Below are 64363 nucleotides of genomic sequence, written 5' to 3'. Positions count from 1 at the left end.
TCTGCTTCCGCTTCCTCTTCCTCAGTGATTTTCGGAGTTTAGGTATGCAGCTATATTTGCGTGTTTTTGGAGCAATTAAAAAAAGGAGGAGTTATGCGTGTTATATCAGAGGGAGGACATATATATTGCGCGGGATTGTGGGAAGTTGATGTTCGTTCAACCTAATTTCCTTGTTCAAACCGGATTTGACCGGACTCCTTAGACCTAGCACAATTACCTGATCCTAATACCCGACTTCAGACCCATTTAAAAGCCCAACATCCAAAAATTATTACTCACAATAATATAAACATAAGGAAAACTTGTAACAAACCAACTTTTTTTTTTTTTTTTTGAAACCAATTAAAAATTAGATTTTTATTTTATTTTAGAATTAAAAAAAGCACTCGCCACCTAAACAAAAGTGACGAATGAAATTTGAAATTTTTGCCACGTAGGTAAAAACGACGAATAGTAATTTATTAGGATTTTAATTATTAAAGAACACTAAATTTTATCATTTATATTTGTTACAAAACTCAAAATTATCTTTAGATATTAGGATTTATATTATTCAAAAAACTAAAAATTATATTTTGATATTTAAAAAATATAAATTATCATTTGATGTTAATGGTTTTATGTAAATATCTGATGATATGATATATTCATACAAAATTTTAAAACTTATAATGCAAGAAAACAATTAAGATATCACCAAAAAAATATTTATATACAAAATGTATATGAAAATTCGTGCATCGCACGCCACATAAGCAAAAGTAATATTTCGACCAATGAAAAATTAGATTTATATATTAATTTAGAATTTAAATTTTCAGTCGTCATTTAAGAAAAAATTAACAAATGAAATTTGAGAATTGAAAACAAAAAATAGTAATTTAAGATTTAAATAATGAAAAAAAAACAAATATTATCTATTACATTAGAATTTATATTATTTTAACAAATAATTAGAAATTAAAAAATATATTTTGATTTAATGATTTTATCTAACTATCCGATAAATGAGATAATATTTATTTCAATTTATAAATTCAAGTTCTATATACGTAAAATTTGAATAAGAATAATTTAAAACGTAACAAAATATTTTTATCTTAAATTAATGTTAAAATAATAGAATAGAAAATAAAAAACAAAAAATTAAGAAATTACAAAAAAAAAAAAAAATATACAAAAATGAAATATTTAAAAACCGTGCATCGCACGGGCTTACATCTAATTTTATTAATAGAGGTCAATTTCCGCCAAAGTTAATAAACTTTGAGGAAACGGACTTAAGCAAACAAACTCATTACAACCTTTGAGGTCTCACCTAGCCACATTGTGTGCTAAGGTATTACCCGCACGTTTTACTTGAGAATTCGAGAAAACATTAAAACCTTGAGAAAGCACATTAATATCATCAATCAAGAGGGAAAAAGGAGTATAATTGCCATCCATCTTCAAGACTCCCTTCACGACCCTTAGAGCATCCGTCTCTAAAATGACAGCCCCATAGCCCAATCTAGCAGCCACTTGAAGCCCAAACCGACATGTTGCAGCTTCAGTCACAGAGGACTCCCACCCAGCACTTTCCTTTCGCACAGCCGCAGCCAGCAGATCCCCAGCTTCGTCCTTGAGCACGACTCCCAGACCTGTCTGACTTCCACAATGAGCATCACAATTGATTTTTACCACACCCGAGTGCGGCCTTACCCAAGCAGTGGTTGATGGCAGGCATGAGACACCTTGCCCCATAAATACCCTCTTTGCATACTCCCCATATTTGAGCACCGATTTCATCATATTAGAAGCAATACTCACTGCACATAAATTTGCATTTTCAAAGATAATCTGATTGCGACACCACCACGCTGCCCAGGCTAAAGTAACCACCTCACGCAACTCAGCACTACTAACCTTCGAAGCTAGCCATAGCAGCCTCGAACTAAAACACGTAGATGAGGCTTGATCAATTAGAGATGAGAAGGCACTTGCATTCCAAATACTCCTAGCTGCAGTACAGTCAAATGTGGCATGTATAATATTTTCATCCCCGTTTCCACATATCGAGCACAACTTATTATCAACTAAGTGACGGTAATGTAGCCTTTCCCTCACAGCCAAGAAGCCTTTGCACGCCTTCCACAAGAAATGAGTCAACTTGGGAGGAATCTTTAAACCCCAAATAAGCTTCCAAACATCATCAGGGGGTTGTGTATGTATCCTTGTAACGCCCTCCTTGCCCAGCCAATACCCCGAGCGCACTGAGTATTCACCTTCCTTTGATGGCCACCAAAACATCACATCTTTCTTTAGACAAAAAGATAGGGGAATCGATAAAATTAACGCTTTATCAGCGGCGCTAAAGTTATCACTAATCACATCCTCACGCCACTCCATTAAATCATGATTAATCAAATCACAAACTTGCAGCTCCATGTTGCTATGACTTATAGGAGTCGGCACACACACCGACAGTTACCAGGCAGCCATGCCGAGTCCCAAACAGAGATATTACTACCATTCCCAACCCTCCATTTCAATCCCTCAAGTAACAATGATTTCGCTCCCCAAATGCTTCTCCAAGTATAACTCGGGTCAAAACCCCTATTAGCCTCCAAAACATCACAATTCTTGAAATAACGTGCTTTCAATATATATAGAATGTAGAAGAGTACCTGGATTATGGTGGAGGCGCCAACATTGTTTCGCCAAAAGAGCTTGATTGAAAACCCGAAGGTCACGAAACCCCATTCCACCAAGGCTTTTAGATTTACACAAGTCCTCCCATTTTTGCCAATGCAATTTCTTCCTTGATGCCGACGACCCCCACCAAAAACGTGCAAACATCGCATGAAACTCATCAATAATTCCATCGGCGATCTTCAAAATGCTCATCATATAAGTCGGGATCGCTTGGGCAACGGCCTTTATCAAGACTTCTTTCCCGGGCATAGATAATAGCTTCTCTTTCCACCCCTGCAATTTATTCCATAACCGCTCCTTAAGACCCGCAAATATGACCCTCTTAGACTTCCCAATTATCGTTGGTAAGCCTAGATATTTCTCATGCTTCTCCACCTCTCGAACACCCAGTGTATCCACAATTTCCTGCCGACGATTGATGCACACTTTTTTGCTAAAAGCAACTTCAGTTTTGTTTAGATTAATCTTCTGGCCCGACGCTCTCTCATATTTGCTAATAATATTAGCTATCACAGAGCACTCTTGAGTATTAGCTCTAGCAAAAAGAATACTGTTTTCTTTTCTTTCTCTTGTTTCTCAAGTATCTCTTGTTGTCAAAAAAAAAAAAAAAGTATCCCTATCAGATATCATCAAAGAACACATATGTTTCCACCTTGTGAGAAATCGAAGGTGTTAACCCTTTTATGTACCATCCAATATTCATCTCCTCTTTTTCCTACAAATTACAAATTAAAGCATGCACATTTATTCAATTACTTTAGTGTATGTATTCAGCAACTTGTTCAAGAAGATCCAATTTCAAGATCCGATGCTTGGATATATAACTTCTTGCAATATGAATCATTTCCTTAATTATCTATATAACTTACTCCAAGTTATCAACTCGTGGCTCATCCTCCCTTAATCTCTTTGCATGTATATTCTCAAACCATAAAGAAGCATATATATTTTCATTTTTAGATTTGCAACCATAGCTTGTAGGCCTTTTGCTCATTAAAACCCTTGTAATCAATGATCTTTTTCATCTGGCGAACTCAATCTAAAAAATTGCATCCCATCACTTGTAAATTCTGAATGTTCCAACAATTTCAAATCTCGATCATAAGGTAAAAGATAAGAAGAAAATTCTTTTATCATAAAATTCATGATCTAACATTGATCAATTTTGACCAAAATAAGATGAAAGGTCTGTTAATTTTGATAAAATCCAATTGTTGATCGACTAAGGGCCTGTTCACATATACTTAATTTCAGTTCAGTTCAGTTCAGTTTAGTTCCAATCAGTTCAGCTCCAATCAGTTCAGTTCAGCTCTTAATTTCCCTCTCACATAAAATATTCATTTAAGCTCAATTCAGTTCAGTTCAGTTCAGTTCAGCTCTAATCAGTTCAGTTCACTTCAGTTCAGTTCCAATCAGTTCAGTTCGGCTCAGTTCAGTAAATGTGAATAGGCCATAAGTAAATTATTTTTAAAAAAAATCATTAAAAAAAACATTCATTTTCCATGTTGTGCATAAAGATATTTCAACCATGTATTAAATGAAAAATCCCAGCATAGTTTGGTTATTGATTAGTAAATTAGATAATAAGTACAAAGTAAATTTCAAAGTGACATATGGCATTCCTACATAAATACACTTGTTCTATATGAAGTATATATATTTGATTTGTTTTTGGCATACCTATCATGCATTATTAAGGCAATAGCATAAATTTGGGTAATTGAGTTGGCAATTTGAAACTTAGCTAAATCATTTTTACCCTTACTAGTAACTGAATTGAGATGGCTTTACCTGTGTTTGTTTTTAGAGATATTGTTAGCGGTGAACGTCTCACACACTCTTTCTATTTTCTCTCTACCCCTTAAAATTTATTTGGAATTTTGAATGATGGTTGAATAATCTTTATGTTGTGTTTTCCATGTAATATCAGTTCCTCTGGGTGTTAGCTATTGTGTTACTTGAATACTTATAATTAGATAAGAAAGATTTGTTTTTTATGTTTACTTATTTATGGAAATTTTGGTAAAAATAATTCTAATTATAGGCCAATCACTTTTAAAAAAATCTCAAGTACACATTCTATTTAATTTAATTTCAAGTATGTTACTTGTACATAATTCAAACTTAAATAAGCATCTATTTTAAGGGCTCAACGGCTCAAGTGACTAAAATTAGCAACATTACCCGTTTGTTGACCAAAAAGTTGGTTTCTATCTAAATTAATACTCAGTATCATTTTTAGAAAGTATATTTGATTACTATCTAACGCCCAGGGTACTTGTTATAATAGAATACAGAGTAATTGATATGAAAATACTTCATAGTATGGAGTAGTACGTAATTATCCATAATCCATATACAAAACATAAACTGTATAATATTATGAATTGAGTAGAAAAGCATGTTTATTGAAATGATAAACTTTTAATATAAACTATTTTTTTTAGTGATCTTGGATAGTGTTAATGTTTTTTTTTTTTTTTCTTCAGGTGATGAAATTTTATCAGACAAATTTCCCCACATTAAACGCTTCAACGGTTGTTTATGGGAGGTGGAAGGACAGGTATGAGCTTTCACTAGCTTTTAAATTAAACCGGATTTATTGTGCATAAAAAAAATAATATTATACAATTTAGCAGAAGTTTTTCAATTCCCATGAATCCATGATCATTTTTTTTTTTTTTGACAAACCCATGATCATATATAACACACCTGTTTATACAATTTTTTTTTAAGAAAACACTTGTTATTATGCTAGTTTGACCTTTAAAATATTATACGGAGTAATGTAATATACACTTTACAAGAAAATTCTTATTATGAAACTTTATCAATAATAATAATAATAATGTTTCAAAAAATAATAATAATTATAATAATAACTATATATATATATACACACTAAAAGACACACCATGAAAGATATAACATTTTTATATTTTAGAAAATTATTATATACAATAATAATTGTCTTAGTTAACCATATAAAATAAGTAAAGATCTTTTAAATTCTATATAAAGATGGATATGCAACTACTATAGGTGTGTTTTGGCAACATTTAGTAACTTAAATAAACGCAATCTTTAAAAATCGTTTTTTAAGAATATATAGTCTTCATATAATTGACAAGAATAATTAATGAATTATGAAAAAAAAAAAAAAAAGCATACACATATATAATTCATAAATACTTCTTTGATTAATGGTAAGAAATAAAAAAGGATACACCAATTTTGTCTTTGATAAAAAATAAGTAAAGATATTTTTCATTTTATATATAGATGGATATGCAACTACTATAGGTGTGTTTTGGCAACATATAATTACTTAAAAAAAACGCAATCTTTGAAAATCTTTTTTAAGAATATATAATCTTCATATAAGTGACAAGAATAATTAATGAATTAGGACAAAAAAAAAAAGCATACACATATATAATTTATAAATACTTCTTTGATTAATAGTAAGAAATAAAAAGGATACATCAATTTTGTCTTTGAAATCTAAAATTACTCATACGATCAATGACCACTACAAGAAAACGTGTTTTTACCAATCAATATTACCGACGGGAGTCAAATTAAATCAGTCAGTAAAATGATATATTACTATATTAGCGAATGATTTTAAAAATGGTCGTTAAATACCAACCATTAAGATGATAATTAATTTGTCGCTAATTACTAACCATTTTAAACATTAGTCATTCGACATAATTTTAAAATACTCATTTGACTAAAGTACTTAACTCTTTCACGTGATATTGTTTATTTTAATTTTTGTAAAGACATGAAATCAATCAATCAATCAATCAATCAATCAAAGCCTTAATCCCAAAAGTGGGGTCGGCTAACATGAACCAAATTTGATTATTCCGTGTAGTCATCAACATAAATCTTTCTCCTCCATCCCTTACGATCCAAAACTTCATCCTCACGTAAATCCATGCACTTCATATCCTTCCTCACTCCTTCCAACCAAGTCATCTTTGGTCTCCCTCTTCCTCGTTTAATCCCTCCATGGTCCCACTCTTCCACTCTTCGCACCGGTGCCCCCTCGGGTCTCCGTCTTACATGTCCAAACCAACGCAGACGATTTTCCCTTAATTTATCTACAATGCCCGCCACACCTACTTTCTTGCGAATAACCTCATTTCTGATTCTATCTCTTAAAGTGTTTCCACACATCCACCTTAACATGCGCATTTCCGTAACCTCCATCTTTTTAATATGCTCTTTCTTAGAAGCCCAACATTCTGTACCATAGAGCAACACTGGTCTTATGGCAGTCCTGTAGAATTTTCCCTTCAACTTTAAGGGAATGCTGCGGTCGCATAGCACTCCCGTGGCCGCTCTCCATTTAAGCCACCCTGACTTAATCCTGTGGGTCACGTCTTGATCAATGTCACCATTCTTCTGGATGATCGACCCTAGGTACTTAAAACATTCACTCATGGTCAAATCCTTTCTCATGCAGTTTTAGAATAGTTTTGGTATTTGTTCACAATAGTTTTAGAATTTTTAAATTAAATATAATGCTAATTTAATAATGAAAATTAAAATATACCGTGTATGGCATGTGACCTATCTAGTATTTATAGTATTTTGATTAGGGCTGTACACAGTTTGGTCCGGACCGTAACCAAACCAGACCAAACCGTATTTTAGCGGTTTGGTTTGGTTTGCGGTTTATAAAATTACGGTTTGGTTTTGATTTTTTTTTTTTGTAAATATGGTTTATGGTTTGGTTTGGTTTTGCAAAAATTATAAACCAAACCAAACCGTAAACCAATAAACCGTATTTTAATATTAATATAATTTTTAAATTAAAAAAATTTAATTATTATATATTAAAAATAAATAAAAATACATGAAAAATAGATAAAAACTATATGTTCAATACTACTCTATTATTAATTAGGTGAAGCCCGTGCGATGCACGGGTCCATCTATTATTTATGTGATTACATTTGTTATTTTATTAGTTGTACGTAATATATCATAATCCGTATTTGTTTTAAAATATTAGATAAAATTTCTAATCTCAAAAGATAATATTTCGTATTTAATTAACGTAACTATTAAAATCTCATTGGTCAATTATGTTTATGTGGCACTTGAATCATTTATTGGATATAGCTATAATTTATAATCCTACGTAGCACGTTAACTAATCTTAGGTGGCATAATACAATTGTAGTTTTTTAAAAATATTAATCCTATGTGGCGCTCTAATAATTTTTAAAAAATAAAAATCCTACGTGGCGCTCTAAAATCTCGGGAAAAAATTCCCCTTTATATATATATATTAGATTACTATAATAATGTAATACTTCATATGAATATTTATTTCTTGACAAATGTATTATGAATTTATAATTGTTATGTATTATTATTATTATGTGTTAGCACTTGATTAGTGGATTGTTATTTTTATTGTAACTTTGTAGTACAATTTAATCGGTTTGGGCTAATTATTTAAACTTTATTACGGAGTATAAATTAATGAAGTACTATTTGACAATTTTTAGAAAAAAATGTAATCTCATCATGAACTGCAAACCAAACCGTATTGGTTTGGTTTCAATACTAATATAGTTTGGTTTGGTTTGGTTTGAAAAATTAACCAAACCGTATTTTGCGGTATGGTTTGGTTTGAACTCAAACCGCACCAAACCAAACCATGTTTACCCCTAATTTGATCACCTTTTAAAAAATACATACATGAAGAATATATTGCAATTAAAAAGAAAACGAAGGAAGTATATTTTAAAAACTAATCAAATTTTTACCAGTTTGTATGATAAATTTTATCCGATCATGTATGCAGATGATTAAAAAAAGGGGGCTGTCCAGATTCATCAGGTAATTATGATGATGATGATGATGAAGATGAAGATGAAGATGAAGATGAAGATGATGATGATGATGAAGACGACGACGACCACAATTATTCCGATGATAATTATGAATTCGTAGTGGACATTGTTGACAAATTTTCTTTAGTGGTAAAACAACGTTTGATTGATACAATAAGTTTTATTTTGTGTTGAACCTGTTATCTTATCCTACTAATTGTTCAATTGATTTCAACATTACAATAATTTTTTCTTTTTTCAGGAGGTTAATTTTGAACTAGAAAAATTCAGGTCATGGATTAAAGCGTACAGTAATATATTATTGGAGGAGATTGATGATGATGATAAAGAACAATTTAAAGACGATAGTACAAATGCTTTAAAAGAGCTTCTCAATCTTATAAAGGCTGGAAATCTTAAATGGTATATTATTCTTTATTTAAGATTAATTTTTATTTCATACGTCAATTAACTTTATTGGAATGTGTTGCACTTTCACTTGATTTAATAAGTTTGTTTTCTGCATTTGAACATGTTATTTGTGGAACTATGGGTGTAGGTATCTTGGTCCAAGCATGCATGAGAATGGTGCTAGAGTATTTTCTTACTACCGGGAGAATGCAGAAAACCCAACTTTTTTGTATTTTGGCCATGGTTTAAGGCGTTTCAAACTTACATAGACCGTTTACAAACATTACAAGATTTCTATTTGAACTATTATTGGAATTTCTTATTAAGTTCTTTTAGAGTATAGAATTTAGATTTTGCTTACACATTTTTACCTTTTACTTAAAAGGGGTTTTTCTTTTTTTATAAACATTTTAGGATTTAGTTTATCTTTGTTTAATTTTCTAGCTAATTTCTAATGTAAGTAGTATTTAGCCCGTGCGATACATGAATTAAGATTTTGCTAAATACACTTTTAATTAAAGAATTGTATTATTGTGTATTTGGATTGTTCTTTAGATTTTTTTAAATGTGTATTAAAAAACACAATCAAACAAAATATAAATAATCAAATCAAAAAAATTAGTTTGAAGATCGAATTCAAAATTTAGCAAAAATAGTATTTAAACACACGCATAAAAGAAAAAAAATCACAAAAAAACACGACGTCAAAAAAATTAAACCATATGCAAATTAGAAAAAATATAAACCTAAAAAGGAAAAGGAAATATATAACAAAATTAGAAAAAAAAAAATTAAAAAAAAAAAAAAAAAAAAAACTGTAAAAGTTAAGAAAATTTACCTTTGAATGCTCCCTTAAATTCAATAACACTATTATTTGAAGTATAGATCGTTACACCCTTAAAAAAAAAAAAAAAATAATAATAATAATAATAAATTAAAAAAAAAGTATAGATCATTACAATGTTTTTTGTTTTTAATTATTTGAAAATAATTATAGATTTAGGGTGAAAGAGTGGAATAGTAAAGAGATACTCGTAGAAAAAGAGTAAAAAGTGAAAGAGAGGAAGATAAACTATTTATTTTTATGTAATTAAAAAAATAATAATATCATAAAGTTATAGGATCTAAGTAACACAAATGAAAAACAGTTTTTTTTTTTTTTTTTTTTTTTTTTTTTTTTTTTTTTTTTTTTTTTTTTTTTGAGTGGAAAGAAAGCATTTGGGATGAAGAAAAGTTTTTTTTTTTTTTTACACTTCAACTTAACACAATTCAATTTCTCTAAGTATGTATCCAAAAAATGTTATATGAATTCTTAAAACCAAGATAAATCTTAAAAGATCACGAGACTATAAATTTTTATTACGCATGTATGTAACTATAATTGCACCCAACAACCCAACTAGTTTTATGAAAGTTCACAAGATATGCTTGCATTTGATCCAAGACAAAAACCTATCTTCGTACTCCGTAGGTAAAATGTCGATAAAAATGATAATTGTATTCATAAAATCAGGGACTAAAATTTACAAACACCTACTGACCTACCTAGGTTAAATCTGTATATAAATCATCAAATTAGATAGCTTAAGGGCAAAGATTGTGGGCGATCAATCAAGTTTTTATAAGCATACACAACTATGATTATGATGGAATTCAATAAAATAATCGATTTTTGCAGTGTTCTTGCCAGATTCATGTGTGATACTATTTACTTCAACATTTTACCACCTTCATGAAACTAACTAGACATATACTACATAATTTGGTAAAGACGGTCTCGATTGAAAAATTCAAGATATTAAACAGAGACAAAACCAATCTATTTTATCATTAATACTTGCAATAGTAGGTAAAATTCCTGCTATACTAAACCAAAAACAAAGGCATGCAGACCTTCAAGCTATAAAATTTGAGCAGAACAAAGTTGCATCCAGTACCCCGGATTTGATACAATTTTGGCAAGTTGATATTCATATCAAATGTGTAGATTTTCCAATAATTGTTAACTTTAGAAGCAAAGTGACCTCCATTAATAGTTCCAATCAAAATAAAACATCACAAGAAAACATCTACAGTACTTGACATCCATACTAATAACAACGAACACAAACACAAATTAGTCTCAACTGTTTGTAGACTCAATACAGCACTTGACATCATATCCATAATAATAACTAACAGTGTCAAATCCACATATTGTCAATGCCAACCCACATACACTAACAAGCTATAGTTCCGACCTTCAATTTTAACCACCTCAGAATGTATTTTGTTACGTTTAGGCTTTACATAGTTAAAAGTTGCTATACCTCTTAGTGCATCACGATACTCACCTTCAACATTTAAGGCAACTTCAACAATGAAGGAAGCATCCACTGGCACAGCAACTTTATGTTTCGACAACGGTACTCCTCCACCACCACCACCTGCCTCCACAAACTGTTCTTTCATAGGCTCTACCTCCACATACTCAGCCCCGCCCTTTTCAAAAATCATGCTTCGATAGTATTCATTTTCATAGACTTTCTTGTATTTGTAGGTGCTATAACTACCCCATATCTTCCCATGAACTCGACAAACATCACTAGATTCACTACTTTTCTCAGACAACAAAGTAACCTTCAGATTAGCTGATACACCATGTTCAAAGATCGTATAATGAACAGCTGCAAACCCATGTTTGCCTCGTACAATCGAACGCATCCGCTTGTCTTTTTTTCCACAAATTGAATGAGCACCCCATTCCACATAACCTCTGCTAATTTCATGCCCTTCAACATCCTTGAGGTCAAAAAACATTCCAAATTCTGCACTGAAGGCTTTGTAACAATGAGGCTGCTCTACTGGGACTACATTTGTATGGGGATGCAACTTGACAGGATTCATGTTGTCTCTCTTAAAGATCTCATATAAGTTAAAATAATCATAACTTGAGATTTTCCCGCAGAGTCGCAGAGCATCGCCAGAACGACCAAAAGAACCAATATAAATCGAGAAAACCTCCACAAGCATTCGATTATATTTCAATACCTTAAAAATATGCTGAATACTGAAAAATTAAGGAAGAACAAATAATTAGTCACACTTTACTACTCATCAAACAATCAAATACTTATACGAAGCATCCTAATACGATCTTTTCAAATATGATGTCAAATTTAATGTTAACAAATAACAATGGTTTTGAGATCACATAATGACAATCCCAAAAGATATTTACACAATACTCCTTACCTCCTTGGCCCTCGTTCCTTCTCCTATGTTTTACTCCTAATATTATTTCTTCCATCTTTTCAAATATTAAATCTTTAAATCCAAAGAATAAGTAAGACTAACACTTTTTCAGCTCATTCCTACCATTAAATGCATAAGCCACCTCCAATTTCCATTAGAACTAGAAAGCTACTATAGTTGTCACACCACTAGTTTAAATTACACTACCAAAAGGTATAACTATATTGCTTATTTAATAAACAGAGATTAATTGAAGAGACAAAATGTTTTAGAGAAAATTGGAAAAGGATCCAAGCGCCACTTACCTCTGATTGCTCACATCTGACAGTAGTTCATCATGAAGTAGCTGAAACCAAAAAAAAAAGAGAATAAAAATCTATAGGTGACTTGCATACACTGAAACATTACATAAAAACAGGAATTGAGGTGAAGCAGCAATAAGAAACAAATGCACCAACCGTGGACCACTTTCGTTGAGGCTCCTCAATATTACTTTCTCCTGCGTCTTCATGGTTTGAGTATGCTTCAATTGGATTATCGTGGGATGATCCTTCAGAACTATCCTTTTTAGTGGCCAACTCGAGAAAACATCCTTGCTCAGTAGTCTTATTTCCACAACCAGAGTGTTGTTCACTTTGTTCGGGAGGGTAATCAGTACTACACTTTTCAGGGTCCAAAAATCTGTCCTGTTGGAGAAGACCTGGTGGAACTGGATCAGAGTCAACTAAACTACTTGGTATCATCTGAAAACTTCTAAAGCATTGGTCCATATTATTAGATTTAATTGGATATTTCCAATCCACCACCACTAGGATGCGCCATTTCTGCCCTGCAATTTCTTTCCTTCCAAACATTCTGGTGGGTATGAATTCCAAAGCAAAGTCACTAACAAATGGCTGACCATCAACCACTAAATCTGCTTTAAGTTGAAGGAAGGAATATGCAGGTACTGCCAAAGGAAGCAGCAATGTATGCGGAGTAAGGAACATGCCAGTGTCCTCTGGATCAAATATGACGCGTGAAATTTCTTCCCCACTCTCCATGACAGTGGTAGCAGAAATGGTACCCCCAACATCGATACCACTAACAATGTCATTCATAACACTTATATCACGTATGCTCCTTCCATGGTTTTTTAGAACAGTTAATGCCACACGAGCTAAGAGTCCACATTTAAGCATAGTATAATTCAGAGTGACCATCCCATTCCCATAAAACGTTAACTCATGTTCTTTGTCGTAGACAATGTCATCTAAATCAAACACGATTGCAGCATCAATGATTACAATATCTCGAATCTTATCTACAAGTTTCAACTTCAACTTAAAACGGTCTGGTAGCAGAAAAGGGCCTTGGAGTTTGTTTCTATGAAGGGTAGCTGGTTGGTTGTTTTTCCTACTAACATTGACCGGATTAGTGAATTCACGGTTAAAGAAAAGGTGTTCCACTCTACCCTTATCATCATCATCAACAAGCCAGATAGAACCATAAACATCAAAAGACGGATTCCCGTCATCAAGATGTATGCAAAGTGAGGACAATTCAATCAAAGGAGAGCCTAAAATATGATAGTCATTTGCAGTATAAGGTTTCCTGATAATTCCAACCTTCCTGCGCCTTTCGTCAGATACTTTAAGCAATTCGACATCCTCAGGGTCTACTCTGGGAGGGGAACGCCTTATACAATTGTTGTCAGGTTTATAGTTAATATAACCATCATCAGGAAACACTTCATTGACGATATCATCTAAAGCGCGCGACATTGGATCATTCTGCAATTTATAGCAGCAACGCCAAAATTGATATGATTAAGCATGAAAATTCAACATTACATGTAAATATTGCTTACAATATACTAAGTATAAACAAAAAATTTGGCAGCAGAGTCACACAAACAGCAATTATATAAACCCTAAATTAGTGAATTCAAATATTATGCACAATTGTTCATACAATGTACATAAAATAATACCAAACTTATGCAAAAACCCTAACAATTCTCAATCACATTGAAAAAAAAAACTTGAGAATTCATAGAAATTGGGAAAGATAACGCCAGCAATTGATGAAATTGCAAGAGAAAGTTAAAGGAAAACTTACCAATTAATGATGTTGCGATGAGATATTGAGAACGGCTTCAGCTTCGGCTAATTTGCATTTTTTTGGTGAAAAAAGACTCCTCAAGCATAACTCAACCCGAACCCGACCGGCATAGGTCCCGACACTAACCCGTACTGACCCGACCCGATATGACTCGACCCACACTAACCCGACTCAGACCCGACCCATTTACTTGAATTGACAGCTCTACTCAGTCTTCACCCTATAAAAATACTCACTACGTCTTTTTGGGAGAAATTGTTGCTAGGGTTTTTTATGGAGATTTTAATTCAGTGGGTTTGGGTTGAGGTGATTTACGGGCTTGGTTTTCTAAATTAATCGGGCTGCCGATGCTGTGTTTATGTCCATTGTGTTTTGAGTTTTAATTTGGTAATTTTGGATGTGGGAGAAACCAATCAAACGATGAATGTATGTAGGCTAGCATGATCTATCGGGTTTACTTTTAATTTTTCTTTTAAGTAGGTTAATCTCGTGCGATGATTGCATAATTTTTGTACTTTTTACTTCTTTAATTTGATTATTATATTCAATTGTTTATATAGGTAGTGTGAGATCCGAGTATTACCTCGGATGTTACGGTTTTTTACCTCATGTGTATTTACTTTTTTTTTTTTTTTTTTTGCTGCAAATGTGTATTTACTTTATACTCTTATATGAAGAATAATGTTAATTATGTGTATTTTAAAACACTAATAAAAGTTTTTTCAAAAAAAAAAAAAACACTAATAAAAGTTAGTCAAGATGGTAGGTGTATATAATTTTATTTGTTAGAGGTTGTGGGTTCAAATCTAGATCAAGCTATATTTATTTATTTGGTTAAATAAAGTTGCAAGCTTACATGTCGCATGTGTTTTGGGTGTTTTTAGTCCCCTGGGAGAGTTACAGCTCGAACACTGGTCAGGTGGTGTCTGTACCTGCAAAACAACGGAGAATGCGGGTGGTTGGAGCTCTGATATGAGATAATAGGGTTGTAATAAATGATTGGACATTCCCTAAAATGGGGGAAACTTCCTATTTATAGGGTCGTTGCAAAGCGTGCCCTTTCTTAGGTCACTCTGACCTATGGCTGGGCAAAAAATTCGATCCGAGATCTGACTAATCCGATCCGAAAATTCGGATATCCGATTCGGTTTCTAACATTTCGGATATTTTCGGTTTATTGCGCGCAGGGAAGTTGAGGCTCAACATAATCCTTGGTCAACCAGGTGTAGCCGGGTAAATAACTAGATATCTGATCCGAAATATTCAAATACGACCAATAAAAATCAAATGGAATACATTTTTTTTTTCTTGGACCAGATATTAGATTTTCTTTGGATATCTGAAAATTTATCTTAAGAAAATTTATTTGTAAGAAAAATAGATATTTCGATTTTCATAGAAAATCTATATCTATATCTATACTTCTATACTTAGTATTTAAAAACACAAACCAAAATTGACACATGTCATCATTCTTTCTCACCTTTCTTTATTCATTCTCCCTCCTTATGTTTTCAAAGAAATTCTCTCTTCATCTCCCCCTTTATTTCTCAATAACTTTTATATTTTGTAATCTTTATTTTAATTCAATAACAAATTAAATTTCCTAAACCTTCTCCTCTTCTCATTATTCCATGATTCCATCTATCAATTCAATTTATTCACATTCATAATCCATTTCTTTAATATGACCCCTAATCTTCCCCCTCTTCTTATATAAATACAAATTTTCAATAAAGATTTTTTCACACCCATTAAGTTTCAAAAACTAAAAAATTAGTTTATATCTCAAAATTCTATGTGAAATTTCTACAACAATAAAGATGATGATTGAAAAGGGAAATATTGAGGTGGCAAGAATACTATAGAAATTCCATAGGATGACATTGTTTGCGTGTCATGGGGCTTTAATTTTGAAGATATTAAGCGCAATATAAGAGACATATATTGGTAAAGACTAAAGAAGAATATCATGCTTTCACATTTGATGTAAAAATTGTAAAATTATAATAAGTGTTTGGTATTTACAAAGTAGTTTTTATACAAATTGTTGATTAATGTATCATGCGATAGAGATATGATTTTATGATTTTAAGCCATTTTTTCTACAACTATTAGTCTATTGCTACAAATTCATAAAATATTTCTAATATGTCAAAAGACGATAAAATAAATTCATTCAAATAATTTGTAAAGGTTTTTTTTTTTTTTTTTTTTTTTGGTGACAAGATTATTTGCAAAGTTTCAAATAAATTTATAATTTAAGCATAACCCGTGCATAGAACGGGTCCAAAAGCTAGTTTGTATAATCAATGGTCTTATAAGTCGTGCTCAAAAAAAACTAAGGGGAGAGGAGGAGGGACTTTAGAGTAAACATATACATAATATATCTAAAGACTAGGATAGCTTTATACATCTTTTTTTCCTCACTGTGGTCAAAAGTGCAGCACATAAAATACATACATGCAAAAAGGACCCAAGAAAAAAATTATAAATATCAGATCACTTAGCCTAAACAAGGCTGTAATCTGGGGCTCAAGGCTATAATATAGATTACACTAAACCAAAAAGCTAGGAGAACACGAGAAAATCAGATACCAATATTAATTCTCTTGGGAAGACAGATACTAGAAACCCATTCTTTGACAGGAACACCTTCACAAGAGCTTAATCTAACAACAGATTCAGCAGGTAAGCGGTACTTTTCCCGGGCTTCAGCGAAGCTTGTATACAGAACCTGTTCAATCCAATGATCAACAGCTTCCTTGTCCGAAGACCAGGCTGCTGCAAGAATTTGTACCATCACTTCATGCTCAATCTCTAGTGATACTTTCTCCCCTCTATATGTGTCCTCAAACTTTGAGCGGACCTTCCTCAACAGTTTATCTGCAAGAGCATCAAAATCAAAGGGCCTGAATATTACATTTCCATCCACTTGGCCAAAGAAACCTTCCAGCCACGCTCTTCCACAGATGTCCATATCAGCAGCCTCTTCTTCGTCTTCCAATCAATCAATCAATCAATCAATCAAAGCCTTAATCCCAAAAGTGGGGTCGGCTAACATGAACCAAATTTGATTATTCCGTGTAGTCATCAACATAAATCTTTCTCCTCCATCCCTTACGATCCAAAACTTCATCCTCACGTAAATCCATGCACTTCATATCCTTCCTCACTCCTTCCAACCAAGTCATCTTTGGTCTCCCTCTTCCTCGTTTAATCCCTCCATGGTCCCACTCTTCCACTCTTCGCACCGGTGCACCCTCGGGTCTCCGTCTTACATGTCCAAACCAACGCAGACGATTTTCCCTTAGTTTATCTACAATGCCCGCCACACCTACTTTCTTGCGAATAACCTCATTTCTGATTCTATCTCTTAAAGTGTTTCCACACATCCACCTTAACATGCGCATTTCCGTAACCTCCATCTTATTAATATGCTCTTTCTTAGAAGCCCAACATTCTGTACCATAGAGCAACACTGGTCGTATGGCAGTCCTGTAGAATTTTCCCTTCTTCGTCTTCCAATGGCAAATTCAAATCAAGGGAGCTTTTTGGGGTTTTGTGGGCACGTTTTGATACCTCAAAGTTCTCCGAGGTATCATTGATAATGTGGGAAAGCTTCCTCTTGGCTGGGGATTCTTGGTTTGAGGCACACTTTGAGGGCAAAAGTGAAACAATTGTCTCATTACTTCTGCTAGCATCAGCTAAAACACTTCTGGTTGCTAGCTGCATCTGCCAGTTTTTTGCTTCCAAGATCTCTTCCTCCTGAAATTTGATAAATTCCTTCCTTGGAGAGAGACTCCTCTCATCCTTGGTCACAGTAGAAGTTGTAATGAAAACCACATTATTTATTCCGATTTCTCTGCCACGTGAATCCTGAAATTTACCTGTCTGAATGGCACGGGACAAGCTATTTTGTACCACTAAATCTGCCTCATCTACATTTTCAAGGAAGACAACAGAGTGTGGCCTTTTACACAATTCCTGGGCTATATGATCCACAACTGTAATTCTGCTCTTATTTATGTCAAAGACCTGTGATCCTTGACAAAGAAAAAGGGAATTAACCTTGTTAGTCTTATCTTGCGAACTCAAATCCACGGAAATTAGGCGGTCTCTGCTTCCAAACATTGCATCAGCTAATGCTTCAGCAATCTTCTTTTTTCCGATTTTATCAGGTCCAAGAAAACTGAGCCATATATTCCCTCTGATGCTTGCAGACCGTTGATGTCCATTTCCACTCCTGCAACATGACACTATTTCAGCAATTCTGCTGATGACTTCACCTTGCCATGCAACCGCCTCACTCAATTTTTTCAGAAGTGGCTTGTATTCACTAGGGTCCAGTCCATGGAAGAAAGATTGAGCAGTTTGTGCAGAATCTCTCTTGTTAATCATCCCCTGATTAGTTGAGATGGGGGCTGGCAAGTGCTGTAAATGAGTTTGACGATCTTGCAAGAAAGGCTTCTCTAAGTCGCCTTTAGATGCATAGATTGTTCCTAAACCTAAATCAGTAGTGACAGAAACAGTTGTGGTTTGATTTGGAGGGAGGTTTAGTTTATCAATAGGATACACCAGGGGAGCTATGCGCTCTCTCTCAGTTGATTGGCAATGTGGTATTTCTACTATGGCTGGTTTAGGGAAGTCAGGTTTTGTGGTGGATTGCTCTTTAGGAGATACATTTTGTATTACAATCTGCATGCCGGAACTAGAACCTGAGCATGCTCTCTCATTCAAAGAAGATTCTCCGCTATTGCAGCTGCCACCCTGCATATTTTCTGTCATGAATGGGAAGCCCAATGGCGGCTGGGGAACTTGCAACCTGGCTAAAGAGACTCCTTGAGTAGGAAACATAGAGCTTTGATGAACAAGCCGACAATGATCATCCCATTTTTTCTGCAGGAGCTTAGTATTATCGTTTGATGCTGCTTTCACATCCTTGACCTGCACTGAATGGATGAGTAGTTCATATAAAACTTCTACCAACACTTTCATAACCAATATTGAACATATTACTTACATAAGAAATTACAGGATATAATAGTCTTAAAAGTCTAAATTCCCTAAGCCAAGATATAGATTTAGTGCATGTTTACGTACAAGTAAGCATATAATTTGTATATGATATATCATTGTATGAAAAAATGGGGAAAAATGAAAAGGAGTTGCACACCTTGCTCAAGTCTGATTCTGGTTTCTGCAACCAGGAAGGCAAACCTGCAGAGTGTTGATCAGCAGATGAAACAGATGATCCTTCTCTCAAGACAGCACCTAACTCATGCTCATACTTTTCGTTGCAGCCATTACAACGAGTAAATGAGTGTTGCACAGCAGTTAACGCAGGTCGGTAGTCAGAAGGTGTTGGAAAGAAACCACCAAAGGGAACAAAGGACCCCATCAAGCTGTAAGTATATCATGCACATGCGACTGTCAGATTCAGTAGCAAAGGAGTCAGAAGCTCAAATCTGCATACATATATCAAAGGTTTCGCCGCACAAACATGCACTTACAAATCAACAATTTGTGGTTCCACTCCCAAACATTTCAAGTTAGCCAATAATCTACGCACTCATTACTCACAATTAGGTGATCAAAGTGATTTAACGTTCCAAATCATGAGTTGATGAGTTATAAAAGCAAAAACTTAGTCACACAACTTTTTGTTTGGCAAGATTGAAAGGAAGAATTATGGAATATTTCCCAACAATGGATAAAATTAGCCTCTTTCAAAGGTATTGAATTTAAATCTCTACTCCGTATTTCAAATAAATTGCTCTTCCCTTACCATAATACTCCAAAATGGATCACTTCATCCTCTTCCAGGATTTAGCTTATTTATCTTTCGTCGAACGAAAGGCCAGCAAAATTGCCATCAACAAACACAAGTAACACAACTAAATTCAACACTTTCCCATTATTTCTCTTCATTCATAAAATCCTCCTCTTGTTTGATTCAGCAATGAACTTTACATTCAGTAAATATAGTGAGAAAATGCAAATTGTTTAATCTTCTTCTACAACCCCCATGATCATAAATAATATAAAAATGATTTAGTTGTACCACTGGAGTTTATATATTCAATTCATTTTCCATAAACATGTGACAGCATAGAGCCCCTAAAAATACCTAAATAAATAACCATATACTAGTATAATAAAACATTAAAGATATCACATATAGTAATCAACATTAAAACACAACACATGTTGATTAAGACTCGGGGCTAGTACTCAAGACTTGAGATCAACCCGACTACGTCTACACACCAAACAAATGTAGTCTGTCATATAGTGAATTAAAAAATAACAGAAATCATAATATAATAATAAAATTCTCACCTGGATTTGTTAGAATTAAAACCATCAAATGAAGATCTAGAAGAAGTAATAGGCAAAGGATGAAGATCCCAATCTTTCTCAACTGTTGGAAACTTAGCCACAAAATTAGAGTAAGTTTCATAATTAGCAGCAAAACCAATCAACCAAATCTTTTTCCCATAAATTTCAACCAAATTACTCAATTTCTTAACCACTACTTGTTTCAATTTATCATCACCATTTTTATCATCATTTTCATCATCATCATTATCATCATCAACTAAAACCTTCAACTCTCCCAAATTAACCACAACTCCAGGCCTAGTTAACCCACAACTCTCCACCATTGATCCAACTTCCTTCATCTTCAAATCCAACTCTTGAATCTTTGCCTCGAAACTCGAAACACTAGCAACAAACTCCTTAATCTCTTTCTCCAAACAAACCAACTTCAACCCTTGAATTCCAACAGGAAACCCATCAAATTTCTGCTTCCAAACACATTCTTTAAACCTTGAAAGTGCATCCTTACCACATACACCCACAAGCAGAGGATTCCTCTCCTTCTTCTTCACCATCACCTCCCCAATCCTCTTACAATTCTCATCACTCTCCCCAAAATACCCCGGAAAATCAACCAAATTACACAAGAACAATGGTGGACATCTCGTACTCGGGCTTAAACCCAAACCCGAACCCGAACCCGGACCCCACCTTGGCGGATGCAATATCGATATCTTTATCTCGGAGCTCCGAAAACCCGCTTCCCCAAATACCCGACTCACAATCGGATCATCCAAAATCGATAACACAAAATGCTTCAACTCAACTTTTATAGACGAAATTGTAATGTTCCCATTATTATTATTATTACTATTTGTACTATTACTCGAGTTAGAATTGACATGGTTGTTGAAATGATACATCTCCGGCTGACGGCGTTGATTAGCTTGAGACCGTTTAATGGCGGCCATTAGAGAGTTGGAGATAGGAGGGGCAAAATCGTCATTACAGTCAGGGGTATTTTTGGAAGAAGGGAGACGATCGAGTGAGACACCAACGCAAAGCTCGAGTGCTCGGAATTGAAGACGGGGAGAATACGCGGAGCTCCGACAACGTGTGAGGGATTCTCGGAGAAGAGAGAATGATGGAGAGAGTAGAGCTGAGACTGCATGAAGCGACGTCGTTTGTGCGTGGTTTCTTCGTTTTGCTACTGATACGGCGTCGTCTAATGCCTTTGCTGCTTCCTCTGTTAAACATTGTCTCGCCGTTGTTACCGCCGTCGGCATCACCTTTTACGGCGACTCTCCGGCGACTTCACCGGAATTTTTTACTATAAATTAAAATTGGGATTTTTTTTTTGTGAAAATAACAAAATTATTATAATTATAATAATTGTTGGGGAAAAGATGGAAATATATTTGGAGTGGCAGAAAATAAATGGATAAATAAAAATAAAAAAGGAAGGAAAAAGAGAGAAATAAGAAGAAATGGAATTGTCCAGTGAGCAAAAAACGCTTGGTGAGTATTAGATCCTTCCTTACTGTGTAAAAGATCTTTCTTTTTATTTATTTTTTTTATTTTTTATAAATAAAATTATTTAAATTTTTGGTTTTTGCTTTTGTTTTGTTCCCCACCATACTTTTTGGTTGATGGAACATTTTATTGGGTTTGATTGAAATTGAAAAAATTCTGTTTCTGGTTCAATTTGTGGGTTGGGATTTCACAAGTTGACTTTGCTTACTATTGTTTCAATTCCTTTTTTATAAAAATAATAATAATAAAAAACTATTTCTTGGTTGAAAACTTAAATTATAAAAATTAATATTTTGAAATGCGAATATAATTATTGATTTTATTAACATGTTTTAGCTTAAATTTAATCAATATTTTTCTAAGTAATTTTACGATAAAGTTTCGACTTGGAAATTCATAAAAAAAAAAAAAAAAAAAAAAGATTAAAAACAAAGGGTGTACAAAGCACTTTATTACATACCCTTTTGATTGAGATTTTAATAAAGGTTCTTTATGATAATTAAGACTCTTCCGTCCCACTATAATGTTTTACAATTGCTTAAAAGTCATCCTTGTAGGAGAAATTGCTCAAATTATTGTAATTGCACATAAATGTTTATTAATGTGTATGCATCAAATCATATATAAAAGTAAGGCTAATTTGGAAGAAACATTCATTGTTTAACTTAGTCTTGTATTAGATATGAAAAGTACTATATTAATTTGGGGTGCTCAACATAGAAATGTACTGTTTGAAAGTAGGATAGAGTGAATGTTTTTCAATTGCATCAATGCAAAGAAAATTGTAAACAATTTTCTCTTTAGATCATCACCTACTCTTTGTTATCCCTTTACAAGAATAAATTGTATAAAGAATTTGAAAAAGACAGTTATTTGTAACATAATTAAAGGGGAGATATTTGCAAGTCTCAATTCTACCACACAATAGACAATAGGCACTATCTCATATATAAGTGATTGAATTGTCTTTCACTAGTGATTTTGATGGGCTTGTAAATAGGATGATTTTCTAATTGATGGAACTCATAATAAATGTTAAAAGAACATTAAAAGATTAATTTGAAGTCCGGATGCAACTTGTATTATTGATGTGTGAATAAATGAAAATTGTTAAGATTCGTGTTTAATCCCGACCAAAATTTTAATTTTTATCATTTTGCTTATTGATAAATATAGGTAGTACTAAATATGAAGTTCCAAATATACAAAGTACAATGTTTGAATATATACATTTCAAAAATTTAATTTAAAGTCAATATTCTTTTGAAATTTATTCCATGATTTCCCCCATGAAATTCGTATGCTATCTATAATTTGGAATCAAACCTTTTTAAAAGTAAACATCTTTTCTTTTTTGTAATGACATATTGTTAATTAAATAAACGAGGCTTGAAACTAAAGAAACTAGAATACTAGATGTATATTATTGGACAAAAAGAAGCATTTTTTTTTAAAACCTCACTTTTTATGCTAAATTTAAAGGCCGTCAAGCATTTTTTTTTTAAAAACCTCACTTTTTAGGCTAAATTTAAAGGCCGTCAATATATTATTACAAGTTCAGTTATTGATACCATTATTATTATTATTATTATTTATTAATTTACAACCCTGCATGGTAATGTTTTCAAGTATTAAAAATTTGTAAAGAATTAGATTTCATTTTTCATTTTAGTCTCTTAAAATTCTAAATAGGGTTTAAAAAAGTTATGACAAAAAAATTAGCAAAATAATGAGTATTTGATTAAGTCACATCTCGTATTATAAAAAGTCTTGGATAATGCTACAATGAAAATGTGATATATTTTAAAAATGATAATAATCCAATTGAACTATAGCATGACATGTAATATACGGCATAAAATTATAAAAATAATCCACAATAATTTAAAAAAACTATTGTGAAGAAAATAGAAAAAAAAGAAGATGTAGTAGTAGATGCAAGATGTCGTGTCCACTAAAATATATAGTCGGGTGGGGCAAAGAAGGCACTTGAGTCGTTGTCTACCTTTTGGGCGTGAAAATGAAACACAAACACAAACACCTCCTTTCAAAGAAAAAAAGCCATCAAATCAAATCATGAATTTGTAAAGACTAAAAGTTTCATTGCATGCTGATAAGGGTAGCAACCCTTGGGTCCGCTTTCCTCCACCACCCATCTTTCCCACTCAATGTTTTTGGGGTAATTTTCATCTTTCGCTTTCCCCCGTTTTCGTAAACTACCGACGAGTCGTATTATATATTCGGGTGTATCATACAAATGAATTTTATTTTACCAATGATTCTAGGTATTTTATAATTATTTGCATTGTTAGATGTTTTTTTTGTTAATTAGACTTATTTGTAATTGACTAGTTTATTATTTTAAATTTATAAGTGTCTCGTTTGATCATCATCCTATTCAAATGGTTATAATGTGCATTAATTATTAATAGTGATATTTGATATAGTCAATTAATTTATCAATTGTTTGACCAAAAAGTTGTTTGATTCTCTTTATAATTTTTTGGATGAAAATTCAGCTTTCCAACTAAATCTAGAAGCTAACCAAAAAGTGAGAATGAAAGCCATTGTCAAAAAACACCTTCAAATAATGTGTTAAGACTTACCAAACTACTATATATATATATATATATATATATATATATATATTTTTGATCCAAAAGAAGATGCAGTACATCCAAAGAGAAGAAAAAAGAAACAGAAAGAAAAACAAGCACACTAGAAACTTAAGAAAATAAAGCTAACTACGGAGGGATAAGACGCGGCATAGCCACACCTCGTATATCCTCCTCTAAAATACGACTAAGTTCCCCCGGAACATTATTATTAAAGAAAACTAATTGAGAGTCCTGAATTACTCCGCGGTTGGCCAACCAATCCGCCGCTCTATTGCCTTCTCTGAAGATATAAAAAATATATGATGAAGAGTATTATTATATTATTAAAGGGTGTAGTATATGAATAACGCGGAGAACATAAATGTATTGTTACGTAATTAAACATGTATTATATCCCTATGAATAAAAAAAAATTGTAATTACGGCTTATTTTATATGTGTACACAAATTACATACACAAAGTACTCGTATAATATCTATATCGATAAATAATACTCGTAATTTAATTCCCTTGTTCAACATATTATACAGCTAGCAATGGAAGTATGAAAAGCTTTTAAAAAGTTAAGTAATCGTCAGGACTAGGATGTACAAATGCTTAGCTAAGCCATAAAAATGGAGTTGGTTATTAAAATAAATTATAAAAGAAAATCCTAATTTCAACAAAAGTTTGTGAAAGTGAACTGTTAGAATTCATGAATATCGTCTAACCAAACTAATCCTTACGTTTGATGTGATAATTGATACGAGTAACAAAATAAATGTGGTTTCGATTTTCTACCATTTCTCCTTAGTCATGGGCCCATTTAGATGATCTTTCGGTCTTTCATTATTGCAAAATATTGAGTTGGTCTTTGGATTAATTTTTCTAATAGTCATGGTTTCTTAGGGATTAAAAGACTGACAATGACATATACATATAAATGTATTACCTATGTATTTGAATGCTTATCTAATGTCTACAGTTGATTAAGTAGCACACATATAGTATGTACATGTTATCTTTTATCTCGAGTCTAAGTTAAATCAAAAATCATTTTGGGCCATTAAAAAGTTTCAACTATTTTGATTAACTTGCGTTAAACATTCTCTTACTTTGGACTATTAACTAAAAGGTGATGTGTTAGATAACATTCTTATATTTGGACTAGTAAATAAAAGGTATTTGATTTGACATGATTTCTATCATTTAAGTATACCCTTGGAGATAAGCATATGTCAAGCTTAAGAAACATTGCATAGGGTACATGTTAATCAACAATGAAGTGCCTTTTATGCACAGTCTGATCTACATGTTACGTTTAATTTAAGTGGACTAATTTGTTGTGTACTTGTGTTCATGCTAAAATTCAAAATGATTTTCGTTCATGGCATACAGTTTACCAACGTGCATCTCATATCGTACTACGTGATCTAATAGTATTTCGTAAGCACGCACATGCTAAGTTACGTTGAGCTAACTAGCTATCTGTTCCGACTAGCTTTGTACTGGAATCATCTTTACTCTTTTCAATTCTAACCATCTTTGTTATTAGTACCATGTTAGTACCAATTGAGCATTTAGTTTGTGTGGCAATTAGGAAAACAATAGGGCAAGAACCTTAAAAAATTGTACGGTTAGATGATGTATAAAGTACGATCAATGTAAATTCTCTAGGGCCCTTGTGTGCAAAGAATCTTATCTTTAAAGGGACCCGTGTAAAAGAATAGTACGAGTAGTGTAATTCTTTTGCACAATTGTGAGGGAAAATATTGGCGGACCCCGTATATTCTTGTCTTACACTGTTTACAATCCCGTTGGATTTTTTTTATTTTTTTTTGGGTGTGTGTAAATTTTTGGTTCTTCTATTCTAATCCCAAAGATGATACAGTTCTATTTTAAAAAGATTGTTCCATGATTTTTTTTTTATTTTTTTATTTTATTACTTTGTAGTTTGTTGGTAGTCTTTGTTTTCTGTGTGTGTTTCGTTGTTAGTACTCTATGTCAAGTTGTGTTGAGTTGATATGTAAATTTGTTGAGTTTTATTCGACTGTACAAGTGTACAGTGATATACTCGTATTAGACACATTTTACAAATAATGATAGATAGATATTTAATGTTAGATAATAACTCGATTGATAAGGAAAATAATTAAATTTTTTCAGTCTTTTTTGTGTGTGGCTGACCACTTATAAAAAAAATAAAATAATACCATGTAATATAGTGTTTCCATATGTGATATGTCCTCGGGTATTAATGGGATAACTAGCTAGAATGTAAGTCTTCAAGTAATGTTTGTATTATGCACCAAATGGTTCCCTCACAAGTTCACTTATATGTGCATATTAATATGTAAAATTATCCACTATCACCTTTGCCCAATGCATGTCATCTACACATACATAAATCTTAGTGTCAAGATAATTACATAATAAGAAGTACCAGTAGTAAAACTATACAATATACAAGAATATAAACGTAATTTTTATTTTTATTCTCGAGAAATGATGAATAGATGATAGATTGATAGGGGCCAGGGGTTCAAATATGAGTAAACAATTTTTTTTTTTTTTTTTTTTTTTTGTGAAAATACGAGTAAACGATTATGTGATTCATTTTTTTTTTTCTTTTGATTCAAAAATTCCCCAAATAACAAGTGTTGTAATTATAGTAAAACAAAAGAAGTATTCCGTATACGTATAATAGTCTTTGTTATGTATAATAATACGAGCAATTAATAATACATCAATACGTCCACGATACGGGACAGAAAACATGAGCGCGTGGGGTACACAATCACATCAAGGGGTAGTGTCTTAAGTCATAATCAAGCATAAAGCCGTAAGCAGTAGCATAGAAAGATTACAAGATCTTTAGAGAGCAGTAACAAAGGTCCACTCCACTCTACAATAATAGTCCAACAGGAAGACAAACTCCACGCGCCATCAATCTGCGTCATCAACAGTTAAAAGGGATTGAGATTGAGATTGTTTTTGTCTAACCCACTATCTAAGGCTTTAAGTGGTGAAGGGTGTACCTGTCTTTTGATAGTGCCTTTTGAGTGAACCTCACTTTCTATAAAAAGTAGCCCTCTTTTTATATTTAATAATCCTCTCGTTCCTAATTCATTCAGAAAAAATAAGTTCAGATCAGATTTGAAAATTATGTTCATATCAGTTATTGTTTTATGTAGGGATTTTTATCGCTAAATTTCTTTATTCATGTAATTTAAAAATTTACGTATAAAAAATATATATTAATAAAATACACATTAATAAAAATCCAATAAAACCCCACTTGATATACTTCTTCTTTATAGATTATCGTACACATATGTCAATTGTCAAAGTTTGGTTAAATTAGACAATCATATCAAATTAGATCAGATAAGCAAAAATAAAGGTGAACTAAACAAGCCCTAAGTCTTAAAATAAATTACTAGGTTTTTTATGGTTATATTTTGACTATTATGGTTTTCAATCACATCTTTAAGTGCATATATATTCAATTTATTATGAACATGAAAATTATATAAAAAAAAAAAAGTATGAAAATTCTTTTCAAGACAAATTTAACTTAATAGTCAAAACTTATAAAATTTGACCACATAAGTCAAAATGTAACAAATAAAAAGAAGCGAAGGAAGTAACTATTTACAATTTAGTCCATGTAAATATTGTAAATATGCGATATTTTGAAACTGTACCATAAACAATTTAATAACAAGATCTGACATGTCTACTATTTCACATTGTTTCTTTTACATACTAGTATTCGTTTGCGGTCATAGTTATTAACATTTGGTTTACAATTGTGCAATGACAAACAAAATAAAAACGGAGGAAGTATTGATATTTTTTTACACTTTATTTAATATTCCTATTTAGTCCACTTTTTCTTGGGTCATCAAAAGAAGAAACAGTTTCCTCCCTCATATAATTTGCTCTTTTGTTGGCAGACCAAGTGTAGAATAGACCAATCCTTGCCTTTGCTTTTTTTGGGGGTTACTATAAGAGGGTACTACACTATTGCTTGGCTTTTAGTCTTTCTATTTTGAGGATTTAAGAAAGAGCTATAGACTCTAATTATAGCTAGCTCCTGATTTTTTTAGTGGGATTTAATTGGAACACTACTTTAGTAGCTACACTTTAGGGTTTTATGGCTTTCTTTAAGTGCGTCCTTGAGCTATGTTTATATAGAAACAACATGTGTGTTTATTGATAAAAGGCATTAAAGTTAAGTGAAAATGTGCCATAAGTTAATTGAATCGGTGCATATTTATATGCGACAAATTTTGTTGATGTTAGGAATTATTGCGTCAATTTATTTCAAAATTTTGGTTTGGTCAGATAAGTTGTAAATTGGTGAGTACTTTTTATTGAACGACTGTTAGTATTAATTAATTGTAGAAAGTTATTAATGCATGTTGATAAATACATATCAAAATCTTAGTACTTAACGTGACATCTATCTATATGTGGCCGTGTGATAATAACAATTATTTATAGAGATTAAGTTGACAAAATAAAAAGTTGATCTGCAAATGTATTTTTTTAGCCCAATTATGCCTTCACAATAACTTTAGACCATATTGATCTCGATCTAACTTGGCTCGGACATGGGTGCATTATATCTACTTACCTATAAGCATAATCTGACTCAACATATTAGGCCAAATCGAAGCTATATTGTTTTTGTTTATATGTGGACGTCCAACTCCACTTTCAACCATCTATATTTCTTTCCATGGTGATATTATTCCACTTTTGAATATGTTCAATTATTGCAACGTACGTTTATTTTTTCCTTCAAGGTGAAATCAATAGGGATTAACCACATAATCTAAATGGATGACTACTTTGAATGTGAGAAGATAAGATGTCAATGGCAAATAATGGGGTATCAAATTAAATGTGACCTTTGAGGAGGTCCAAACACCTTTAGAATGATAGCGTCGTGACATATTGCCATTTGCCAATCTTTGATTCATATTCCTTGTGCAAGCATATATTCAACCTTCCACTAACTTCATGAAAGTAGTATCGTTTTTTTTTTTTTTTTTTTTTTTTTTTTTTTTTTTTTTGAAACCTGAAAGTAGTATCGTTTTATTACCCTATTTATTTATTTATATTCAAATGCCAAGTCCCATCCTTTTCAAAACAAAACACTAACTATTTACATTTCTGTGGACATAAAGATTAAAAAAAAAAAGTTTACATTCTAATCACAATAGGGCATAATTTTTATGTCCGGGTGTATGATAAAAATGACAGAAACTAATTTGTATCGAGTGTAAAATTATCCTAAAGCCATAAAAACTTGTCTACAAAATAAAATTCTCCTATTTTTATCGATATTGTTGCTCCATTTATAATAAATTTACACTGCTAAGCTAGAAGAGTATGGTCTTACTATATTCTTTATAAAACTTGCTTGTATCGTTTAAAAGTTACCTCTTAACATACATAAAGATTACTCCAAAACACATCAAAAAGGTCATCTCGAAATTGGATTAAGATTACTCTAAAGCTGGGTGCCCAATAAAATTACTATTCACTCGATGCATCAAAAAGATTTTATTCTTGTCTGTTTGTTGTTTCCGTAAATATATTTTTCCTTGAATTTATCAGCTAGGTATCTAGAAACCTTTTGAATTCATTGATGTAAGGTTTGTTAGATGCTTATACATCCTTATCATATCTTGGTTTACTTTTAAGGCTCTACAATCACACGACATATGAAGCAAAAACAAATCTTAAGGTGGATTTTCTTAAGCATATCTCTAAGATAAGGAAACAGGAAAATAATATTCTCATTTTCAACTTGAAAGCTATAGTTCACACAACTTACAATAAGTTTAAAGATTTAATTAAGCACTATATAGTCTCAATTTGAATGAACAACTATGAAGTCATCAAAGTTCTCCTTAGTATTTCCACTTATACACACATCTTTGTACCAAAAATGGTTGCTTTTCTTGCAATGGCATTGACATAACATAGACATATTGCATATATGGCTTCTTTTTTTTAAGAGCACTTTAACAAGTTGCCTCATTAATTTTTTAATCAATAGTTGGTATCAGTACGGCCCAATCACGGCTTCCTTTCTAGCTGTCAAGGAAAATATGAAATTGAGTTTAAGATATGCTAATCTCATCTTATTTTCACTTTTTTTAAAATAAAAAAAAAGTTCAAGAAAAGTATAAATTCATTTCAAGAAAAGTATGTTTTAGGTTATATTCAATTTAACAGATACTCAATATTATGGCTACCCAACTTTATTTTGTGACTATATTCATAAGCTAAGCTAAGTTCAGTACAGTCTACAGTACAAATTATAACTAAAATAATCTCAAACACGTTTAGTGCAGAGAAATTAGGAGTTTGTAAGTTATAAGTGAAAATTAAATGAATAAAATGATGTAGACGACATTCAATCTTATGTTCTACTTTGTATATACCACCTATAATTTAATCAACTAAACTAATTAACATCCACAAGACCACAATACTGTCTTATTTGTACTCCGTAATAAATTAGTCGAGGCAGTAAAATACTACGTATAATTTAATTTGTAGATAGAAAAAACAAGAGTTTGGGCTGAACTTGTCTCGTTAAGAAACACAATTGGGCCAGCCTAGACCATTTTACAAAATTGCACTCTTAAACCCTACACAAAAAACCTTCGTTACATTATCCGCCATTTTTAATCAGCTCATACTCCATTCAAAACGTCGACGTTTTACTTACTTCTTTCAGTTTTTGTATAGTACATGGTGTTCTTCATTACACATAGATAGATCACAGAAAAAAGAGTAGAGAGAATTCAATTACTGGGTAAGTTTATTCAAATCCTCCATTTCTTTGCATTTGTTGAACTTGATTTTTATTCAATTGAAATTTCTGGGGATTTCTTGAGGAAGAAATATGGGAAATGTTAATTTGATTGATTAAACCCTAAATAGTAAAGATTTTAGCTTTAGAATTCATGGGTTTTGCTCATTTTTCATTTTAATTTATTATTTATTTGAATTATATTTTCAGGAGTCAGAAATGAGGCTTTTTCGGGTAGCAATGCGATCTGTAAGTGATGGATTCTATCATCATCAGTTTAATCGGTCTATGACTGTCAGGACCCTTTCCACCGATTTTAATTCTGGTAATTTTTATTTAAGAGATTATATTTTCTTGTTTATTTATTTGGGTATTTCATTTATACTTAAATTACCAATTTTTTTTTGTTGAAAAATTTGTTGCTGTAACCTTTGAGCTTATTAATTGTTGTTGGAAAGTTGGAATTTAGGTGGTATTGTGGAGAATTGATATGAAATCATAGATTTTCATGACTTTAAATCATAGTAGTTTGGCATGGATTGAAGGAGCAGCTAATTAGTGAGATAGGTTCTGTAAATATTGGAATTCTATGTCGTTGAGGATATGGCATTGGATTAATGCTGGATAATTAGTATATTAGATAGTACATTTGAGTTTAAAGGTCGTTCTGGTGGGTTTTGTAGAATTTGGAAGTTGCAGCTTGAAATCACGCGAATTATTATTACCCTTGGTTGTTTGTAGAATTGTAGTAGTATATTAATATTTGAGTTTAAAGGTCATTCTGATGGGTTTTGTAGAATGTGGAAGTTGCAGCTTGAAATCACGCGAATTATTATTACCCTTGGTTGTTTGTCGAATCGTAGTAGTACATTAATATTGGCTGGTGTTGTTTTCTAATGAATTTGTGAGTTGCAAATTAATGTTTGAGAGGCCTTGTATCCCATGGTGTAATGTGTTTGGATTATCCTGATTTCCGATAGGTCAAGGCAATGGTGAGAACAAGGATTCCAATACATCCGAGTCCACTGATGACTTTGAGAGCCGCATATTTGGTGGGATCTCTGAGGGTACTTCCAATGCTTTCTTCCGGAGGCTTGACAGAGTTGAGAAGGCTCGGTTTGGACTGGGGACGGATTCTGGTTTTGGTGGACAAGACCAGTTTGGAGCCGATGATAGTTTTACATCATTGATGGATGGGATGGAAGGGAGACTGAAGGAGGCAGCTAAATATTTTGAATTCAATCCGGATGAGATTAGCCAAGAAGATTATACATTTAGAACAGACATGAATTTCAAGTCTGGTATGACATATAACCCTGAGGTATGTAGCTGAAAACATGAGACGTTTCACATGCATATATTGCAATTATTGATGTTTCTGTCGCAATTAGATTTTCATGCAACTTAGCTCATATCTTTCCTAGATTTGTTCTTGCATCAGTGTTGTAAACTTTTAATATCCGTTAATTAGCTGTGAAATCTGTTATTTCATGAAGCTTAGGTTGGTTTTTGTCCTATTTTACTTAACCATTTATTACACTGTTAGAAATTTAGAACCTATTTTGGATACAAGCGCATAAAACTTTGCTGAAATGGACGGTTTGACACTTGACTGATACCCAAATTTCTCCCCATTTCGAGTTTGACTGCCTGATTGATGTAGTTTTGGTTTTCTGCTATTTGATTTGCATATGCTGAATTCAAATGTTTGAATTTTTATCTGTTATATTCTTCAATCTAGGATCTCGATCTTAGGAAACCAGGAGTTTGGAAGCCTAGTAAACGAGCTGAGTTCCAAGTAACTACGGAGGAGGTTCTCAAGAAAGCAGATTTTCGGGTAAGCATGTGATGACCTTCAGTATACTTAAAGTTTGTTTCATTTAAATGAATCAGAATTTTTTTTTGCTGGTTTTACTTTTCTCTTCAAACCTTGAATTGAACTGGTGGTAGATGTCATGTCTCAGCAACATATGTCATTAAAATGTGCAGAATGTAAGATTCCTTGCCAACTTTTTGACTGAAGCTGGAATACTCAACAAGAGGAGCAAGGTAATGTTTCATCTCAATTTTGACAAGTTTTTTTTCCCCTAGAGTGTGAATTCTGAACTCTAGTACTTTATCTATCATGAAGACTGGAATTAGTGCTAAAGCCCAAAGGAAAGTTGCAAGGGAGATCAAGACAGCCCGAGCTTTTGGATTGTTGCCTTTCACAACGATGGGGACAAAACAATATGTATTTGGGAGAACAATGGAGGATCTCGATGCAGATTTTCAGTTGGATGAGTATAGTATTCCACCTGAAGATATCGTTCAGGATACTGCTGCATGATGATGCTCGCCTGTGATAACAGTTAAATTTCATCGTATCCTGAGTAAAAGTCAGCACATGATCCAAGTTCAACAGTGGCGTGTAATTTTGTGCAATCAGGCAAGCTAGTGAAATTATATGATCGTAATGATGCATCATTACTTATTTTTCCTTTAATTTCTCCATTATGAATTCCATGGATGGTTACTTGTTCTTCTAGCTCTCTTTGTAGAATATTATTCTCCCTGTTTGATAATGAAGATGAATGCAAAACTGTCATTACATTCCCTTGTTATACAAATTCAATGAGCTATATACCATTACTATCTTGTTCCTTCTTTACCCCCATTTGCCAAAATCTTTATTTTGCTTTTCTTGGTGTTATTCTTCATATCTATAGAACAATGCTTTCATGTTTCTATCTAATGAAATCATATCTACACGCTCATTTGTACTTCGGCTTGAGCTATTGCTGTTAGTTGTTTAGATTCATAAGAAGTCAAGTTTTTATTGCTTTTTGGTAAGAGCAAAGATAATTGAAGAAGACAATTTCTTATTGTTAAGCAAATCGATTTCTGCCATGTGGTCGTTATTAATATTTAGTGAAAATATGCTCTCCCTCACAATTGTCCCATGTATTGCATGGGTGGGTGGAAATGAGTAAGCATTGAAAAAGCATTTAGTCGCAATAAATTTGTGACGGAGGGAGTATATAGTCATATAGATGAGGTTTGGCAAGTGTGTCTGGGGGTGGGTTGTTGCTTCTGAATATCGGAGTTTACTAGTCAGGTTCTATTGCCTTGACCTGGTTAGAGGGAAAATTAAATAGCTGCCTGTGAGTATGTGATGTTTCCAAAGTAGCTTGTTTCTTCTTTACATTGGATAACTATTAAATTAATCCCTGATCTGCGCACGACATGGTATTCTAACAATGGCAGTTATATTAAGATACTATTTCAGTATAAAAAATTCAAGATGATAATAATATTAAAAGAATTCGTGCAGGCCACCTTAGACTCTACCTCCCTCAGACATCCAGTTAATTATCATCTTATGTCCAGCTACCTGTTAATTTTTGGTCAATTCTATTGTTAAATCGAAATTTATATCTAAAACTTTAGTCCAATTTGATTCTGCAGATTCAATTCCCATCAATGTAAGGATACAAGGAAAAAAAAATGAAATGAAATTTAACCTTTAGCTGTCTTGTATTCTTCTGTCAGATTTAAGATTTTATTCTTCACCTTTCTTGTTAATATTTGAAATGGGTCTGCATTCATCCCTTTCGTTTTCTGTATTACTCGTCCGATCATTCTTCTTCTACTTGCTTCCATGCCTACAATCTATTTTTCCTTGAAACTCTTTCCATGAAGAAGAAAGCCATCTTTTTTTCTCTTGTCAGAAGATGTCAATTGCTTCCTGTTCTCTTAACTCTCTTTTTCCTTCTTACTTGTACCGTAGTCAGGGGCCTTGGCTCCTCCTCCACCGTTGCTGCCATCCATGGTTTTAACACCGTTTGTGGCATACTTGTGGGGAAATCGCAGGGGATCCAATGTTTTCAGCAGGGTAGAATGTTTTCTGCCCTGCCAAACATCTCCTACGAAGCCATATCTGGTGGGCGTGATTTCTTCTGTGGCCTCAGTTCTGGTGGTTCCGATCTCTTTTGCTGGGACACAGGATTTTCCAATTCCAGTATCGTTGGCAAGTTAGTTTACCATAATACTCTTTCCCCTCTGACTGATCTTGCAGTTGGGGATGATCAAGTTTGTGCAGTACAGGCAATAACAGGCATCATCCAATGTTGGGAAAGAGAAGGAAGACTCCGTCTCCTCTCCCCAGCTTTGCCCCCCGTGGGAGAAACTGATTTCCTTTCCATCACGTCAGGTGATGGATTTTCCTGTGGAATAGTGAGAGATGAGAGGAATGTCTTGTGTTGGGGTGAAAATGGGATAGGGGACTTTATTGAGAGAGAGTTTGGTAGTATGTCAATGTTGAGTTTAGTTGCTGGGAAATCTCATGTTTGTGGGATTGCTTATTCTGGTTTCTTAATTTGTAAAGGACTTAATGATTCAGGCCAACTTGGTGTCCCTTCAGAAAAACCTTTCCACTTTTCGGAGCTTGCTCTAAGTGGGACTTACTCCTGTGCCTTGAAAAGGAACAATGGCTCGGTCATCTGCTGGGGCAATGGAGGAAATACATCAGTTATCACCGACCAGAAGATTCAGAAGCTCTCATTTGAGTCAATCATTTCTGGTGCAGATTACACCTGTGGTCTGAGATCCGACGATTTTACTGTGAACTGCTGGGGTCCTGGCTGGTCTGGTAAGCTTGATACTTTGCTTCCCCTGCCAAGTATGATTCCTGGTAAATGTGTCAGAGAATCTTGTCAACTTTGTGGTGTGTATCCGGGTTCAGAGGCACTCTGTAGTGGTGATGCAATTATTTGCAGATCATGCGTAATTGAGCTTCCACTATTAAATTCCAGAATAAATGTAGAGGTAGGAAATGTTTCTCAGCCTGTACCATCACCAGTTGCAGTTTCACCATCATATCCAGTTTCATCGTCACCATCGAAAAAGGAAAAACATCGGCCTCTCTGGGCATACGAGATATTCGGGTTTGTTGGTATCATTTCTGGAATATTTGCCTTTGCTTACTTCATATACCTTAAAAGATTAGGTTGCTCAAAAGATAGGAAGGATCGGGATGTTGTGAAGGATAAAGAGCTTAATTCTATTGGGAGTAGCAATGCTGCTGATTCAGCTTTTGTAGCAAGTAATGCTTCCAGTGCACCTCAATCAAGATCATCATCGATCACACAGCTCAGTTCTATGGCCTTGGGGCGTACCAGGAGCACCAGGAGCTGGGATAGTTCGTCAAAGCACGTGGAGAAGGCAGAGGTGTTCACCCTAAGTGAGCTTGCGGCTGCTACAAAAAATTTCTCCTTGGAGAATAAGATTGGAAGAGGGAGTTTTGGGACTGTGTATAAAGGAAAACTCTCTAGTGCTGGTTGTGAAGTGGCCATTAAGAGGGAAGAAATCTGCTCGAGAAGCAAGAGAGGATATGCTTTTGAATCAGAACTGATGCTCTTAACTCGGGTTCACCACAAGCATTTGGTGGGTCTAGTCGGGTTTTGTGAAGAGCAAAATGAGAGGTTACTGGTTTACAAATATATGAGTAATGGAGCGCTGCATGATCATTTGCATAGCAACAGCGCTCAGAAAAGTAGCAGCCCCTTGAATTCCTGGAGGATGAGAATTAAGATTGCTTTAGATGCTGCAAGAGGGATTGAGTACCTTCATAACTATGCAGTCCCACCCATTATTCATCGGGATATTAAGAGTTCAAACATCCTTCTTGATGCAAATTGGGTTGGCAGAGTATCCGACTTTGGCTTGTCATTGAAAGGTCCTGAGAATGAGGAAGGGAGTATGTCGATTAAACCAGTTGGGACTGTTGGGTATATTGATCCCGAGTACTATGTTTTAAAGGTTTTGACAACTAAGAGTGATGTTTATGGATTTGGGGTGGTTTTGCTGGAACTGTTGACAGGAAAAAAGGCCGTATTCAAGGAGGGTGAAAGAAGTGGACCTACTGGTGTGGTGGAGTATGCAGGTCCCTTCATTGTGGCTGGAGAAGTCTGGAAGGTGTTGGATAAACGGGTGGAAATGCCAGTAATGAACGAGTCTGAGGCCGTTGAGCTTCTGGCATACACTGCGATGATGTGCGTAAACTTAGAAGGGAAAGAGAGGCCAACAATGTCTGATGTAGTTTCCAACTTGGAGAGGGCCTTAGCACTTTGTAAAGGCAGCTCTGGTACCTTCTCTCCCAACTTTTATTCTTTCAGTGACATAATAGCATAAGCAGCAAATATTGCCTGCATTTATTTTTCTGATCTTTCTAATTTCTAGTACTTTTTGCTTAATTTTGTTTTCCTTATTTTTGCTATTTGATTTAGTGTCCCTTCTGAGCTACTGAATTAGTATAAATGACAAATATTAGTGTTGTTTAATTATTGAAGGGAACCTTGCTTGAGTGGAATATGATTGTAAATCTAAGCTTGATGCATATTTATGACTGGATTTCTGTAATTTGTGAACTTTATAAATCAAAACTTCATTAATTTTTCAAAATACATTCCATCTAAAATTAGTTGTCCTATTATCCTAACCTCTTATAATTTAGGATATAGCATGAATTTACAAAATACAATCTATTGGCTGTGTTACTTTCAAAGGGGCATGCTAGCAGAGCCTATTGTAAATCCTTTCTATAGCTCTATTCAGTCTATTAGATATCTTAAATATAGCATACGTATAATGTGACTATTAGTTCCGGACTTAGTGGGTATTTTGTTTGTGGATGGATATTCCGCCATTTATGGCAATGATCGCTTTCTTACCCTTCCACATAGTCAACCTTATAGGGAAGCATGTCTGCACTGCTTTGTTATAGGGAAGTCAATCATAGAGCTTAGGCTCAAAATGATAGGGAAGCATGTCTGCACTGCTTTGTTAAATCTTTTTTATTTATACAATATACAGCCACACATAAATTAGATGATACTGAGTTTGGGGGTTCAACTTTCAAGGGTAGACTAGCCGGACTAGAGAGGATTTTATTTGTAGAGAACAATAACGCCGATAATCTAAACTAACTAGTGCTTATTCTCTGCTGAAAACTCGTCGAAGATGCTTCTGTTGGATCGGAACATCAGTAATTGATATGTGCTGTCAGTTAAACTCAAAGCGCATAAGAAGTCTTGCATTTTTGTGACGTTTCCCCTTCTTGTCATACAATGGAACAGACCTGATTCCACTTCTGAGTAGCCAGACCGGCAAACAAGTTTGCCCTCCAAAGTCATGAGTCCTGTCGGTGTCAAATTCTTTGACCTCTATCAGCAGCATTGCTAATTCAGGAACAGTTAAGGGGAACTTGAACTCTTGATCCCATACCGGAACCCACTGATCCATGACTGGTACTGTTTTTTCTCTTGCCTCGTCTACTGGGACTCCCACAATTTCAACCTGGGAAAGAAAGAGTGATTAGAGAACTACAAAAATCAGTCCTGTCATTATTCTAAGCTTGTAAACTGTAATGGGATGCAAAAGTGCAAATACTCGTAGAACGTTTAGTTAGACTAACTGCTGTGAAAAAATCTGGTGGGGAGTAATCACTTTCAAACTCTTCCTCTTCACTGTTGAAGTCCAAATGCCAGCCAGTACCCAAATATACCTTTACCTGTACATTAACCAAGCGAGGAAAGCAAAAAAAATATCGAAATCTACATAGTTAGAAATCTTGTTAGCATGCATATTCTAAATTGTGGTAATTTAATGAAGATGAACTCACCTTTAAAATCTTTTTAACAGGGCGCCATGCTGTAGGATCGAAAATCTTATTATTCAGCAAGATATCTGGCTTTTTAACATAACCAGTAGGTCTTTTACAGTCTCGGTCGAGTTGTGCCCTAAACAACCCTTGCATTACCCATAGATGCTTGTCAAAATTCTGTTACAAAATATATCGTCAAAAAAAAATCAGATTGACAAGTAGGCACAGATGAAGTTTTGGGTTGGGGATAGTTGAATATTTCACACAAAGGGTCTTCCATGAATGTAAGCGTTTATACATAAACTTACCTGAGGATTGATTGCGACCATCTGAGCACCGCGTGTCCAGCCAATAAGAGGGTCGAAATTTTTAGTGAAAACTGCTGGATCATTGGAGTTGGGATAAACTGCTAGTAGTTTCGTCTGGGTTAAACTGAAGGAAAGTATTTCTTTATCAGAAGTTGATACAGACATGTTCACTACTTGAAATAAGATTGACCCACCTTAACAAACAAAAGCTATATTACATGGTTAGATTGAATTTAAACTAGTTTTTATTAGATCCGAAAGACTGAACGCCCCATAATGTGAATCAAATGAACATAAACAGATTCCCATTTAAATAACCTTGTTTCACATATGATTGAGAAAATGTATAATGTAAATTCTGTTGATTGTTAAAAAAAAAAAAAAAAAAAAAAAAAGAAAAAGAAAAATAACAACAACAACAACAACAAAAAACCTGTCAAATTTCTGATGTCAAGTTGTTTAGATTAAAAAGCAGCAGCAACAGAGAAAAGAAAAAATCCCGAAATCAGCAGTTGTATATTTTGCTAACCTGGTATACTCAGCACTTCCAGCAGATTCTATCTCGTTTTCTGTCAATCTCAAAATCCCACTGTTTTCTGGATTCTCATTGTAATTATAAATATAATAGTCTTTTTTGTCCTGCAAAATCAACTGTATTAGGCTTTAGGCTTTTAAGAGCTTGAGGAAAGTTTTCAAATAAATGCTGTTATAACTTGAACTGTTTTAAGTCCAGACTTACGCTCGTGTTTGTTGGTGACAGTTCATGTATTACCTGCTTTCTGGTTAAGATTATAAACTTTCGTTTCAGAGAGTCTAGAGATGCATCCAAATCTCCTTTGAGATGACACACTTTATGATTGTTCTTCTTCTCAAATCCTTTGATCCGCTGCAGGAATAAGGGCTTTGTAATTATTTCATTTTAGAAAAGAAGTTAGGATGGAAAATCGTAATGTGATGAGAAAAAAAAGATTCAATGTTTTAAAAGATCCAGACATGATAACTCACCTGAACTATCTCTTTCTGGAGATCATCTGATGGATCTGATTCAAATTGCTGCACTAGAATTATTATGAGGGGGAATTGAGAAGTAACAAATGCATTTTCACCAATAGTCTCCAAACATTTTTTTAGTGTGATTGAAGAATCTGATTGGCGCGGTATCCTGTCATATGTTTGAACTTAATATTCCAGTTAAATACAAGAGAACTGTAAACTAATTTATAGCCAAAAATAAAGAAGTTAACTGATGCAGGAAAAAAAAAAAAAAAACTGTTGCAGAACAAGAAGGTTAATTTCTGCATTTATTTGCCTCCCTGCATTTGTCGGTTATTATTGCAAATACAACCAACTAATGAAAGTTTAAATCTTAACATAATACGAGTCATGGTATATACCCCGGATGAGAAACAACAATGTCTTCCTTATCTGAGTTGAGCCACACATCCAATTCAATAACTCTGATACCCATCAACAAAGCATTTTCGATTGCTTTGGTACTGTTTTTGAATTTCTTCTGCTCAATTTTATCTTTAGTATTGTCATTTTTATCTTTAGTATTGTTACTAGGCTCACCATCACCAACCGACTTGGACTTTGATCCTCCCCTGTGGCATTTTTGGAGATAAGAAGGCATAGTGATCGTCTTTGCTGCAGATTTGATAGGATTTTGGCTTTTGTTCCGTTTCAAGTAGGAACAATGGCTTGTGTATACAAAATAGTGCGCTAACTTAGCGTTCCCATCAAACTCCGGCATTTTCTGTCCCAGAAATTAGCAGGCATTCTAAGTACATAAATGAACTACTCGTAACTTGCTAAGTAGATACATACAGTAAGTAATTATACCTTTTTATCTAAGGGATGATTTTTGCTGCTGAGAAGATACGCGAAGAAGCCATTCTTACTGAGACTGGTTCTACGAAAGTTGGCAATTCCCTTCAGTTTTCTTGAGGCTATGATTTTCTTAGCTCGCTTTACAGCATCCTTCTCCTCCACATCTTGATGTTTCTTGAGATATTCAGCCAGCTTAGGTGTTCGTATTCTATCACTATCAACTTCTTTGTATTCATTGAACAAATTCGTCACATCATCGGGAGGTGATGAGGGCCAATTACTCTTTAGCCAACGTCTGTAGCAATAATTTAATTTTCCATATATCTCCGACATGATGATGTCTTATATTAAAGAAGACAATGGAGAACGGATAGGAAGAGGATTGATTATATTACGGCTTAGGAAACTTTAATGTTTGCAGAATAAGATAACTGAAGAACATTTTTCTTTTTTATAAGGTTGAAGTTAAAGTATGGTTGAAGAGATGGTGTATGTAAATGTGTTTCATGCATGCTGTTTAGAATTTCACCTTAGCTAGTTCAAGTAAGAATATATACCGGCTTTTTACTTGTCTTAAAACTTTTGTCAATGTGATCAATAAGTTTTGGTTACTTCTCTCGAACTTGTTATGTATTTGTTAGATTTGAGAACCCGGAGTTTCTCGAAATAAAGAACATTCAGCCAGAATTTATTAGACGTGAGCGAAGGGTGAAGGAACAAGTGAAAAAGTTGACAGTTTTGAGAGGGTATAAGTGTTTTCTTCTTATTTAGTTATCCCACAGAAGAAGTGGGTATGAATTAAAGAATTAGCATTTTTTTCATGGTGATTTTCAACTTTATGTAAAAAAAAATTATGCCTTTATTTAGTTTTCCTGTAAATCCAAAAATATGCAGCCCAATTTTTTTTGCCAAAACTGGGAAATTTGGGCCAAGTTGGTCTAAAGATCAACATGATAAGAAAAAGCTAATCGTGCGTGGATAAACCCCGAAAATGTAGCCTGAATAGCAGCCCAAAGTTTGCTCGACTCAGGCCGGTCCATGCTTTAGCTTGCCTTTTCTTCATACTGTATGTTATCAGCAAAAGATATGAAGCATAATCACTATTCATTTCCTTTTCTTCATACTTTATGTTATCAGAGCCTGTTTTACCTTCAAACTGGTTTAAAAAGGTCTGTTTTGTTCTTGTAACTGATACTTTTAGCCGTTTTCTTAGCTATTAATATGAGATGAGAGGAATTTCTCAGCAATGGAATTATTGTTGCTGAATAAGATTGCAGCAGTTAAACAGATTTCTGAATGCATGTAAGACATCTCAAGTAAAATATTTAATACATACTCTGATTACTATCTTAATTACAGAGAAGGTATAAGTTATAGTAAGTTAGCTTCCTAGTAACTGAAAACTCATGAGAAGTTTGACATACTTGTATTTCTCCCCCTTCTTGTTATACAACGGAATTGCTCGGATGCCAGTCTGAAGCTCTGAGACTGGCAAACATGTTTGGCCTCCAAAGTCATGCCTTCGACTCATGTTATAATCGCGAACTTCAATTCTCAAGAGGGCTAGTTCAGGAGCTGTTAATGGAAACTCAAACTCCTCATTCCATAGAGGGACCCACTGATCTACAATAGGCACTGTCTTCACCTTCTTCTTATCACCTGGGACTCCTAACATGTGAAGCTACAACCACAAATGAAACACAATTATCTCAAAACAGTTATTTTTTGGCAAATTATAAGCATTGCATTGCTTCTTGCCTTGACTGCTAATGAAGATTTGTATTAGCTGACCTTAGTAAAGAAATCTGGCGGCGAATATTGGTTAAAATGTTTGTGATGGAAATCCAAATGCCATCCATCCCCCATGTATAGTTTTACCTGTTCATTAGAGTCTATATAGATTAAGATACTAGATCATATATGCTTCTGAAAAACAGAGAGGGCGCGGTGTTTCTGTTTATCCTATTACTATTTGAATGATTGATAGATGAAACCACATACCTTTAAAGTTTTCTTGACTTTCCTTCTTATGCTGGGATCGAAAACCTCGTTATTTGGACCACAGCTCAAAAGGAAGTCTGGTTTTTTCACATAGCCACAACCACCATTTGCTCTAAACATTCCTTGCATCATCCATAGGTACTTTCCATATCCCTACAAGTACACAAGTAGAAATGAAAGTAAGGCAGTATTAATCGGTCCTTTTATTCTTCTTTCGTACTGAATGCAACTGTTTGAATTGGTAGAAAGTGAAGGTGACAATATTTAGAGATGTAAACCTGCATATTGAATGCAACCATTTGAGCTCCATGTGCCCAGCCAATGAAAGGATCGTAATTTGAAGATAGAATTCGAGTACCCTTTGGGTATACTCTTAATAAGTTCTTCTGAGTAAATCTGAACAAAGGATAGAAATAGTTACATACTCTGACAGGAGCTATAGAATTCTGAAGAATTAGCGTAAACTGTTTAGGATCATTCTGATATGTACATAACCAGCACTTCAAAAAATAGAGCAAAGACCAGGCCAAGTATATTCAAAATGCTTCAGTTTGATCTGTGAGCATTATTGCAGCCACACTTTCTATGTTCAGAGACTAATAATTCCTTCATAAGAGAAAAGATCTCTTCTAAAGCATCTTTATATCTTTTTTACCTTCAATAGTATAACACAAAAGACGAGTACAGGAAAAGAAAGTGTCTGAAGTCTATTATAACTAACCGGATGATATCAGTTGCACGAGTCCTTACAGCATATTCTAGCTTCTGCTCTTTCAGACTCAAACGGGCAACTCTCTTAGAATCACCTTTAAGTAAGTTTTCCAGGCCACCTTTCTGCTTTACAGCATGAATGGAAATCAACCTCTTATATTCAGGAATGACTGCTTCCTCCTCCTCGTCCTCCTCTTCTTCCATCTTATATTGCTGCCATAGAGGTTAAATTAAACATTAAGATAAATATGTTTCAGAATTATAAAGAACCTCTGAATTCTAGTTACAATGCTAACCTGAATCTGTGCATCTTCTTTGATCCTATGTCTGGATTCACCTGTATCTCCTAATGTAAGTATTGAAATGTCATTAAAATCCTTAATCTTATGCTCATTAGGCTCTTCTTCCTTGAGATTGTCACCGGATTCTTTTGGTGGTTTGGTCGATATCAGAATCTTTCTCTTCAAAGATTCTGGTGACGGGAATTCTGAAAAATCCATGCCTGGGAAGAGTATGTTTCCAAATGTTTTATTGACCATCTGAATTAAGAAAAAGAGTCCTATTATGATCAATACATACAACTGATATCACGCTACAATATAAATAACATATAACCTATGTGAATAAACTTTCCTGAGCAACTTTGGCCTGAAGAAAAGAGTCTAAGTGGTCTTCAAATGTAATAATGACAGGGTAATCTGAAGCATAGAAGGCATTCTCCTTGATTGCCTCCAAACACTTGATAAGTTCCACAGGAGAAGTCATTGTCCTGTTGGTTTCAACAAAGTTTAAGTTCACCACAAAGTAGCAGAAGCTTATATATACACGAATTCAAGTTCCTTTTTTACCCTCAGATTATTTCAAGTAGTCCTTTTAATCATAGAATGTGACAACAGATATATGGTAATACAAGGGTGCCTTATATTCATAATTTGGTGTATGTGGAGGTACTTGTGTTGAGAATTGAGATAGCATTTTCTGTCATATACTAAAAATTGCGAAAACCTGAACATACTCAAGTCTTAAAGTATATAAATCAAGTTGGATAGACTTTTTTGTAAAGTGAACATACCCTCCATGGTAAACTTCAACATCATTCCTTTTCGAGTTGGGCCACAAATCCAGCTCAATGACCCTGACACCGCTTCTTAAGGCTTTAATGATCGGCTCAATGCTGCTTGCGCTGCTGAGCTGATTTCCTGTCAAGTAAGAATTGTGGCCTGTGTAGAGGAAATAGTGAGCCAAAGGAGCATTCATGTCATGGTGCACCTGAGAGGAGCAAAAATTTTACAGGATGTTCAGAAATTCAGAACAAGCCACAGTACTATGTCAGAGAATTTGTAAACAGATGATGAAAAGTATTTGACAAAACTTTTGGTAACTAACTTATTACAGAAAGAATTTATAAGAGCAACTTTTTCACAAAATCCATCAGTTAAAGGGTAAATTCTTCTAATTTCCTGTATTTGGAAAAATTGGTTGAGCTAAAGGTGTAACTTACCACAAGAGGTGCAAGAGGAGGATTAAGATCCCCAAAAAGATATCGAAAAAAGGCATCAAGGTTAAGGCCTCGCCTGTGGAAGACGTGGTGATGTTTCAGACTGTTGAAAATAGCTTGAGCATGTTCAAGAGTAGCCTTCTCTTCCCCTTGAAAATCAACCAAAAATTTATGCAGGCTTTCGACAGTCATCACTCCGTTGTCAGAGTACTCATTGAATAAGTTGACAACATCCTCTGGAGGCTCTGCCATTCTCAGCTTGAACATGCGCCGGTAACAGAAACAGAACTCATATGCCTGTTTAGACATTTTTGTTTGATAGATTTTGTTTCGCGAGTGAAATCTTGTTAGCTCTTGATCCTTTGTTCTAAGAAGTTGCCTTTCATGTATTAAAGGAGCGATAGAGATTTGCTGCTTTCCATTAGAAAAATGAAGATAGAGATTTTTTTTCCTGATATTCTGCAAGAATCTCAAAACTCTTTAGCTAATAGTACTTCTACATTAATTTTTTCTTATGGAATTTCCTTTTGACAAAGTGGGAATAAATTCTCTTGTTGTTTCCACTTCTTTTGGTATTGTATATTGTTGTCAGTCTTCACGTTTTCCTTTAAATTAAAATACAATAAAAATACAAAGGAAAGTCTCAGTTATCAGTAACAAAAATGTTAATTCATGCCTTTTTCTCACTCTATCAGTATTTTTTATCAATCCCTCCTTAATTTAGCCAATACAATCAAGCCAAGTATATTCGATTTCATATGAACTTTGTATGTTTTTGCCGTTGTATAAACTGCTGATGTTTCAAAGTTAACTTGTATGTGTTAAGAAGTAGGAATATAAGGGGAAAAGTGTTCATCTATATACTGAATTATTATTGGCATATTACAATTCAAATAAAGTGAATGTGGTTCAAAGAACATACTTGTACATAACAGGAAGCTGTAGTAATTATGAAAAGATTAATTACAGTCAGTTAACTATATTGGTAACAGTTGAAATCGCATGAGAAGTTTAATGTGATCATATTTCACTCCTTTTTCTCCAAACAACGGAACAGCTCGGATGCCACTCTGTAACTCTGAGACTGGCAAGCAAGTCTGGCCTGCAAAGGCATGCCTTCTGTCTAAGTCGTATTCACGAACTTCAATTCTTAGGAGGGCAAGTTCAGGTGCTGTCAAGGGGAACTCAAAGTCCTGGTTCCACATTGGCAACCACTGATCCTCGATAGGCCTCGATGTATACTTCCTTATGTCTGCTGGGACTCCACAAATTGCAACCTACACAGAAAAGAGCACAAAACTGTCAGTGCGAATCGCAATGTATGTCTGTATGTATGTATGTAAGTAATACGTATGTATGATCAGTGACCAGGAGAAAATGTTTGGTTATTATCTGACCTTAGTAAAGAAATCTGGTGGAGAAAATGGATCAAAGTTTGTTCGGCGAAATTCCAAATGCCATCCATACCCCATATATAGTTTTATCTGTACAATAAAAGATAAGTATGCTTCATTCATAAAGGAACTTGTTTTTCCTTGTTTGAAGTGTTTTGTAAGGTGAAATAAACAAAATCAAAGTTTTGTATGTAATCCTAGTTCTACCAGACAATGCTAGCTGAAAGACCTTTAAAATCATCTTGAGTGGTCTTGTAATGCTGGGATCAAAGGGCTCATCACTTAACAAGAAATCTGGCTTTCTCACGTAACCACAACCGCCATTAGCTCTAAACATCCCTTGCATTATCCAAAGGTATTTCCCATAACCCTGTCGAGACAGAGGAAAGTAATTAATCAGCATCAGGCTGAATCATTAATTCTTCTACTGGCAAAAACTATAGATTTCCAAGTTACCTGCATGTTGAAGGCTACCATTTGAGCTCCGTGTGTCCATCCAATTAGAGGATCATAATTTGAAGAAAAAACGCGTGTTCCCTTTGGATATACCCTGAGTAAGTTCCTCTGAGTAAACCTGAGGTGGGTTGGCTTTGGTGAGGAAACACCGAAACATGTATCTATTATCTAACAATTAAAGTCTTCAACATCTCATGGACTCATACCGAGTGGCTGAGCATGCATAAGTCATAGAGCTAACTAGTATAGTCTTACATGACTTTCTGCTTTATATAATAGCCATATTTATACCAATCATGATAATTTTGAAAACTGACCGCAAAAATACAGGAAACTGTCTTTTCTGATTTCCAAAAACTTGATTCAGTTGTTGTAGAATCTCAGATTTAGCAACTATGACAAACAAATTAAACCTGTTTTACTACTTACTTGACAATGTCACTTGCATGAGTTTTCACAGCATTATTCAGCTTCTCCTCGCTCATACTCAATCGAGCAACTCTCTGAGTATGTTCATTCAGAAGTTTGTTCAGTTCATCATCATCTCCATGTTTCAGCTTGATAGCATGAATAGCAATCAAATGCATATACTGAGGAACAGAGGCCTCCTCTTCGAATTCTTCCTCATTGTCCTGTAAGTGTTTATTGCAGATATCAGGATTGTTTAGGGAAACAAAAAGTAAATTAAAGCTGAACATGAGGGAGTTCATTGTTTTAATGATGCTATCAAGATAAACCTTAATTGTTACATCTTCAAGTTCATCATTATGTTCTTGTTGGATGATGCTATCAATTGATTTTTTCGGCGGCTTGGTTGATATCAGTATCTTTCCCTTCAACTGTTCAGGTGAAGGGAATGCAACAGATTCCACTCTAGATTCCAATCCAGGATACAACATTGCTCCAAAAATATCACTGACCATCTGAATTCAAGGAACTATATAAAAGAGTTAATATCAGGTATGATAGCATAATTCCAACAGATTTAAAACATTGGTATATACATATATACAAGTATGTTTTAGCAACTCTCCTTGGCCACTTTAGCTTGAAGAGAAGAAGTCAAGTGATCTTCAAAAGTGATGATGACAGGGTATTTCGAGGCAGCGAAAGCATGATCCCTGATTGCTTCCAAACATTTGTCGAGTTTCACTGGAGAAGTCATTGTCCTGCAAGTATGAAAATTCCAAATTATTAAGAAAACTATGTAACCCTTTGTTTCTTTCTCAAATGTTAAGGTGTGAATCTTAGAAGCATACCCTCCATGAAAAACTTCGATATCATTTTTGTTATTCTTGCTGGGCCATAAATCTAGCTCGATGACCCTGACACCGCTTTTTAAGGCCTTGATGATCGGATTAATGCTGCTCTTGCTGCTGAGTTGATTTCCTGTCAAATAGGAATTATGGCCTGTGTATAGGAAGTAATGAGCCAGAGGTTCATTCATGTTCTGGTGCACAACCTGAAGTAGTCAATATTAAGGAAGCTTGATTATGATTTGTCCAAAAAATGCAAGAAGAAACATATTGCATCAGTAATAATATTACAGTTGATGTAAAACTATATTAATTTGGTGGATCATACAAAAGTGTAAGAACTTTTAAAGATTATTACCCTAGGGAGTGCAAGAGGAGGATTTAGGTCCCCGGAAAGATATTGGAAGAAGGCATCAAGGTTAAGACTTCTCCTCAGGAAGACATGATGATGCTTAATACTATTGAATATGTCTTGAGCACTTTCAATAGTATGATGTTCTCCTTGATAATCATTTAAAAACTGGTGCAGTTTTTCAACTGTCATCACCCCTTTGTCAGAGTACTCGTCGAACAAGTTCTTGATATCTGTGGGAGGTTCTGCCATTCTCAGCTTGAACATACGCCGGAAGAAGAAACAGAATCTGTATGACTGCTTAGGTTTATTTAATTGGTCAGCTGTTGGTGTAAACAATGTTTTCATTTTATTCATTTTTGTAACAGTCTGGTCATCTGGTGTTTCTTTCTGACATATGGTATTTAGGTAATATATAGGAAGTGAAAAGAATACTTGTTGGTTAATTAAAATATTGTGCTTTGGAGTTGCCTCTTGCCAAAGTTAGAATATATACTCAAGGCATCCTCTCATATAATTTATCCTTTTATTTGGCTTACATGTACTGCATCAACACATGAAGCATAATTCTTTGAATTTGTAGGCTGTAAGAGAGGAACGCGGTTGGAGAAGTACAGTTCACTTTGGCCTTGATTCACGATTGCCTTTTTTTCATTTTCTTGTATATATTTTTAGCTTTTAGATAAAAATATTGGTCGATCAAACAAGTCAAGTGAACTAGCCAATAACTGAATCTTGATTGACAAACAAAGCCTTTATGTATTTCTCTTTTAACCAGTACTATAGTTTAATCAATCTCATCTTAGTTACAGAATGAAGCCGAAAATTTACACATGTAATAAAACTTCAATTCAAGTAGATCAAAAGAGGTACATGTTCACAAATGATACATAAGGACACCATCTTTTGAACAAATATTCAGAGTGTAAGCATAATTCTCTTATTATTTCCTCTTCGATCTTTAGTTATTGCAATTAAAACACGAAGGAATGTTTATGTGTGAGTAGTAATCTATAACACAAATGTTAGTAAGGCCTTTTTCTCACTCTATTGGTAATTTATCAAGTATTCATTACTATGTGTTGGATTATTGGCGTATTACAAATACACAATGTGCAGTTTAGACAACATAAATATTGCAGGAATTGAACTTGTAGTAATTATGATAAGTTTACAATCAGTAAGCTACTGGAGTAGCAATTGAAAATGCATAAGAAGCTTGACATGTTCATACTTCTCTCCTTTTTTTCCAAACAACGGAACAGCTCGGATTCCACTCTTTATCTCTGAAATTGGCAAGCAAGTCTGGCCTCCAAAGCCATGCCTTCCATCCAAGTCATTTTCGCGAACTTCAATTCTAAGGAGGGCAAGTTCAGGTACTGTCAAGCAGAACTCAAAGTCCTTGTTCCACACTGGAACCCACTGATCCTCGATAGGATCTGTTTTATCCTTCTTTATGTCTGCTGGGACTCCCCAAATTTCGACCTATGCAGAAACGAGCACATGACTGTCAGTGCAAAATGCAAACAACAATGTATGATAATATGTGAATGTGATAGTGTGACTAGTAGAAAACAATTGGAAATTATCTGACCTTAGTAAAGAAATCAGGAGGAGAAAATGGATCAAAATGTGTTCGAGGAAATTGCAAATGCCATCCATACCCCATATATAGTTTTATCTGTACAATAAAAATTAAGTATTTCCTTGTTTGAAGTGTTTTCTCAAGCTCAACTTAAACGGAATACATCTTATTAGCTATATATTTGTGCTACATGAACTTATTTTTGTAAGGTGAAATAAACAAAAATCAAAGTTTTGTATGTAATCCTAGTTCTACTAGAGAATGCTAGCTGAAAGACCTTTAAAATCATCTTGAGTGGTCTTCCAATAATGCTGGGATTAAAGGGCTCATCACTTAACAATAAATCTGGCTTTCTCACGTAACCACAACCGCCATTAGCTCTAAACATCCCTTGCATTATCCAAAGGTATTTTTTATGACTCTGTCGAGATCAGAGGAACTAAATCAGCATCAGACTGAATTACAAACTCTTCTACTGCAAAAAAATATAGCTAGATTTCCATGTCACCTGCATGTTGAATGCTACCATTTGGGCTCCGTGTGTCCATCCAATTAGAGGATCGTAATTTGAAGAAAGAACACGCGTTCCCTTGGGATATACCCTTAGTAGATTTCTTTGAGTATACCTAAGGAGGTTTAAATTTGGTGAGGAAACATACAGCAACTAATTAAAGTTGTCTTAAACAAAGTGGATGAGAAATACTTTAGTATCTTCTTTTATGACTTTTTGCTCTATTTCATAGTTAAACTTAGTTCAGTCATGATAATTTTGAAAACTGACAACAAAAAAACAAGAAACTGCGCCTCAAATTTAGCAACAATGACAAACAAACCCGTTTCTACTTACTTGACAATGTCAGTTGCATGAGTTTTTACAGCATTTTTCAGCTCCTCCTCGCTCAAACTCAACCGAGCAACTCTCTGAGTATAGTTTATCAACATCTTTTCAAGTCCATCTTTCGATTTGTGAGCATGAATAGCAATCAAACTCTTATACTCCGGAACTGCAGCCTCTTCATCTTCTTCCTCGTTGTCCTGCTAATGGTCACTATGAATTTACATAGACGGAACACAAAAACTAAAGTTAAACATATGGGAATTCATAATTTCAATGTGATAAAAGATAAACCTTAATCGGTTTATCAACTTCATCATCGTTTTCTTGTTGGTCGAAACTACCAAGTGATTCTTTCGGTGGCTTGGTTGATATTAGTATCCTTCTCTTTAACTCCTCAGGTGAAGGGAATTGAACAAATTCCACTCCAGGATACAACATTTCCTTAAAAATATCAGTGACCATCTGAATTTAAGGAGTTATATAAAAGAGTTAATATTAAGGTATATTCCAATTACAGATAGAAAAACATTATCAACTTTCCTGGGCCACTTTAGCTTGAAAAACAGGATTCAAGTGATCTTCAAAAGTAATGATGACCGGATATTCCGAGGCAACGAAGGCATTATCCCTGATAGCTAACAAACATTTTTTGAGCTCCACTGGAGAAGTCATTGTCCTGCAGGTATGAAAATTACAAATTACACGAAACTATGTATATATATATTAACCTTTGCTTCGTTCACAAAAGTTTATGGTGGGGGGCCATAGAAGCATACTTTCCATGATAAACATTAATATCATTTTTGATTTTCTTGCTGGGGGGCCATAGATCTAGCTCGATGACCCTGACACCGCTTTTTAAGGCCTGGATGATTGGCTCACTGCTGCTATTGCTGCTGAGTTGATTTCCTGTCAAGTAGGAATTGTGGCCTGTGTACAGGAAGTAATGAGCCAGAGGTTCAGTCATGTCATGGTGCGCCTCCTGGAGTAGCCAAATATAAAAGAAGTTTAAATATGGTTAGTCCAAAAAATGCAAGAAAGAAGATATATTCTTGCATCACTGATATTACAGTTTATGTAGGAAAGATTTATACCCCAGGGTGTGCAAGAGGAGGATTTTGGTCCCCGGAAAGATATTGGAAGAAGGCGTCAAGGTTAAGACTTCTTCTCAGGAAGACATGATGATGCTTGATACTATTGAATACGTCTTGAGCACTTTCAATAGTGTAATTTTCTCCTTGATAATCATTCAAAAACTGGTGCAGTTTTTCAACTGTCATCACCCCTTTGTCAGAGTACTCGTTGAACAAGTTCACGATGTCTGGTGGAGGTTCTGCCATTCTCAGCTTGAACATACGCCGGAAGAAGAAACAGAATCTGTATGATTGCTTAGGTTTATTTAGCTGGTCAGCTCTTGGTGTAAGAAATTGTTTTATGTTATTCATATTTCTTTTACAAATTGGTGTTTCTTTCTTACCAATGATATTTAGGCAATGTATATATTGGAAGTGAAAAGAATACTTGTTAGATAATTAATTATTGTGCTTTGGAGTTGCCTTTTGCCAAAGTTAGAACATATACTTAAGGCATCCTTTCATAAAATTTATACTTTTATTAGTTAATAGTCTAACACAATACTAATGATATAGATTTACATGTACTGCAACAACACATGAAGCATATTTCTTAAAATTGGAAAAGTATAGTACACTTTGGCCTTGTTTCGCGATTGGCTTCTTCCATTTTCTTAAATACTTTGTAGGATTTTTAGCTTTTGGCTTTTTAAGTTGGTCAAACGGACAAAGATATACAGTATCTTAGATTGTTACTCACTAATCGACAATAACACTGTAAACAATCAATATAAACAATTGACACAGAAGTGACAGAACAGAACAATAATACAAACAGCTTACAACATTGGTTGATCAAACAAATCAATTAAGTGAACCAGCCAAAAATTGAATCTTAATTGATCACCAAAACAAAATCTTTATTTATTGCTCATTTGTTCCGCACAGTAGTTTAATCATCTCATCTTAAGCCCCAGAATGAAGCCAAAATTTTACCCATATAACAAAACTTCAAGGAGATCAAAAGAGGTACATTTTCACAAATGATACATAAGAACACCATTTCATGAACAAAATACTCACAGTATAAGTCTATTTACGCGAATATAAACTGCATCAAAAGCTTAACCGAAGTATATTTCTCTCCTTTGTAATCATAAAGGGGGACTGCATGAATCCCTGGTTTCAGTTCTCTGACAGGCAAGCAAGTCTGCCCACCAAAATCATCCTTATCAGTTGTATCATATTCATGAACTTCAATTCTCAGCAAAGCTAGTTCAGGGACTGTTAAGGGGAAACTGAACTCTTCGTTCCAAGCCGGTCTCCAATGATCCTCTATCACCTTTGTTTTCTTCATCAGTTTATCTGCTGGCGCTCCTGCTATACCCACCTGTAAAATATCACTCAAAGTTTCATAGTAAGCTAAAGTTATACAGAACAATATATGATATAAAGTGGTAAAGATTATGGTTTGGTCTACCTTAACATAGAAATCTGGTGGTGAAAATGTGTCAAAATGAGTTTGTCTGAAATCTTCGCGCCACCCATCTCCAATGTATACTTTCACCTAATAAACAATCCACATATTTCTTTCTTTCAGATGAAGTACATTTTAGAGATTAAAGATGATAAATCGAGTTTATTTAGTGATTAATAAGTCACCTTTAATGTTGTCTTGATTGATGAATCTGCTTTTGGATCAAAAATTTGGTCATCAGGACCTGAATTTAAAAGAAAATCAGGCTTTTTAACATAACCACAGCTTCCATTGGCTCTAAACATTCCATGCATCAACCAAAGTTGTTTCCCATGACCCTGTCAACATACGCGATTTATTATCTTGTTAAGTGCATTAAGAACTAGTCAACAAACCAACAAAGATGCTAATTAGCTAAAAACTTGATTTTCCAAAATATTGATCTAGAGCATATACATAATTAGATGCTTATAAACCAAAACATTGCTATATAGCACAGGAGTTGAATTGTTTAGGACAACTAACCTGCATGTTAAACGCAACCATTTGAGCTCCATACATCCAACCAAGAATAGGCTCGTAATTGGAAGAGTTGAACCGTGTAACCTTAGGGAAAATCCTCAGTATATTTTTCTGGGTATACCTGCAAATTGATAAACACCATACACATTCATACATTGATACAAGTTTTACAGGAACACTAGTAGAAAACATACTACAGTTCTAAGACAAACCAATGAACCATGATTATTAGTCCACATATCACATGACTCAGTTTGACCTCAGCCCAACCATTATATTGCAAATACCATAACACATGTGGCTTGCTTTAAGCATGTGCAAAGTCTATACAATTTGGGCCAGACATGAACTGGCCCACTTAAGGCGCACTCATTTAAATTTTCCTTTTAAAGAAAAATTGGATTCACACCAGCTACCTCTATTGAAATACGGAGTAGCTTTTTTTAATAGTAAAATTACATAACAATAAAAAGTGATGCGACATCTATTGAAAATACGGAGTAGCTTTTTTTAATAGTAAAATTACATAACAATAAAAAGTGATGCGACATCTATTGAAATAGTGAGGTACCTTATAATATGCGTTCCATGAGAAGTGGTTGCCTTGGCTAGAAGTTGTTCACTCCAACTCAGACGGCTCACCTTAATAGGATCCACCTTAAGAGACTCCTTCAATTCACCCCTCTTTATACCCGGAATCGTTATCATTCTCTTATACTCAGCCGGTCTTTCTTGCAACGAATGGTCGTCATACTCACACACTTCTTGTTCAACATTTCCATTTGCAATTTTCTCATCATTGTTGGTCTGTTAGAAACAAACAATCGTCAGCAACTACTAAATGAATTATCATTATAACATACAAACATTAAAATTAGAATTATTTACTAAAAACAAAACCTTATACTCTTGTTCTTCAGTAGAAAGTTGCTTCTTTTGTGATCCACTACCATTGATACTATTTTTAGCATTTTCGGCAGTAAGATACTCCTTAGGAGGTTTTGTTGATACGAGAACCTTATACTTCAATTCTTCAGGGGAAGGGAAATCCTTCATAATCTCAGTTTCGGGGTAGAACAACATATCCTCGAAAACTTGAATGATCATCTTCAAATTCGAACCATAAAAATCAATACTTAATTAATCATCTACAAACAAAACTCATTTAAATCCATAAAAACTACACACATATGTAAATGTACATACTTGTGCCACTTTAGCTTGTAAAGTTGGATTGAGATGATCTTCGAGAGTCAAAATCACAGGATAAGGAGATGCACAAAATGCATATTCTTTAATGGATTCAAGACATTTGAGTAGATCCACTGGAGTTGTAAGAGTCCTATAACATTAAAAAACATCAAAAGTTAATCAAACAAAAAAAGCTAAAAAAACAAATGAACAAAAGAACAACCCACCACCACGCACCCCTTCTCCTTCAAAAAAGCACTTCAATTGGGTGGTAGTACGAACCCCTTGCAGGCCTTGTCCACCCTCCCAGCCTCCTCACCCCCCTCAAATTTCGATGAAACAAAAGAGGTTTTTCTTCCAATTACCCAGGAAGAATATAGTTCCCTTTGCCAACCATGGATTAATGCAATTATATCCAAACCTCATGGAAAATCCTTCTCCACTGAATACCTTGTGCAAACTCTGCCTCGCATATGGAAACCAAAGGCAAAGGTACTATCCTTTCCAATTGGGAAGGGATTCTTCATATCTAAATTTGAAGACGCGGCAGACATGGGAAAAGTCCTGTCAGGCGGACCTTGGTTCATTAATGGTACCTTCTTACATGTTCAGAAATGGAGAGCAGGGTTTAAACCCTCAGAGGAGAAGATCAACCGCATTCCAATTTGGGTCGAGCTCCCGGAGCTACCTATTGAATTCATGAATGACTGCATACTTAGGAAAATAGGGAACTCACTGGGAGTTTTCATTCGAGCCACTACCAGAAAATTAGAGCAGGGCAACCTCAGATATGCCCGAATCCTGGTAATGATGGATTACGAAAAACAGAGGAAGGACGGACTGTGGATAGGAGGATTCAAACAGAGATTGATTTACTTGGATCAAATCTCAAGGAGAAACCAGGGTCAGCACTCCACGGACATCAAACTAACGGATACAATGGCCGGAAATACCATTCCGGCAACAACGAAATCGCCGATGCAGGAACATCAAAAAGTTTGGCGCCAAATACAGAATAGGGGGGTAATATCCACCGGTAATTTGGCTTCCAAAAATCAAAAAGTAAACACGTGGGGCCCACACTCATCCTAAAATACGGAAAATCAATTTGAGATTTTATCTCAACTTGTGGGGCCCGAGGAAACTATAAATCCCACCAAAAATGACAGTTTGCCTTCTAATTCCTTACCTTCTCCCAACTTGTCACTTCAACTTCCCTGCAACACTCAACAACAGCTAACCCCTACCTCTCGCCGCCCTTCCCCCTCCTGTCTCATCACCAATTTTTCCTCCTTTCCCATAAAAAATTTTAAAATGACTATTTCCGAGAAACCCTTTACCCTTCTTTTATCCATCCCCTTTCACTATCTACCACTCCTCCCACCTTACCACCACTGCCATCCATCACAAGAAAACCAAAACAGCGACCATGGCAAGCATGTCTCTCCCAGACTACTTGAACAAGCTCATCAATTTAGACCCGGACGAGCTAGCGGATCAGGGAGGCTTCCTGAGACCTCCGATCATGCCCCCTTCGATTGTCCATCTTCAACCATCGCAGGACAGGAACATTATCACCAAGACGAAGCCGGTGATAACCTTCCCGGAGACAATGCTCAACCTAATGTCCTTCTACGCTCAAGGCCTGTTCGGGGAATGGCATGCGATCTCGCCGACGAGCATCAGGGGGCTTCTCCTAAGCCCGGAAGATCAGTCCCCCCTCTACTCCAACCTGCGAATGGCGTCCCCGGACAATCCTTTTTACCTTGTTCCAGCACATGTCCCCTCCCTGTCGGATGTCTCCATCATCAGCGAACCACTCGGGATACTATTCAAATGGTGGATGGAAAAACTGAACAAGGAAGGCTCACTAATGGCGGTACCATGGGAATTACAATTCATACTAGACCCGGTTCCCGTTCTTCCGAGCGTAAGAAAAGCGTTGTCGATTACCGACGACTTGCTGGTGCTTCAATCAGTGTCAGGCACAAACAACGTCAAACTCATGCACCTTGCACAGGAAGCCCAACAACTTCATCTCTCAGTGGGGTGGGGGAAACAAAAAGGGAAAGAGACCCAAATGTCGGGAATCAAGATAAAAAAGAACACCACCTCCATGTTCAGTCCGTTTCTGAGCAAATATGTCGACCTCAACACTCAGATTGCCTACCCCACGAGGAAGGAACTATCAAAGCTCCCCCACATGAAACCCGGAATGTCGATCCTACTATGGAATGCTAGGGGGATAGCCCGTGATGGCTTTAAACTCAACATCCGTTGCTTGATTAGGGATCACAACCCTGATATCATCATCCTAACCGAAACTAAAGTGCCAAAAATCAGCTGTGAACACATACTCTCAATCCTACCCTATAACTCCTTCGAGGTGGTGGATCCAATTGGCTACTCCGGAGGCATCCTCATTCTGTGGAACTCTGGTTTCAACTCTCTCCATGTTGTGAGTAAAGAACCACGTGCAATTCATGCTGTGGTACAGGTAAATTCAAAACACAAATTCTTTCTTTCTGCAATCTATGCTTCTACTTCTTTTAATGCTAGATTGGAAATGTGGGAGTCTTTGAAAAAGATGAGTGAATCTATGTCCTTACCTTGGCTTGTATGTGGTGACTTTAATGAATTATGTTATCAACATGAAAAATGGGGGGGCAATCTTCATCCCTTGCATCAAATGAGTGCCTTTAATGATACCATTGAACACTGCAATCTTGTAGACTTGGGGTATGTGGGGCACAAATTTACTTGGTTCAACAAACAAAAAAGAAATCCAATCTTAGAGAGATTAGATAGATTTTTGGCTACTGCTGACTGGGTTCAAATGCACCCTCAGAATGTTGTTAGAAATCTCCCTAGACTTTCCTCTGATCATAACCCCTTGTTACTGACTCTCACAGCAACACAAATTTTCCCTGGTGAGAAACCATTCAGATTTGAACCTCTCTGGTTAACTGACTTAGATTTCATTTCCTTTGTCCAACATAATTGGCCCTCTTACTTGGGAGATCTCCACAGCAAGCTGCACATGCTCACTGCAGATTTACAGACCTGGAGTAAAAATCACCCTATGAATTTCAGAAGCCAAATTAAAAGAATAAATGCTAGACTAAATGGAGTCCAACTAGCTTACCAATCAAATCCCTCTAACCCCTTCCTGTTTGACCTTGAGAGTAGCCTACAGAAACTTCTGAGTGAAACACTTGACCAGGAACAACTTTACTGGGCTACTAGAGCTAGAACTGACTGGCTGTCACAAGGAGATAGAAACACTAGGTTCTTCCATTGCTCAGCAACTATTAGGGACAGAAGGAACAAAATTCATGCCTTGAAAAATGATGTAGGGGATTGGATCACTGACCCTGGTCATATTCACTCGCATATTCTTGCTCACTTCATAAAACTCTTCTCTTCTGAGCCCTGTTCTGTCCCCTCCACCCCACACTCTTCTGGTAGTATACACTGTGCAGGGCCTTCCTCCCTGCCTGAAATCCAGGAGGCCATGTTCTCTATTGGAGCTCTCAAGGCTCCTGGAATTGATGGTTTCCATGCCTCATTTTTCCACTCCTCTTGGCCCTTTATTCATCAGGACTGCTTGTCATTAATAAACTCTATCTTCTCCTCCAAACAAATCCCACCAGAAATAAACAAAACAGTTGTTTGCCTCATTCCCAAGGTGCTTTCTCCATGTAAAATCACTAGCTTTAGACCCATTAGCCTTGTCAATACCTCTTACAAACTTTTGTCAAAAATTCTGGTTAACAGAATTAGACCTCACCTGTATTCAATAATTTCTCCAAACCAGAACAGTTTCCTAAAAGGGAGGGGGACAGAGGTAAATTACATAATTGCCTCTGAAGTCTTACACTCTATGAGGAAAAAAAGAGGTTCTAGAGGTCTTTTTGCTTTGAAACTAGACTTGGAGAAAGCCTATGATAGGCTTGAGTGGAGTTTCATAAGGCACTGCCTTCTCTTTTTCAACTTCTCACCTGAGACTGTACACCTTATCATGTCCTGCATCTCTTCTGTCTCTTCCCAAATTCTCATAAATGGTAAGCTCTCTTCCCCCTTCCACCCATCTAGAGGGATTAGACAAGGTGACCCCCTATCCCCTTACATTTTCATCCTTTGTCTTGAGTTCTTATCCAGACAGATCCATGATCAATGCAACCTGAATAAATGGAAACCATTTAGATTTAGAGGGGGCCAGACCTCAATCTCTCACCTCCTTTTTGCTGATGATGTCCTACTCTTTGGGGTTGCTGATAGCAAAACACTAAAATCCCTGAGTGACACCCTCAAACATTTTTGTTCCATCTCTGGTCAGAAGATAAATGAACAGAAGAGCCAAATTTATTTTTCTACTAACACCCCCATCCACATGATTGATGATTTTGAACAAACCCTAAATGTTACTAGATCTGCAGACTTAGGCATTTACCTAGGTTACCCCCTGTCTGAGAAAAAGCCAACTAGGAGGCAACTAAATGGCCTTATTGAAAAAATTGGGAAGAAGTTAGCCTCCTGGAAAGCAAAGACACTGTCAAGGGGGGGAAGACTCACTCTTCTCCAGTCCACTTTGTTCTCTATCCCCAGGTACCAAATGAACTGTGTAAAATTACCAAAGTGCATCCTAAATAAGCTTGACTCCATATGCTCAAACTTTCTCTGGGGGGGGGATATCACTAGAAAGAGGATAACTTGGATAGCTTGGAATTTTGTCTGTCAACCTAAGGAGAGGGGTGGGCTGGGATTCCTGAAATTTTCAGACCTTAATCTCATTAGCCTTGCTAGACTGTGCTGGATGGTGGATACCAGATCAAATTGGGCTGGAAAACTCCTTTTTGAGAAGTATGTAAAAAACAAACCCAACCCAACCCCTTTTAACAAAGGCTCCCACATTTGGTCTGCCATAGGAAAAGGATGGGAGCTCTTCAAACATAGTTTGATGTGGGAACCTGGGAATGGAGAGAAAATCACTTTTTGGGAAGATAAGTGGCTACATCATGAGACTCCAAGAACTTTGATTGTGGGACCTTTAACACTCTCTTCACAATATAAATCCCTCAGTGCAATACTTAGTGATAGAGAACAGTTAGAAGGTGAGCTAGGCTTTGTATTTCCAGAGGATATCAGGGCTCGAATTAACAGTGTTCAATTATCTGACTGTGAAGATTTTAATTTCACAAGTTGGACAAAAAGAGGGAAGTTTGATAGTGCTGCTGCAAAGGCTTGGATAATAAACTCAGATCTTACCACCCCTTGCATTGAGTACCATTGGAGATGTGTATGGGAGGTGCATACCCTGCCTAAAATCAAACTGTTCCTATGGCAACTGTTATGGGATAGACTTCCCACTGCAAGGAACTTGTATAATAGACACTGCAAACCCACACCATATTGTGCTTTTTGCCCTGCAAACATTGAAACCCTTACCCATTTGTTCATTGACTGCCCAAGAGCTATGGAATTCTGGACTGAGCTTAAGCCACCTCCCTCTACATTTGACTCACAGCTAGATACCTTCCCAAATTGGCTATCTAGGAACCTGAAAGACAAACTTCTAAGCCACCACAATATCCCTTGGCACATCACCTTCACCTTTGCTTTGTGGTTCATCTGGAAGAGGAGAAACTCCTGGATATTCTCTCCCCTGTTCAAAAATCTACATCCCAATGCACTTGGGCTGCTGCTGAATGGTACTTTTCCAGTGTTAGTTCAGCCAGAACAGAGCCTAAGCCTATTGCCTGGGATCCCCCCCCCCAAAACTTCATTAAAATAAATGTGGATGCATCATACATCAACCACTCCAAACAAGTGGGCTGTGCAGGTGTTGCTAGAGATGACAAGGGTATATGGATAGAAGGTTTCAAATGGAAAGGTTTCTCACCTTCAGCACAAGATGCAGAACTACAGGCAATCTCCCTTGCATTAAAATGGATCAGGAACAATGGATGGGATAGATGCCAAATTGAAACAGACTGCAGGAACATAGTGCTTGATCTAAATGACACAAGCAATAGTGTCCTAACCCCACCATTGCTTGAATGCAGGGCGCAGCTTCTTCAACTGCCTGAGGTCCAACTATACTATGGAGAAAGAGGGAAGAACAGAGTTGCTGACATCATGGCAAAGGAGGCACGGAAGGAGGCAACTGAACGGAACCAGCTTTTTGTTTTACAAAGTCCCCCTCCTTATTGTATAAACTACCTAGATTCTGACTGTATCTCTCTAGATGATCGTGCTTCTGATCAGACTGTACTTTTGTTCTCTCACAGTGAGAGATCGCCTTTTGTAAACTTAACTACCTCCTTAATTATTAACTAAGTTCCTTTTCTACCTCAAAAAAAAAAAAGAGGAAGGTTACTATTATGTTTACATACTTTCCATGCAAAACATGAACATCTTGTTTGTTAGGAGTAGGCCAAAGATCAAGCTCTATAACTCTTACACCTCTTTGTAATGCTTGAATGATCGGAACATCGCTACAATCGCTACTGATTTGATTGCCTGTTAAGTATGAATTATGACCTGTATATATGAAATAATGGGATATTGGAGCGTTCATATCTTGATGAACCTTCAACATTTCCAAAATAAAAAAGTCAAAATCTTTAATATATACATAAACTTTCACATTAACAAAATTATTGATACTAAGATTACTAATTTGTTATATTAATAACATGAATGATTAATATGAACTAACCTGAGGATTAATAGGCGGATTAAGATCAGTTGAAAAAAGATAAGAGTAAAACTCATCAAGACTAAGAGTTTTTCTAGCAGTGTTACTGAAAATAGGCATATGAGGGTGTTTTCGTCTTGACTTGATCTCTTCAACTATTTTCTCTGCATCGGCTAATGTCGTACCCTTGGGTTCACCTTGCACCTCGATCATGAACTTATGGAGGTGTTCCGCCGTCATGTGGGGCCCACATTCGGCGTATTTGTTGAAGAATTGCTTGATATCCAAAGGCGGCTGTAGCTCCGCCTTCACAAACTTTCTGCTAAAACACCCAAATATCTTGAAACTCTCCATTCTTTCTTTAGTGAAAAAAAATAGCAAAGAAAGTGAGATCCTCTGTTTTAAAAACAGGGGAAACAACAGACCATAAATGGTGCTTTCACAACCCAAGTAATTTGTTTATATTTGATAGCTGTTGACTAGACATACAAAAGCACACTTTCACAAAAGTTACTCTCTATTTCTCTAATCTCTAGTCTTTATATTTATGTTCTTTCTTTGAAAAATATGTACTTGTACCTATTGAGTACGTTCACGTTAATTATTGGATTGATATTTACTCCGTAGTAGATACAAATCATACAATAAAATTAGAAAAAAAAATGATGATTAAACAAGACAAAATAAATAAATAAAATTATACACGTATTATAAAGATAAAACGGTGAGTGAACAAAAAAAAAAAACATGTATTGCAAAAATGACTTGTAAGTTCTAAAAATATTGTAATGATAAATCAAGTTTTCTTATGGGATAATATACAATATTGGTTGACTAGAGAAGAGTTTAAAATTAAGGGTAGCTCTTAGCTGTTAAATAATTGCTTAGTTATGATTATTTTTTTTAACTTGTAGTTGATTGGTTAGTTGTAAATGTAATCCACTTAAATTTTTAAAAATTGTATAATCAACTTTCACATGACATTGGCTGATTGGCAATTAAGCCTTAAAGCCAGAAATGTCACCCTCTTGTGATCAAAGCTGAGACATGATGGATTGAGGGGTCATATTCTTTTTATTTCTTCTTTTTATATTGTTTCTAGCATGTGCCGGAGTTCATTTGGATTAGGTTTGTACCGAATTAGATATATTCTCAATTAACTTATTGTAATGAATTTATCAATGTAAAACACAAAAAATATCTAAGTAAAATTCGGGATTCATATTAGATAATCAAATAAGACAAGTTTGCTAGATTACATATAGAACTGATAAGGCCTATACATCTAACCCTAAACTTAACAATGATTTGTGTTCCGATTTACAAAGTGATTTTTTTTATTAAACGTTGTCCTTTATTCAAAAAACTTTTATTATGTGGATGCACTATATAGTCTATATTGATAATAACACGATGTAGTATGAAATGGTGTCAATTTATGCAAATTACTCGATATTTGACAAGTTAACTAACCTTTTCAAACAGAAAATAAAAAAAATAAATAAAAAAATAAAAAATTACCAACCCTCATACTCAAGGTCAACATCCTTTTAGATACTTGTAAAGTAGATCTATTATGAAATTTATGATCCCCCCCTTTTTTTATTAAATAATAATAATAATAATAATAATAATAATAATAATAATAATAATAATAATAATAATAATAATAATAATAATAATAATAATAATAATAATATGATTTTGTAATCAACATCCCTTTGGTTTTTCAACAAAAATCTCTAAAAAAATTTGTATGGCATGCCTTTGTATGTGCCCAAATTCACTCTTATTACCATTTTCTAAAAGTGTACATCTAATTTGGATTCAAACAGAGATTACTATGCAACTTATTTATTAATTTATTTGTTTGTTTTTTAAGGAACAAGTTAAACATTGTGCATATGCAAATATGTGTAGAATAGTTACCCTCTCA

General features: G+C 34.8%; 8 protein-coding genes and 3 pseudogenes across 10 annotated transcripts; 4 read left to right on the top strand and 7 right to left on the bottom strand.

Moving 5' to 3' along the window:
• Positions 1 to 1314: 1314 nt before the first annotated feature.
• Positions 1315 to 2427, bottom strand: LOC145616181 (uncharacterized). Its single transcript, XM_081670871.1, has one exon. The coding sequence runs from the start codon at positions 2425 to 2427 to the stop codon at positions 1315 to 1317; it is 1113 nt and encodes a 370-aa protein (XP_081526997.1).
• A 2048-nt stretch (positions 2428 to 4475) lies between these two features.
• Positions 4476 to 9232, top strand: LOC145616180 (translationally-controlled tumor protein homolog). Its single transcript, XM_081670870.1, has 4 exons — positions 4476 to 4515; positions 5184 to 5257; positions 8815 to 8975; positions 9112 to 9232. Exons 1-4 carry the CDS (start codon positions 4476 to 4478, stop codon positions 9230 to 9232), a joined length of 396 nt encoding a protein of 131 aa, XP_081526996.1.
• A 7455-nt stretch (positions 9233 to 16687) lies between these two features.
• LOC145616179 (protein SMAX1-LIKE 6-like) lies at positions 16688 to 22147 on the bottom strand. Its single transcript, XM_081670869.1, has 4 exons — positions 20643 to 22147; positions 19477 to 19705; positions 17751 to 19247; positions 16688 to 17307 (listed from the first exon to the last, which is right to left on the bottom strand). Exons 1-4 carry the CDS (start codon positions 21908 to 21910, stop codon positions 16891 to 16893), a joined length of 3411 nt encoding a protein of 1136 aa, XP_081526995.1. The 5' UTR covers positions 21911 to 22147; the 3' UTR covers positions 16688 to 16890.
• Positions 22148 to 31555: 9408 nt separating this feature from the next.
• LOC145617780 (uncharacterized) lies at positions 31556 to 34240 on the top strand. The gene is made up of 6 exons (XM_081672531.1): positions 31556 to 31596; positions 31804 to 31918; positions 32574 to 32914; positions 33335 to 33430; positions 33583 to 33642; positions 33725 to 34240. The coding sequence occupies exons 2-6, from the start codon at positions 31813 to 31815 to the stop codon at positions 33920 to 33922; spliced, it is 801 nt and encodes a 266-aa protein (XP_081528657.1). The 5' UTR covers positions 31556 to 31596; positions 31804 to 31812; the 3' UTR covers positions 33923 to 34240.
• A 993-nt stretch (positions 34241 to 35233) lies between these two features.
• On the top strand, positions 35234 to 37855 carry LOC145618621 (putative serine/threonine-protein kinase-like protein CCR3 pseudogene; annotated as a pseudogene).
• A 223-nt stretch (positions 37856 to 38078) lies between these two features.
• Positions 38079 to 41784, bottom strand: LOC145618173 (phosphoinositide phospholipase C 1-like). The gene is made up of 9 exons (XM_081672961.1): positions 41386 to 41784; positions 40938 to 41299; positions 40549 to 40705; positions 40316 to 40429; positions 40073 to 40182; positions 39544 to 39667; positions 39254 to 39412; positions 39047 to 39142; positions 38079 to 38928 (listed from the first exon to the last, which is right to left on the bottom strand). The coding sequence occupies exons 1-9, from the start codon at positions 41704 to 41706 to the stop codon at positions 38635 to 38637; spliced, it is 1737 nt and encodes a 578-aa protein (XP_081529087.1). The 5' UTR covers positions 41707 to 41784; the 3' UTR covers positions 38079 to 38634.
• An 884-nt stretch (positions 41785 to 42668) lies between these two features.
• On the bottom strand, positions 42669 to 46019 carry LOC145618174 (phosphoinositide phospholipase C 2-like; annotated as a pseudogene). The gene is made up of 9 exons (XR_014107865.1): positions 45587 to 46019; positions 45158 to 45354; positions 44701 to 44854; positions 44382 to 44624; positions 44096 to 44298; positions 43653 to 43770; positions 43375 to 43527; positions 43165 to 43251; positions 42669 to 43054 (listed from the first exon to the last, which is right to left on the bottom strand). The product of XR_014107865.1 is annotated as a phosphoinositide phospholipase C 2-like (transcript).
• A 401-nt stretch (positions 46020 to 46420) lies between these two features.
• On the bottom strand, positions 46421 to 49418 carry LOC145618705 (phosphoinositide phospholipase C 2-like; annotated as a pseudogene). Its single transcript, XR_014107973.1, has 9 exons — positions 49048 to 49418; positions 48693 to 48895; positions 48463 to 48602; positions 48171 to 48370; positions 47863 to 48065; positions 47434 to 47551; positions 47207 to 47347; positions 46981 to 47067; positions 46421 to 46860 (listed from the first exon to the last, which is right to left on the bottom strand). The product of XR_014107973.1 is annotated as a phosphoinositide phospholipase C 2-like (transcript).
• A 640-nt stretch (positions 49419 to 50058) lies between these two features.
• On the bottom strand, positions 50059 to 52918 carry LOC145618617 (phosphoinositide phospholipase C 2-like). The gene is made up of 9 exons (XM_081673392.1): positions 52559 to 52918; positions 52241 to 52446; positions 52014 to 52140; positions 51756 to 51926; positions 51474 to 51661; positions 51135 to 51252; positions 50904 to 51047; positions 50636 to 50722; positions 50059 to 50526 (listed from the first exon to the last, which is right to left on the bottom strand). Exons 1-9 carry the CDS (start codon positions 52907 to 52909, stop codon positions 50227 to 50229), a joined length of 1692 nt encoding a protein of 563 aa, XP_081529518.1. The 5' UTR covers positions 52910 to 52918; the 3' UTR covers positions 50059 to 50226.
• A 627-nt stretch (positions 52919 to 53545) lies between these two features.
• LOC145617367 (phosphoinositide phospholipase C 4-like) lies at positions 53546 to 62781 on the bottom strand. The gene is made up of 9 exons (XM_081672056.1): positions 62449 to 62781; positions 62123 to 62319; positions 55743 to 55878; positions 55437 to 55643; positions 55108 to 55343; positions 54540 to 54657; positions 54200 to 54352; positions 54018 to 54104; positions 53546 to 53927 (listed from the first exon to the last, which is right to left on the bottom strand). Exons 1-9 carry the CDS (start codon positions 62779 to 62781, stop codon positions 53634 to 53636), a joined length of 1761 nt encoding a protein of 586 aa, XP_081528182.1. The 3' UTR covers positions 53546 to 53633.
• Positions 56824 to 62081, top strand: LOC145617366 (uncharacterized). Its single transcript, XM_081672055.1, has 2 exons — positions 56824 to 58224; positions 61793 to 62081. The coding sequence occupies exons 1-2, from the start codon at positions 57157 to 57159 to the stop codon at positions 61814 to 61816; spliced, it is 1092 nt and encodes a 363-aa protein (XP_081528181.1). The 5' UTR covers positions 56824 to 57156; the 3' UTR covers positions 61817 to 62081.
• Positions 62782 to 64363: the final 1582 nt, after the last annotated feature.

This window comes from Chenopodium album, chromosome 26 (genome assembly GCF_948465745.1).
Source record: "Chenopodium album chromosome 26, dcCheAlbu1.1, whole genome shotgun sequence".
In the NCBI taxonomy this organism is placed as follows: Eukaryota; Viridiplantae; Streptophyta; class Magnoliopsida; order Caryophyllales; family Amaranthaceae; genus Chenopodium; species Chenopodium album.
Note: the sequence above shows the minus strand (reverse complement) of the source record. Positions and strands in the feature narration are given on the sequence as shown.

What these genes read in the sequence shown, in the direction of transcription:
- LOC145618173 (XM_081672961.1), bottom strand. Translation starts at nt 41,706, where the DNA reads ATGTCGGAGATATATGGAAAATTAAATTATTGCTACAGACGTTGGCTA. An exon ending in GGAAGTGCTGAGTATACCAG is followed by an intron (nt 39,668 to 40,072) that starts GTTAGCAAAATA and finishes ACTTTCCTTCAG; the next exon opens with TTTAACCCAGACGAAACTAC. An exon ending in CACCAGATTTTTTCACAGCA is followed by an intron (nt 38,929 to 39,046) that starts GTTAGTCTAACT and finishes TTTCTTTCCCAG; the next exon opens with GTTGAAATTGTGGGAGTCCC.
- LOC145617780 (XM_081672531.1), top strand. Translation starts at nt 31,813, where the DNA reads ATGAGGCTTTTTCGGGTAGCAATGCGATCTGTAAGTGATGGATTCTAT. An exon ending in TCAAGAAAGCAGATTTTCGG is followed by an intron (nt 33,431 to 33,582) that starts GTAAGCATGTGA and finishes TAAAATGTGCAG; the next exon opens with AATGTAAGATTCCTTGCCAA. An exon ending in TACTCAACAAGAGGAGCAAG is followed by an intron (nt 33,643 to 33,724) that starts GTAATGTTTCAT and finishes TCTATCATGAAG; the next exon opens with ACTGGAATTAGTGCTAAAGC.
- LOC145616181 (XM_081670871.1), bottom strand. Translation starts at nt 2,427, where the DNA reads ATGGAGCTGCAAGTTTGTGATTTGATTAATCATGATTTAATGGAGTGG.
- LOC145618617 (XM_081673392.1), bottom strand. Translation starts at nt 52,909, where the DNA reads ATGAATAACATAAAACAATTTCTTACACCAAGAGCTGACCAGCTAAAT. An exon ending in CACTCAAGATGATTTTAAAG is followed by an intron (nt 50,723 to 50,903) that starts GTCTTTCAGCTA and finishes TTTATTGTACAG; the next exon opens with ATAAAACTATATATGGGGTA. An exon ending in CTCCTGATTTCTTTACTAAG is followed by an intron (nt 50,527 to 50,635) that starts GTCAGATAATTT and finishes GTTTCTGCATAG; the next exon opens with GTCGAAATTTGGGGAGTCCC.
- LOC145616179 (XM_081670869.1), bottom strand. Translation starts at nt 21,910, where the DNA reads ATGCCGACGGCGGTAACAACGGCGAGACAATGTTTAACAGAGGAAGCA. An exon ending in CAGAATCAGACTTGAGCAAG is followed by an intron (nt 19,248 to 19,476) that starts GTGTGCAACTCC and finishes CATTCAGTGCAG; the next exon opens with GTCAAGGATGTGAAAGCAGC. An exon ending in GGTACAGAATGTTGGGCTTC is followed by an intron (nt 17,308 to 17,750) that starts TAAGAAAGAGCA and finishes TTGATTGATTGA; the next exon opens with TTGGAAGACGAAGAAGAGGC.
- LOC145617366 (XM_081672055.1), top strand. Translation starts at nt 57,157, where the DNA reads ATGGCAAGCATGTCTCTCCCAGACTACTTGAACAAGCTCATCAATTTA. An exon ending in CAATTCATGCTGTGGTACAG is followed by an intron (nt 58,225 to 61,792) that starts GTAAATTCAAAA and finishes GCTTGAATGCAG; the next exon opens with GGCGCAGCTTCTTCAACTGC.
- LOC145617367 (XM_081672056.1), bottom strand. Translation starts at nt 62,781, where the DNA reads ATGGAGAGTTTCAAGATATTTGGGTGTTTTAGCAGAAAGTTTGTGAAG. An exon ending in CATGGAACGCATATTATAAG is followed by an intron (nt 54,658 to 55,107) that starts GTACCTCACTAT and finishes ATCAATTTGCAG; the next exon opens with GTATACCCAGAAAAATATAC. An exon ending in CAATCAAGACAACATTAAAG is followed by an intron (nt 54,105 to 54,199) that starts GTGACTTATTAA and finishes ATTGTTTATTAG; the next exon opens with GTGAAAGTATACATTGGAGA.
- LOC145616180 (XM_081670870.1), top strand. Translation starts at nt 4,476, where the DNA reads ATGGCTTTACCTGTGTTTGTTTTTAGAGATATTGTTAGCG. An exon ending in TATGGGAGGTGGAAGGACAG is followed by an intron (nt 5,258 to 8,814) that starts GTATGAGCTTTC and finishes TTCTTTTTTCAG; the next exon opens with GAGGTTAATTTTGAACTAGA. An exon ending in AAGGCTGGAAATCTTAAATG is followed by an intron (nt 8,976 to 9,111) that starts GTATATTATTCT and finishes CTATGGGTGTAG; the next exon opens with GTATCTTGGTCCAAGCATGC.